This window comes from Triticum urartu, chromosome 6A, assembly GCF_056163025.1.
Source record: "Triticum urartu cultivar PI428250 chromosome 6A, HENAU_Tu73, whole genome shotgun sequence".
NCBI lineage: Eukaryota > Viridiplantae > Streptophyta > Magnoliopsida > Poales > Poaceae > Triticum > Triticum urartu.
This window is the reverse complement of record NC_141878.1, coordinates 95,538,262-95,610,350: the sequence shown is the minus strand read 5'-3', so window position 1 is coordinate 95,610,350 and position 72,089 is coordinate 95,538,262. Positions and strand designations below refer to the sequence as shown.

The 72,089-nt window shown below is 44.8% G+C and overlaps 1 protein-coding gene across 1 annotated transcript; it reads left to right on the top strand.

Moving 5' to 3' along the window:
- Positions 1-47,301: 47,301 nt before the first annotated feature.
- Positions 47,302-48,124, top strand: LOC125516592 (RING-H2 finger protein ATL11-like). The gene has a single exon (XM_048681974.2). The coding sequence runs from the start codon at positions 47,463-47,465 to the stop codon at positions 48,060-48,062; it is 600 nt and encodes a 199-aa protein (XP_048537931.1). The 5' UTR covers positions 47,302-47,462; the 3' UTR covers positions 48,063-48,124.
- Positions 48,125-72,089: the final 23,965 nt, after the last annotated feature.

Below are 72,089 nucleotides of genomic sequence, written 5' to 3'. Positions count from 1 at the left end.
CATGTTGGCTGCTTTCGCAGTGAGGCGGGACATCTCTCGTGCTTCCGCTTCCAGGCTCGCCTCTCCCTGGTGGCAATCTCTCGACCCAAAACTCATGCTGGCCATGGCAGACGCAAGGGAAGGATGATGAATGACTTGTTTGTTTTTGTGGATGAGGAGTTGAGGAGGAATGTGCAGTCATCTTGGAGTAGTAGTATTTATTGTTGGAAATATGCCCTAGAGGCAATAATAAAATGGTTATTATTATATTTCCTTGTTCATGATAATTGTCTATTGTTCATGCTATAATTGTGTTATCCGGAAATCGTAATACATGTGTGAATACATAGACCACAACATGTCCCTAGTGAGCCTCTAGTTGACTAGCTCGTTGATCAAAAGATAGTCATGGTTTCCTGACTATGGACATTAGATGTCATTGATAACGGGATCACATCATTAGGAGAATGATGTGATGGACAAGACCCAATCCTAAGCATAGCTCAAAGATCGTGTAGTTCGTTTGCTAGAGCTTTTCCGAATGTCAAGTATCATTTCCTTAGACCATGAGATTGTGCAACTCCCGGATATCGTAGGCGTGCTTTGGGTGTGCCAAACATCACAACGTAACTGTGTGACTATAAAGGTGCACTACGGGTATCTCCGAAAGTGTCTGTTGGGTTGGCACGAATCGAGACTGGGATTTGTCACTCCGTATGACGGAGAGGTATCTCTGGGCCCACTCGGTAATGCATCATCATAATGAGCTCAATGTGACCAAGTGGTTGATCACGGGATCATGCATTACGGTATGAGTAAAGTGACTTGCCGGTAATGAGATTGAACGAGGTATTGGGATACCGACGATCGAGTCTCGGGCGAGTAACGTACCGATTAACAAAGGGAATTGTATACGGGATTGATTGAATCCACGACATCGTGGTTCATCCGATGAGATCATCTAGGAGCATGTGGGAGCCAACATGAGTATCCAGATCCCGCTGTTGGTTATTGACCGGAGAGTCGTCTCGGTCATGTCTGCGTGTCTCCCGAACCTGTAGGTTCTACACACTTAAGGTTCGGTGACGCTAGGGTTGTAGAGATATTAGTATGCGGTAACCCGAAAGTTGTTCGGAGTCCCGGATGAGATCCCGGACGTCACGAGGAGTTCCAGAATGGTCCGGAGGTGAAGAATTATATATAGGAAGTCCAGTTTCAGCCATCGGGAAAGTTTCGGGGGTCACTGGTATTGTACCGGGACCACCGGAAGGGTCACGGGGGTCCACCGGGTGGGGCCACCTATCCCGGAGGGTCCCATGGGCTGAAGTGGGGAAGGGAACCAGCCCCTGGTGGGCTGGTGCGCCCCCCTTGGGCCTCCCCCTGCGCCTAGGGTTGGAAACCCTAGGGGTGGGGGCGCCCCACTTGGCTTGGGGGGCAAGCCACCCCCTTGGCCGCCGCCCCCCCCCTTGAGATTTAATCTCTAGGGCCGGCGCCCCCCTAGGGGCCCTATATATAGTGGGGGGGAGGGAGGACAGCCGCACCCTAGCCCCTGGCGCCTCCCTCTCGCTGAGCTTGGCGAAGCCCTGCCGAGATCACCGTTGCTTCCACCACCACACCGTTGTGCTGCTGGATCTCCATCAACCTCTTCTTCCCCCTTGCTGGATCAAGAAGGAGGAGACGTCTTCCCAACCGTACGTGGGTTGAACGCGGAGGTGCCGTCCGTTCGGCACTAGGTCATCGGTGATTTGGATCACGACGAGTACGACTCCATCAACCCCGTTCTCATGAACGCTTCCGCTCACGATCTACAAGGGTATGTAGATGCACTCCCCTCTCCCTCGTTGCTAGATGACTCCATAGATTGATCTTGGTGATGCGTAGAAAATTTTAAAATTCTGCTACGTTCACCAACATTTATAACCGAGTAGTAATACGTTCATAAGTGGGAAACCGTTTAGGTTTTGATCGGTGTGAATGTTGGGGAACGTAGCAGAAATTCAAAATTTTCCTACGTGTCACCAAGATCTATCTATGGAGAAACCAGCAATGAGGGGAAGGAGAGTGCATCTACATAACCTTGTAGATCGCTATGCGGAAGCGTTCAAGAGAACGGGGTTGAAGGAGTCGTACTCGTCGTGATCCAAATCACCGGAGATCCTAGTGCCGAATGGACGTCACCTCCGCGTTCAACACACGTACAGCCCGGTGACGTCTCCCATGCCTTGATCCAGCAAGGAGAGAGGGAGAGGTTGAGGAAGACTCCATCTAGCAGCAGCACAATGGCGTGGTGGTGGTGGAGGAGCGTGGTACTCCAGCAGGGCTTCGCCAAGCATCGCAAGAGACGAGGAGGGAGAGGGTAGGGCCGCACCACGAAGGAGAGGAACTCGTGTGTCTTACAGCCCTCCTAACCTCAAGTATATATAGGGGAAGGGGAGGGGCTGGGCCCCCATCTAGGTTTCCCTCCCTAGGGGGGCGGCAGCCCCAAAACACATCTAGGGTGCGGCCAAGGGGGGAGAGAGGGGGGCGCACCTAGGGTGGGCCTTAAGGCCCATCTGGACCTAGGGTTTGCCCCCTCCCACTCTCCCTGCGCCTTGGGCCTTGGTGGGGGGGCACACCAGCCCACCTGGGGCTGTTCCCCTCCCACACTTGGCCCACGCAACCTTCTGGGGCTGGTGGCCCCACTTGGTGGACCCCCGGGACCCTCCCGGTGGTCCCGCTACGTTACCGATAAACCCCGAAACTTTTCCGGTGACCAAAACAGGACTTCCCATATATAAATCTTTACCTCCGGACCATTCTGGAACTCCTCGTGACATCCGGGATCTCATCCGGGACTCTGAACAACATTCGGTAACCACATACAAACTTCCTTTATAACCCTAGCATCATCGAACCTTAAGTGTGTAGACCCTACGGGTTCGGGAACCATGCAGACATGACCGAGACGTTCTCCGGTCAATAACCAACAGCGGGATCTGGATACCCATGTTGGTTCCCACATGTTCCATGATGATCTCATCGGATGAACCACGATGTCGAGGATTCGATCAATCCCGTATTCAATTCCCTTTGTCTAGCAGTATTGTACTTGCCTGAGATTCGATCGTCGGTATCCCGATACCTTGTTCAATCTCGTTACCGGCAAGTCTCTTTACTCGTTCCCTAACACATCATCCCGTGATCAACTCCTTGATCACATTGTGCACATTATGATGATGTCCTACCGAGTGGGCCCAGAGATACCTCTCCGTCACACGGAGTGACAAATCCCAGTCTCGATTCGTGCCAACCCAACAGACACTTTCGGAGATACCTTTAGTGTACCTTTATAGCCACCCAGTTACGTTGTGACGTTTGGCACACCCAAAGTATTCCTACGGTATCCGGGAGTTGCACAATCTCATGGTCTAAGGAAATGATACTTGACATTAGAAAAGCTTTAGCATACGAACTACACGATCTTTGTGCTAGGCTTAGGATTGGGTCTTGTCCATCACATCATTCTCCTAATGATGTGATCCCGTTATCAACGACATCCAATGTCTATGGTCAGGAAACCATAACCATCTATTGATCAACGAGCTAGTCAACTAGAGGCTTACTAGGGACATGGTGTTGTCTATGTATCCACACATGTATCTGAGTTTCCTATCAATACAATTCTAGCATGGATAATAAACGATTATCATGAACAAGGAAATATAATAATAATCAATTTATTATTGCCTCTAGGGCATATTTCCAACAGTCTCCCACTTGCACTAGAGTCAATAATCTAGTTCACATCGCCATGTGATTAACACTCACAGATCACATCGCCATGTGACCAACATCCAAAGAGTTTACTAGTGTCACTAAACTAGTTCACATCATCATGTGATTAAGACTCAATGAGTTCTGGGTTTGATCATGTTTTTGCTTGTGAGAGAGGTTTTAGTCAACGGGTCTGCAACATTCAGATCCGTATGTACTTCGCAAATCTCTAGGCCATATTATAAATGCTGCTTCCACGCTCCACTTGGAGCTATTCCAAATGGTTGCTCCACTATACGTATCCGGTTTGCTACTCAGAGTCATTCGGATAGGTGTTAAAGCTTGCATCGATGTAACCCTTTACGCCGAACTCTTTATCACCTCCATAATCGAGAAACATGTCCTTATTACTCCAAGGACAATTTTTGACTGCTATCTAGTGATCCACTCCTGGATCACCTTTGTACCCTCTTGCCAGACATGTGGCAAGGCACACATCAGGTGTGGTACTTAGCATGGCATACCGTATAGAGCCTATGACAAAAGCATAGGGGACGACCTTCGTCCTTCCTCTTTCTTCTGCCATGGTCGAGCTTTAAGTCTTAACTTCATACCTTACAACTCAGACAAGAACTCCTTCTTTGGCTGATCCATCTTGAACACCTTCAAGATCATGTCAAGGTATGTGCTCATTTGAAAGTACCATTAAGCGTTTTTGATCTATCCTTATAGATCTTGATGCTTAATGTTCAAGTAGCTTAATCCAGGTTTTCCATTGAAAAACACCTTTCAAATGACCCTATATGCTTTCCAGAAATTCTACTTCATTTCTGATCCACAATATGTCAACAACAGATATTCATCAGAAATTCTATAGTGCTCCCACTCACTTCTTTGGAAATACAAGTTTCTCATAAACTTTGTATACACCCAAAATCTTTGATCATCTCATCAAAGCATACATTCCAACTCCGAGATGCTTACTCCAGTCCTTAGAAGGATTACTGGAGCTTTGCATACTTATTAGCATCTTTCAGGATTGACAAAACCTTCCGGTTGCATCACATACAACCTTTCCTCAAGAAAATCGTCGAGGAAACAATGTTTTGACATCCTATCTGCAAGATTTCATAAATAATGCAGTAATCGCTAATATAATTCCAACAGACTCTTAGCATCGCTACGAGTGAGAAAGTCTCATCGTAGTCAACCTGTTGAACTTGTCGGAAAACATCTTAACGACAAGTCGAGCTTTCTTAATGGTGATACTTACCATCATTGTCCGTCTTCCTTTTAAAATCCATATGTACCTAATAGCCTTACGACCATCAAGTAGTTCTTCCAAAGTCTACACTTTGTTTTCATATATGGATCCTCTCTCGGATTATATGGCCTCGAGCCATTTATCGGAATCCAGGCCCACCATCGCTTCTCCATAGCTCGTAGGTTCATTGTTGTCTAGCAACATGACTTCCAAGACAGGATTACGTACCACTCTGAAGTAGTACGCATCCTTGTCATCCCACGAGGTTCGTTAGTGACTTGATCTGAAGTTTCATGATCACTATCATAAGCTTCCACTTCAATTGGTGTAGGTGCCACAGGAATAACTTCCTGTGCCCTGCCACACACTAGTTGAAGAGACGGTTCAATAACCTCATCAAGTCTCCACCATCCTCCCACTCAATTCTTTCAAGAGAAACTTTTTCCTCGAGAAAGGACCCGATTCTAGAAACAATCCCTTATTGCTTTCGGATCTGAGACATGAGGTATACCCAACTGTTTTGGGTGTCATATGAAGATGCATTTATCCACTTTGGGTTCGAGCTTATCAGCCTGAAACTTTTTTTTCACATAAGCGTCGCAGCCCCAAACTTTTAAGAAATGACAGCTTAGGTTTCTCTAAACCATAGTTCATACGGTGTCATCTCATCGGAATTACATGGTGCCCTATTCAAAGTGAATGCGGTTGTCTCTAATGCCTAACCCATAAACTATCGTGGTAATTCGATAAGAGACATCATGGTATGCATCATATCCAATAGGGTGCAGTTATGATGTTCGGACACACCATCACACTATGGTGTTCCAGGCTGTATTAGTTGTGAAAAAATTTCCACAATGTCTTAATTCTGTGCCAAACTCGTAATTCAGATATTCATCTCTATGATCATATCATAGATATTTTATCCTCTTGTCACGACAATCTTTCAACTTCACCCTGAAATTACTTGAACCTTTCAATAATTTAGACTCGTGATTCATCAAGTAAATATACTCAACATCTACTCAAATCATCTGTGAAGTAAGAACATAACGATATCCACTACATGCCTCAACACTCATTGGACTGCACACATCAAAATGTATTACTTCCAACAAGTTGCTTTCTAGTTCCATTTTACTGAAAACTAGGCTTTCAGTCATCTTGCCCATGTGGTATGATTTGCATGTCTCAAGTGATTCAAAATCAAGTGAGTCCAAACGGTCCATTTGCATGGAGTTTCTTCATGCATATACACCAATAGACATGGTTCGCATGTCTCAAACTTTTCAAAAACGAGTGAGCCCAAAGATCCATCAACATGGAGCTTCTTCATGCGTTTTATACCGATATGACTTACGTGGCAGTGCCACAAGTAGGTGGTACTATCATTACTATCTTTTGGCATGAACATGTGTATCACTACGATCGAGATTCAATAAACCATTCATTTTAGGTGTAAGACCATTGAAGGTATTATTCAAATAAACAGAGTAACCATTATTCTCCTTAAATGAATAACCGTATTGCGATAGACATAATCCAATCATGTCTATGCTCAACGCAAACACCAATCTCGATGGTAGAGGGAGCGTACGATATTTGATCAACCTTGGAAATACTTCCAACACATATCATCATCTCACCTTTAGCTAGTCTCCGTTTATTCCGTAGCTTTTATTTCGAGTTACTAACACTTAGCAACCGAACCGGTATCTAATACCCTGGTGCTACTAGGAGTACTAGTAAAGTACACATTAACACAATGTATATCCAATATACTTCTATCGACTTTGCCAGCCTTTTCTCATCTACCAAGTATCTAGGGTAATTCTGCTCCAGTGGCTGTTCCCTTTATTACAGAAGCACTTAGTCTCGGGCTTGGGTTCAACTTTGGGTTTCTTCACTAGAACAGCAACTGATTTGTTGTTCCATGAAGTATCCCTTTCTTGCCCTTGCCCTTCTTGAAACTAGTGGTTTCACCAACCATCAACAATTGATGCTCCTTCTTGATTTCTACTTTTGTGGTGTCAAACATCGCGAATATCTCAAGGATCATCATATATGTCCCTGATACATTACAGTTCATCACGAAGCTCTAGCAGCTTGGTGGTAATGACTTCGGAGAAACATCAATATCTCATCTGGAAGATCAACTCCCACTCGATTCAAATGATTGTTGTACTCAGACAATCTGAGCACAAGCTCAACAATTGAGCTTTTCTCCTTAGTTTGTAGGCTAAGAAAATCGTTGGAGGTCTCATACTTCCTGACGTGGGCACGAGCCTGAAATCCCAATTTCAGCCCTCGAAACATCTCATATGTTTCGCGATGTTTCGAAAACATCTTTGGTGCCTCAACTCTAAACCGTTTAACTGAACTATCACGTAGTTATCTAAACGTGTATGTCCGATGTTCGTAACATCCACAAACGACGTTCGGGGTTCAGCACACTGAGCGGTGCATTAAGGACATAAGCTTTCTACTGCCTGCATAATTGTTACTGTCAACTCTCAACTATATTTTTCTCTAGGAACATATCTAAATAGTAGAACTGAAGCGCGAGCTACGACATAATTTGCGAAGATCTTTTGACTATGTTCAGGATAATTAAGTTCATCTTATGAACTCCCACTCAGATAGACATCCCTCTAGTCATCTAAGTGATTACATGATCCGAGTCAACTAGGCCGTGTCCGATCATCATGTGAGACGGACTAGTCATCATCGGTGAACATCTTCATGTTGATCCTATCTTCCATACGACTCATGCTCGACCTTTCGGTCTCTTGTGTTCCGAGGCCATGTCTGTACATGCTAGGCTCGTCAAGTCAACCTAAGTGTTTCCCGTGTGTAAATCTGTCTTACACCCGTTGTATGTGAACGTTAGAATCTATCACACCCGATCATCACGTGGTGCTTTGAAACAACGAACTGTCGCAATGGTGCACAGTTAGGGGGAACACTTTCTTGAAATTTTAATGAGGGATCATCTTATTTACTACCGTCGTTCTAAGTAAACAAGATGCAAAAACATGATAAACATCACATGCAATCAAATAATAGTGACATGATATGGCCAATATCATATAGCTCCTTTGATCTCCATCTTGGGGCTCCATGATCATCTTGTCACCGGCATGACACCATGATCTCCATCATCGTGTCTCCATGAAGTTTCTCGCCAACTATTACTTCTACTACTATGGCCAACGCTTTAGCAATAAAGTAAAGTAATTACATGACGTTTAAGTTGACACGCAGGTCATAAATAAATAAAGACAACTCATATGGCTCCTGCCGGTTGTCATACTCATCGACATGCAAGTCGTGATTCCTATTACAAGAACATGATCAATCTCATACATCACATATCATTCATCACATTCTTCTTGGCCATATCACATCACATAGCATACCCTGCAAAAACAAGTTAGACGTCCTCTAATTGTTGTTTGCATGTTTTACGTGGCTGCTATGGGTTTCTAGCAAGAACGTTTCTTACCTACGCAAAAACCACAACGTGATATGCCAATTGCTATTTACCCTTCATAAGGACCCTTTTCATCGAATCCGATCCGACTAAAGTGGGAGATGAAGGAAATATGCCCTAGAGGCAATAATAAAGTTATTATTTATTTCCTTATATCATGATAAATGTTTATTATTCATGCTAGAATTGTATTAACCGGAAACATAATACATGTGTGAATACATAGACAAACAGAGTGTCACTAGTATGCCTCTACTTGACTAGCTCGTTAATCAAAGATGGTTATGTTTCCTAGCCATAAACAAAGAGTTGTTATTTGATTAACGGGATCACATCATTAGATGAATGATCTGATTGACATGACCCATTCCATTAGCTTAGCACCCGATCGTTTAGTATGTTGCTATTGCTTTCTTCATGACTTATACATGTTCCTATGACTATGAGATTATGCAACTCCCGTTTGCCGGAGGAACACTTTGTGTGCTACCAAACGTCACAACGTAAATGGGTGATTATAAAGGTGCTCTACAGGTGTCTCCAAAGGTACATGTTGGGTTGGCGTATTTTGAGATTAGGATTTGTCACTCCGATTGTCGGAGAGGTATCTCTGGGCCCTCTCGGTAATACACATCACATAAGCCTTGCAAGCATTGCAACTAAAGAGTTAGTTGTGAGATGATGTATTATAGAACGAGTAAAGAGACTTGCCGGTAACGAGATTGAACTAGGTATGGGATACCGACGATCGAATCTCGGGCAAGTAACATACCGATGACAAAGGGAACAACGTATGTTGTTATGCGGTCTGGCCGATAAAGATCTTCATAGAATATGTAGGAGCCAATATGAGCATCCAGGTTCCGCTATTGGTTATTTACCGGAGACGTGTCTCGGTCATGTCTACATTGTTCTCGAACCCATAGGGTCCGCACACTTAAGGTTTCGATGACAGTTATATTATGAGTTTATGAGTTTTGATGTACCGAAGTTAGTTCGGAGTCCCGGATGTGATCACAGACATGACGAGGAGTCTCGAAATGGTCGAGACATAAAGATTGATATATTGGACGGCTATATTCGGACACCGGAAGTGTTCCGGGTGATTTCGGAGAAAACCGGAGAGCCGGAGGGTTACCGGAACCCCCCTCGGGAGAAGTAATGGGCCATATGGGCCTTAGTGGAGAGAGAGAGAGGGACAGCCAAAGGTGGGCCGCGCGCCTCCTCCCCCCTGGTCCAAATTGGACTAGGAGAGGGGGGCGGCGCCCCCCTTTCCCTCTCCCTCCCCACTTCTTTCCCCCTCCTAGTAGGAGTCCTACTCCTACTAGGAGGAGGACACCTCCTTGGCGCGCCATAGAGGGCCGGCGGGCCTCCTTCCCTTGATCCTTTATATACGGGGGCAGAGGGCACCCCTTGACACAAGTTGATCCACGCGATCATATTCTTAGCCGTGTGCGGTGCCCCCTTCCACCATAGTCCTCGATAATATTGTAGCGGTGCTTAGGCGAAGCCCTGCGACGGTAATGCATCAAGATCGTCACCACGCCGTCTTGCTGACGGAACTCTTCCCCGACACTTTGCTGGATCGGAGTCCGGGGATCGTCATCGAGCTGAACGTGTGCTAGAACTCGGAGGTGCCGTAGTTTCGGTGCTTGATCGGTCGGGTCATGGAGACATATGACTACATCAACCAAACGCTTCAGTTGTCGATCTACAAGGGTACGTAGATCACACTCTCCCCTCTCATTGCTATGCATCACCATGATCTTGCGTGTGCGTAGGAATTTTTTTGAAATTACTACGTTCCCCAACAGTGGCATCTGAGCCTAGGTTTTATGTGTTGATGTTATATGCACGAGTAGAACACAAGTGAGTTGTGGGCGATATAAGTCATACTGCTTACCAGCATGTCATACTTTGGTTCGGCGGTATTGTTGGACGAAGCGGCCCGGACCGACATTACGCGTACGCTTACGCGAGACCGGTTCTCCCGATGTGCTTTGCACATAGGTGGCTTGCGGGTGACAGTTTCTCCAACTTTAGTTGAACCGAGTGTGGCTACGCCCGGTCCTTGCGAAGGTTAAAACAGCACCAACTTGACAAACTATCGTTGTGGTTTTGATGCGTAGGTAAGATTGGTTCTTGCTTAAGCCCGTAGCAGCCACGTAAAACTTGCAAACAACAAAGTAGAGGACATCTAACTTGTTTTTGCAGGGCATGTTGTGATGTGATATGGTCAAGACATGATGCTAAATTTTATTGTATGAGATGATCATGTTTTGTAACCGAGTTATCGGCAACCGGCAGGAGCCATATGGTTGTCGCTTTATTGTATGCAATGCAATCGCGCTGTAATGCTTTACTTTATCACTAAGCGGTAGCGATAGTCATGGAAGCATAAGATTGGCGAGACTACAATGATGCTACGATGGAGATCAAGGTGTCGCGCCGGTGACGATGGTGATCACGACGGTGCTTCGAAGATGGAGATCACAAGCACAAGATGATGATGGCCATATCATATCACTTATATTGATTGCATGTGATGTTTATCTTTTATGCATCTTATCTTGCTTTGATTAACGGTAGCATTATAAGATGATCTCTCACTAATTATCAAGAAGTGTTCTCCCTGAGTATGCACCGTTGCGAAAGTTCTTCGTGCTAAGACACCACGTGATGATCGGGTGTGATAGGCTCTACGTTCAAATACAACGGGTGCAAAACAGTTGCACACGCGGAATACTCAGGTTATACTTGACGAGCCAAGCATATACAGATATGGCCTCGGAACACGGAGACCGAAAGGTCGAGCGTGAATCATATAGTAGATATGATCAACATAGTGATGTTCACCAATGAAACTACTCCATCTCACGTGATGATCGGACATGGTTTAGTTGATTTGGATCACGTAATCACTTAGAGGATTAGAGGGATGTCTATCTAAGTGGGAGTTCTTTAAGTAAATTAATTGAACCTAAATTTATCATGAAACTTAGTACCTGATAGTATCTTGCTAGTTTATGCTTGATTGTAGATAGATGGCTCGTGCTGTTGTTCCGTTGAATTTTAATGCGTTCCTTGAGAAAGCAAAGTTGAAAGATGATGGTAGCAATTACACGGACTGGGTCCGTAACTTGAGAATTATCCTCATTGCTGCACAGAAGAATTACGTCCTCGAAGCACCGCTGGGTGCCAGGCCTGCTGCTGGAGCAACACCAGATGTTATGAACGTCTGGCAGAGCAAAGCTGATGACTACTCGATAGTTCAGTGTGCCATGCTTTACGGCTTAGAATCGGGACTTCAACGATGTTTTGAACGTCATGGAGCATATGAGATATTCCAGGAGTTGAAGTTAATATTTCAAGCAAATGCCCAGATTGAGAGATATGAAGTCTCCAATAAGTTCTATAGCTGCAAGATGGAGGAGAACAGTTCTGTCAGTGAGCATATACTCAAAATGTCCGGGTATAATAATCACTTGATTCAATTGGGAGCTAACCTTCCAGATGATTGCGTCATTGACAGAATTCTCCAATCACTGCCGCCAAGCTACAAGAGCTTCGTGATGAACTATAATATGCAAGGGATGAATAAGACTATTCCCGAGCTCTTTGCAATGCTGAAAGCTACGGAGGTAGAAATCAAGAAGGAGCATCAAGTGTTGATGGTCAACAAGACCACTAGTTTCAAGAAAAAGGGCAAAGGGAAGAAGAAGGGGAACTTCAAAAAGAACAGCAAGCAAGTTGCTACTCAAGAGAAGAAACCCAAACCTGGACCTAAGCCTGAAACTGAGTGCTTCTACTGCAAGCAGACTGGTCACTGGAAGCGGAACTGCCCCAAGTATTTGGCAGATAAGAAGGATGGCAAGGTGAACAAAGGTATATGTGATATACATGTTATTGATGTGTACCTTACTAATGCTTGCAGTAGCACCTGGGTATTTGATACTGGTTCTGTTGCTAACATTTGCAACTCGAAACAGGGACTACGGATTAAGCGAAGATTGGCTAAGGACGAGGTGATGATGCGCGTGGGAAACGGTTCCAAAGTCGATGTGATCGCAGTCGGCATGCTACCTCTACATCTACCTTCGGGATTAATATTAGACCTAAATAATTGTTATTTGGTGCCAGCGTTAAGCATGAACATTATATCTGGATCTTGTTTGATGCGAGACGGTTATTCATTTAAATCTGAGAATAATGGTTGTTCTATTTATATGAGTAATATCTTTTATGGTCATGCACCCTTAAAGAGTGGTCTATTTTTATTGAATCTCGATAGTAGTGACACACATATTCATAGTGTTGAAACCAAAAGATGCAGAGTTGATGATGATAGTGCAACTTATTTGTGGCACTGCCGTTTAGGTCATATCGGTGTAAAGCGCATGAAGAAACTCCATACTGATGGACTTTTGGAACCACTTGATTATGAATCACTTGGTACTTGCGAACCGTGCCTCATGGGCAAGATGACCAAAACACCGTTCTCCGGTACTATGGAGAGAGCAACAGATTTGTTGGAAATCATACATACAGATGTATGTGGTCCGATGAATATAGAGGCTCGTGGCGGATATCGTTATTTTCTCACCTTCACAGATGACTTAAGCAGATATGGGTATATCTACTTAATGAAACATAAGTCTGAAACGTTTGAAAAGTTCAAAGAACTTCAGAGTGAAGTTGAAAATCATCGTAACAAGAAAATAACGTTTCTATGATCTGATCGTGGAGGAGAATATTTGAGTTACGAGTTTGGTGTAGATTTGAAAATTTGTGGAATAGTTTCGCAACTCACGCCACCCGGAACACCACAACGTAATGGTGTGTCCGAACGTCGTAATCGTACTTTACTAGATATGGTGCGATCTATGATGTCTCTTACTGATTTACCGCTATCGTTTTGGGGATACGCTCTAGAGACGGCCGCATTCACGTTAAATAGGGCACAATCAAAATCCGTTGAGACGACGCCTTATGAACTATGGTTTGGCAAGAAACCAAAGTTGTCGTTTCTGAAAGTTTGGGGCTGCGATGCTTATGTGAAAAAGCTTCAACCTGATAAGCTCGAACCCAAATTGGAGAAATGTGTCTTCATAGGATATCCAAAGGAGACTATTGGATACACCTTCTATCACAGATCCGAAGGCAAGACTTTTGTTGCTAAGTTCGGAAACTTTCTGGAGAAGGAGTTTCTCTCGAAAGAAGTGAGTGGGAGGAAAGTAGAACTTGACGAGGTAACTGTACCTGCTCCCTTATTGGAAAGTAGTGGATCACAGAAAACTGTTTCAGTGACACCTACACCAGTTGGTGAGGAAGCTAATGATGATGATCCTGAAACTTCAGAACAAGATACTACTGAACCTCGTAGATCAACCAGAGTGAGATCCGCGCCAAAGTGGTACGGTAATCCTATTCTGGAAGTCATGCTGCTAGATCATGATGAACCTACGAACTATGAAGAAGCGATGGTGAGCCCAGATTCCGCAAAATGGCTTGAAGCCATGAAATCTGAGATGGGATCCATGTATGAGAACAAAGTATGGACTTTGGTTGACTTGCCCGATGATCGGCAAGCAATTGAGAATAAATGGATCTTCAAGAAAAAGACTGACGCTGATGGTAATGTAACTGTCTACAAAGCTCGACTTGTCGCAAAAGGTTTTCGACAAGTTCAAGGGGTTGACTACGATGAGACCTTCTCACCCGTAGCGATGCTTAAGTCTGTCCGAATCATGTTAGCAATTGCCGCATTTTATGATTATGAAATTTGGCAGATGGATGTCAAAACTGCATTCCTGAATGGATTTCTGGAAGAAGAGTTGTATATGATGCAACCAGAAGGTTTTGTCGATCCAAAGGGAGCTAACAAAGTGTGCAAGCTCCAGCGATCCATTTATGGACTGGTGCGAGCCTCTCGGAGTTGGAATAAATGCTTTGATAGTGTGATCAAAGCATTTGGTTTTATACAGACTTTCGGTGAAGCCTGTATTTACAAGAAAGTGAGTGGGAGCTCTGTAGCATTTCTGATATTATATGTGGATGACATATTACTGATTGGAAATGATATAGAATTTCTGGATAGCATAAAGGGATACTTGAATAAGAGTTTTTCAATGAAAGACCTCGGTGAAGCTGCTTACATATTAGGCATAAAGATCTATAGAGATAGATCAAGACGCTTAATTGGACTTTCACAAAGCACATACCTTGACAAGATTTTGAAGAAGTTCAAAATGGATCAAGCAAAGAAAGGGTTCTTGCCTGTGTTACAAGGTGTGAAGTTGAGTCAGACTCAATGCCCGACCACTGCAGAAGATAGAGAGAAAATGAAAGATGTTCCCTATGCTTCAGCCATAGGCTCTATCATGTATGCAATGCTGTGTACCAGACCTGATGTGTGCCTTGCTATAAGTCTAGCAGGGAGGTACCAAAGTGATCCAGGAGTGGATCACTGGACAGCGGGCAAGAACATCCTGAAATACCTGAAAAGGACTAAGGATATGTTTCTCATATATGGAGGTGACAAAGAGCTCATCGTAAAAGGTTACATTGATGCAAGCTTTGACACTGATCTGGACGATTCTAAATCGCAAACCGGATACGTGTTTACATTAAACGGTGGAGCTGTCAGTTGGTGCAGTTCTAAACAAAGCGTTGTAACGGGATCTACATGTGAAGCGGAGTACATAGCTGCTTCGGAAGCAGCAAATGAAGGAGTCTGGATGAAGGAGTTCATATCCGATCTAGGTGTCATACCTAGTGCATCAGGTCCAATGAAAATCTTTTGTGACAATACTGGTGCAATTGCCTTGGCAAAGGAATCCAGATTTCACAAGAGAACCAAGCACATCAAAAGACGCTTCAATTCCATCCGGGATCTAGTCCAGGTGGGAGACATAGAGATTTGCAAGATACATACGGATCTGAATGTTGCAGACCTGTTGACTAAGCCTCTTCCACGAGCAAAACATGATCAGCACCAAGGCTCCATGGGTGTTAGAATCATTATAGTGTAATCTAGATTATTGACTCTAGTGCAAGTGGGAGACTGAAGGAAATATGCCCTAGAGGCAATAATAAAGTTATTATTTATTTCCTTATATCATGATAAATGTTTATTATTCATGCTAGAATTGTATTAACCGGAAACATAATACATGTGTGAATACATAGACAAACAGAGTGTCACTAGTATGCCTCTACTTGACTAGCTCGTTAATCAAAGATGGTTATGTTTCCTAGCCATAAACAAAGAGTTGTTATTTGATTAACGGGATCACATCATTAGATGAATGATCTGATTGACATGACCCATTCCATTAGCTTAGCACCCGATCGTTTAGTATGTTGCTATTGCTTTCTTCATGACTTATACATGTTCCTATGACTATGAGATTATGCAACTCCCGTTTGCCGGAGGAACACTTTGTGTGCTACCAAACGTCACAACGTAAATGGGTGATTATAAAGGTGCTCTACAGGTGTCTCCAAAGGTACATGTTGGGTTGGCGTTTTCGAGATTAGGATTTGTCACTCCGATTGTCGGAGAGGTATCTCTGGGCCCTCTCGGTAATACACATCACATAAGCCTTGCAAGCATTGCAACTAATGAGTTAGTTGTGAGATGATGTATTACGGAACGAGTAAAGAGACTTGCCGGTAACGAGATTGAACTAGGTATGGGATACCGACGATCGAATCTCGGGCAAGTAACATACCGATGACAAAGGGAACAACGTATGTTGTTATGCGGTCTGACCGATAAAGATCTTCGTAGAATATGTAGGAGCCAATATGAGCATCCAGGTTCCGCTATTGGTTATTGACCGGAGACGTGTCTCGGTCATGTCTACATTGTTCTCGAACCCATAGGGTCCGCACACTTAAGGTTTTGATGATAGTTATATTATGAGTTTTGATGTACCGAAGTTAGTTCGGAGTCCCGGATGTGATCACGGACATGACGAGGAGTCTCAAAATGGTCGAGACATAAAGATTGATATATTGGACGGCTATATTCGGACACCGGAAGTGTTCCGGGTGATTTCGGAGAAAACCGGAGAGCCGGAGGGTTACAGGAACCCCCCCGGGAGAAGTAATGGGCCATATGGGCCTTAGTGGAGAGAGAGAGGGGCAGCCAAAGATGGGCCGCGCTCCTCCTCCCCCTTGGTCCGAATTGGACTAGGAGAGGGGGGGCGGCGCCCCCCTTTCCCTCTCCCTCCCCACTTCTTTCCCCCTCCTAGTAGGAGTCCTACTCCTACTAGGAGGAGGACTCCTCCTTGGCGCGCCATAGAGGGCCGGCCAGCCTCCTCCCCTTGATCCTTTATATACAGGGGCAGAGGGAACCCCTTGACACAAGTTGATCCACGTGATCATATTCTTAGCCGTGTGCGGTGCCCCCTTCCACCATAGTCCTCGATAATATTGTAGCGGTGCTTAGGCGAAGCCCTGCGACGGTAGTGCATCAAGATCGTCACCACGCCGTCGTGCTGACGGAACTCTTCCCCGACACTTTGCTGGATCGGAGTCCGGGGATCGTCATCGAGCTGAACGTGTGCTAGAACTCGGAGGTGCCGTAGTTTCGGTGCTTGATCGGTCGGGTCGTGGAGACGTACGACTACATCAACCAAACGCTTCCGCTGTCGATCTACAAGGGTACGTAGATCACACTCTCCCCTCTCGTTGCTATGCATCACCATGATCTTGCGTGTGCGTAGGAATTTTTTTGAAATTACTAGGTTCCCCAATAGGAGAGACAGACACCCTCTAGCCACCTTATGCAACTAGTGCATGTCAGTCGGTGGAACCAGTCTCACGTAAGAGTACGTGTAAGGTCGGTCCGGGCCGCTTCATCCCACAATGCCGCCGAATCAAGATTGGACTAGTAACGGTAAGCATATTGAACAAAATCAACGCCCACAACTACTTTGTGTTCTACTCGTGCATAGAATCTACGCAATAGACCTAGCTCATGATGCCACTGTTGGGGAACGTAGCAGAAATTCAAAATTTTCCTATGTGTCACCAAGATCTATCTATGGAGAAACCAGCAACGAGGGGAAGGAGAGTGCATCTACATACCCTTGTAGATCGCTATGCAGAAGCGTTCAAGAGAACGGGGTTGAAGGAGTCGTACTCGTCGTGATCCAAATCACCGGAGATCCTAGTGCCGAATGGACGTCACCTCCGCGTTCAACACACGTACAGCCCGGTGACGTCTCCCATGCCTTGATCCAGCAAGGAGAGAGGGAGAGGTTGAGGAAGACTCCATCTAGCAGCAGCACAATGGCGTGGTGGTGGTGGAGGAGCGTGGTACTCCAGCAGGGCTTCGCCAAGCATCGCAAGAGACGAGGAGGGAGAGGGTAGGGCCGCACCAAGAAGGAGAGGAACTCGTGTGTCTTGCAGCCCTCCTAACCTCAAGTATATATAGGGGAAGGGGAGGGGCTGTGCCCCCATCTAGGGTTCCCTCCCTAGGGGGCGGCAGCCCCAAAACCCATCTAGGGTGCGGCCAAGGGGGGAGAGAGGGGGGGCGCACCTAGGGTGGGACTTAAGGCCCATCTGGACCTAGGGTTTGCCCCCTCCCACTCTCCATGCGCCTTGGGCCTTGGTGGGGGGGCACACCAGCCCACCTGGGGCTGGTCCCCTCCCACACTTGGCCCACGCAACCTTCTGGGGATGGTGGCCCCACTTGGTGGACCCCAGGACCCTCCCGGTGGTCCCGGTACGTTACCGATAAACCCCGAAACTTTTCCGGTGACCAAAACAGGACTTCCCATATATAAATCTTTACCTTCGTACCATTCCGGAACTCCTCGTGACATCCGGGATCTCATCCGGGACTCCGAACAACATTCGGTAACCACATACAAACTTCCTTTATAACCCTAGCGTCATCGAACCTTAAGTGTGTAGACCCTACGGGTTCGGGAACCATGCAGACATGACCGAGACGTTCTCCGGTCAATAACCAACAGCGGGATCTGGATACCCATGTTGGTTCCCACATGTTCCATGATGATCTCATCGGATGAACCACGATGTCGAGGATTCGATCAATCCCGTATTCAATTCCCTTTGTCTAGCAGTATTGTACTTGCCTGAGATTCGATCGTCGGTATCCCGATACCTTGTTCAATCTCGTTACCGGCAAGTCTCTTTACTCGTTCCCTAACACATCATCCCGTGATCAACTCCTTGATCACATTGTGCACATTATGATGATGTCCTACCGAGTGGGCCCAGAGATACCTCTCCGTCACACGGAGTGACAAATCCCAGTCTCGATTCGTGCCAACCCAACAGACACTTTCGGAGATACCTTTAGTGTACCTTTATAGCCACCCAGTTACGTTGTGACGTTTGGCACACCCAAAGTATTCCTACGGTATCCGGGAGTTGCACAATCTCATGGTCTAAGGAAATGATACTTGACATTAGAAAAGCTTTAGCATACGAACTACACGATCTTTGTGCTAGGCTTAGGATTGGGTCTTGTCCATCACATCATTCTCCTAATGATGTGATCCCGTTATCAACGACATCCAATGTCTATGGTCAGGAAACCATAACCATCTATTGATCAACGAGCTAGTCAACTAGAGGCTTACTAGGGACATGGTGTTGTCTATGTATCCACACATGTATCTGAGTTTCCTATCAATACAATTCTAGCATGGATAATAAACGATTATCATGAACAAGGAAATATAATAATAATCAATTTATTATTGCCTCTAGGGCATATTTCCAACAGTCTCCCACTTGCACTAGAGTCAATAATCTAGTTCACATCGCCATGTGATTAACACTCACAGATCACATCGCCATGTGACCAACATCCAAAGAGTTTACTAGTGTCACTAAACTAGTTCACATCATCATGTGATTAAGACTCAATGAGTTCTGGGTTTGATCATGTTTTTGCTTGTGAGAGAGGTTTTAGTCAACGGGTCTGCAACATTCAGATCCGTATGTACTTCGCAAATCTCTAGGCCATATTATAAATGCTGCTTCCACGCTCCACTTGGAGCTATTCCAAATGGTTGCTCCACTATACGTATCCGGTTTGCTACTCAGAGTCATTCGGATAGGTGTTAAAGCTTGCATCGATGTAACCCTTTACGCCGAACTCTTTATCACCTCCATAATCGAGAAACATGTCCTTATTACTCCAAGGACAATTTTTGACTGCTATCTAGTGATCCACTCCTGGATCACCTTTGTACCCTCTTGCCAGACATGTGGCAAGGCACACATCAGGTGTGGTACTTAGCATGGCATACCGTATAGAGCCTATGACAAAAGCATAGGGGACGACCTTCGTCCTTCCTCTTTCTTCTGCCATGGTCGAGCTTTAAGTCTTAACTTCATACCTTACAACTCAGACAAGAACTCCTTCTTTGGCTGATCCATCTTGAACACCTTCAAGATCATGTCAAGGTATGTGCTCATTTGAAAGTACCATTAAGCGTTTTTGATCTATCCTTATAGATCTTGATGCTTAATGTTCAAGTAGCTTAATCCAGGTTTTCCATTGAAAAACACCTTTCAAATGACCCTATATGCTTTCCAGAAATTCTACTTCATTTCTGATCCACAATATGTCAACAACAGATATTCATCAGAAATTCTATAGTGCTCCCACTCACTTCTTTGGAAATACAAGTTTCTCATAAACTTTGTATACACCCAAAATCTTTGATCATCTCATCAAAGCATACATTCCAACTCCGAGATGCTTACTCCAGTCCTTAGAAGGATTACTGGAGCTTTGCATACTTATTAGCATCTTTCAGGATTGACAAAACCTTCCGGTTGCATCACATACAACCTTTCCTCAAGAAAATCGTCGAGGAAACAATGTTTTGACATCCTATCTGCAAGATTTCATAAATAATGCAGTAATCGCTAATATAATTCCAACAGACTCTTAGCATCGCTACGAGTGAGAAAGTCTCATCGTAGTCAACCTGTTGAACTTGTCGGAAAACATCTTAACGACAAGTCGAGCTTTCTTAATGGTGATACTTACCATCATTGTCCGTCTTCCTTTTAAAATCCATATGTACCTAATAGCCTTACGACCATCAAGTAGTTCTTCCAAAGTCTACACTTTGTTTTCATATATGGATCCTCTCTCGGATTATATGGCCTCGAGCCATTTATCGGAATCCAGGCCCACCATCGCTTCTCCATAGCTCGTAGGTTCATTGTTGTCTAGCAACATGACTTCCAAGACAGGATTACGTACCACTCTGAAGTAGTACGCATCCTTGTCATCCCACGAGGTTCGTTAGTGACTTGATCTGAAGTTTCATGATCACTATCATAAGCTTCCACTTCAATTGGTGTAGGTGCCACAGGAATAACTTCCTGTGCCCTGCCACACACTAGTTGAAGAGACGGTTCAATAACCTCATCAAGTCTCCACCATCCTCCCACTCAATTCTTTCAAGAGAAACTTTTTCCTCGAGAAAGGACCCGATTCTAGAAACAATCCCTTATTGCTTTCGGATCTGAGACATGAGGTATACCCAACTGTTTTGGGTGTCATATGAAGATGCATTTATCCACTTTGGGTTCGAGCTTATCAGCCTGAAACTTTTTTTTCACATAAGCGTCGCAGCCCCAAACTTTTAAGAAATGACAGCTTAGGTTTCTCTAAACCATAGTTCATACGGTGTCATCTCATCGGAATTACATGGTGCCCTATTCAAAGTGAATGCGGTTGTCTCTAATGCCTAACCCATAAACTATCGTGGTAATTCGATAAGAGACATCATGGTATGCATCATATCCAATAGGGTGCAGTTATGATGTTCGGACACACCATCACACTATGGTGTTCCAGGCTGTATTAGTTGTGAAAAAATTTCCACAATGTCTTAATTCTGTGCCAAACTCGTAATTCAGATATTCATCTCTATGATCATATCATAGATATTTTATCCTCTTGTCACGACAATCTTTCAACTTCACCCTGAAATTACTTGAACCTTTCAATAATTTAGACTCGTGATTCATCAAGTAAATATACTCAACATCTACTCAAATCATCTGTGAAGTAAGAACATAACGATATCCACTACATGCCTCAACACTCATTGGACTGCACACATCAAAATGTATTACTTCCAACAAGTTGCTTTCTAGTTCCATTTTACTGAAAACTAGGCTTTCAGTCATCTTGCCCATGTGGTATGATTTGCATGTCTCAAGTGATTCAAAATCAAGTGAGTCCAAACGGTCCATTTGCATGGAGTTTCTTCATGCATATACACCAATAGACATGGTTCGCATGTCTCAAACTTTTCAAAAACGAGTGAGCCCAAAGATCCATCAACATGGAGCTTCTTCATGCGTTTTATACCGATATGACTTACGTGGCAGTGCCACAAGTAGGTGGTACTATCATTACTATCTTTTGGCATGAACATGTGTATCACTACGATCGAGATTCAATAAACCATTCATTTTAGGTGTAAGACCATTGAAGGTATTATTCAAATAAACAGAGTAACCATTATTCTCCTTAAATGAATAACCGTATTGCGATAGACATAATCCAATCATGTCTATGCTCAACGCAAACACCAATCTCGATGGTAGAGGGAGCGTACGATATTTGATCAACCTTGGAAATACTTCCAACACATATCATCATCTCACCTTTAGCTAGTCTCCGTTTATTCCGTAGCTTTTATTTCGAGTTACTAACACTTAGCAACCGAACCGGTATCTAATACCCTGGTGCTACTAGGAGTACTAGTAAAGTACACATTAACACAATGTATATCCAATATACTTCTATCGACTTTGCCAGCCTTTTCTCATCTACCAAGTATCTAGGGTAATTCTGCTCCAGTGGCTGTTCCCTTTATTACAGAAGCACTTAGTCTCGGGCTTGGGTTCAACTTTGGGTTTCTTCACTAGAACAGCAACTGATTTGTTGTTCCATGAAGTATCCCTTTCTTGCCCTTGCCCTTCTTGAAACTAGTGGTTTCACCAACCATCAACAATTGATGCTCCTTCTTGATTTCTACTTTTGTGGTGTCAAACATCGCGAATATCTCAAGGATCATCATATATGTCCCTGATACATTACAGTTCATCACGAAGCTCTAGCAGCTTGGTGGTAATGACTTCGGAGAAACATCAATATCTCATCTGGAAGATCAACTCCCACTCGATTCAAATGATTGTTGTACTCAGACAATCTGAGCACAAGCTCAACAATTGAGCTTTTCTCCTTAGTTTGTAGGCTAAGAAAATCGTTGGAGGTCTCATACTTCCTGACGTGGGCACGAGCCTGAAATCCCAATTTCAGCCCTCGAAACATCTCATATGTTTCGCGATGTTTCGAAAACATCTTTGGTGCCTCAACTCTAAACCGTTTAACTGAACTATCACGTAGTTATCTAAACGTGTATGTCCGATGTTCGTAACATCCACAAACGACGTTCGGGGTTCAGCACACTGAGCGGTGCATTAAGGACATAAGCTTTCTACTGCCTGCATAATTGTTACTGTCAACTCTCAACTATATTTTTCTCTAGGAACATATCTAAATAGTAGAACTGAAGCGCGAGCTACGACATAATTTGCGAAGATCTTTTGACTATGTTCAGGATAATTAAGTTCATCTTATGAACTCCCACTCAGATAGACATCCCTCTAGTCATCTAAGTGATTACATGATCCGAGTCAACTAGGCCGTGTCCGATCATCATGTGAGACGGACTAGTCATCATCGGTGAACATCTTCATGTTGATCCTATCTTCCATACGACTCATGCTCGACCTTTCGGTCTCTTGTGTTCCGAGGCCATGTCTGTACATGCTAGGCTCGTCAAGTCAACCTAAGTGTTTCCCGTGTGTAAATCTGTCTTACACCCGTTGTATGTGAACGTTAGAATCTATCACACCCGATCATCACGTGGTGCTTTGAAACAACGAACTGTCGCAATGGTGCACAGTTAGGGGGAACACTTTCTTGAAATTTTAATGAGGGATCATCTTATTTACTACCGTCGTTCTAAGTAAACAAGATGCAAAAACATGATAAACATCACATGCAATCAAATAATAGTGACATGATATGGCCAATATCATATAGCTCCTTTGATCTCCATCTTGGGGCTCCATGATCATCTTGTCACCGGCATGACACCATGATCTCCATCATCGTGTCTCCATGAAGTTTCTCGCCAACTATTACTTCTACTACTATGGCCAACGCTTTAGCAATAAAGTAAAGTAATTACATGACGTTTAAGTTGACACGCAGGTCATAAATAAATAAAGACAACTCATATGGCTCCTGCCGGTTGTCATACTCATCGACATGCAAGTCGTGATTCCTATTACAAGAACATGATCAATCTCATACATCACATATCATTCATCACATTCTTCTTGGCCATATCACATCACATAGCATACCCTGCAAAAACAAGTTAGACGTCCTCTAATTGTTGTTTGCATGTTTTACGTGGCTGCTATGGGTTTCTAGCAAGAACGTTTCTTACCTACGCAAAAACCACAACGTGATATGCCAATTGCTATTTACCCTTCATAAGGACCCTTTTCATCGAATCCGATCCGACTAAAGTGGGAGATGAAGGAAATATGCCCTAGAGGCAATAATAAAGTTATTATTTATTTCCTTATATCATGATAAATGTTTATTATTCATGCTAGAATTGTATTAACCGGAAACATAATACATGTGTGAATACATAGACAAACAGAGTGTCACTAGTATGCCTCTACTTGACTAGCTCGTTAATCAAAGATGGTTATGTTTCCTAGCCATAAACAAAGAGTTGTTATTTGATTAACGGGATCACATCATTAGATGAATGATCTGATTGACATGACCCATTCCATTAGCTTAGCACCCGATCGTTTAGTATGTTGCTATTGCTTTCTTCATGACTTATACATGTTCCTATGACTATGAGATTATGCAACTCCCGTTTGCCGGAGGAACACTTTGTGTGCTACCAAACGTCACAACGTAAATGGGTGATTATAAAGGTGCTCTACAGGTGTCTCCAAAGGTACATGTTGGGTTGGCGTATTTTGAGATTAGGATTTGTCACTCCGATTGTCGGAGAGGTATCTCTGGGCCCTCTCGGTAATACACATCACATAAGCCTTGCAAGCATTGCAACTAAAGAGTTAGTTGTGAGATGATGTATTATAGAACGAGTAAAGAGACTTGCCGGTAACGAGATTGAACTAGGTATGGGATACCGACGATCGAATCTCGGGCAAGTAACATACCGATGACAAAGGGAACAACGTATGTTGTTATGCGGTCTGGCCGATAAAGATCTTCATAGAATATGTAGGAGCCAATATGAGCATCCAGGTTCCGCTATTGGTTATTTACCGGAGACGTGTCTCGGTCATGTCTACATTGTTCTCGAACCCATAGGGTCCGCACACTTAAGGTTTCGATGACAGTTATATTATGAGTTTATGAGTTTTGATGTACCGAAGTTAGTTCGGAGTCCCGGATGTGATCACAGACATGACGAGGAGTCTCGAAATGGTCGAGACATAAAGATTGATATATTGGACGGCTATATTCGGACACCGGAAGTGTTCCGGGTGATTTCGGAGAAAACCGGAGAGCCGGAGGGTTACCGGAACCCCCCTCGGGAGAAGTAATGGGCCATATGGGCCTTAGTGGAGAGAGAGAGAGGGACAGCCAAAGGTGGGCCGCGCGCCTCCTCCCCCCTGGTCCAAATTGGACTAGGAGAGGGGGGCGGCGCCCCCCTTTCCCTCTCCCTCCCCACTTCTTTCCCCCTCCTAGTAGGAGTCCTACTCCTACTAGGAGGAGGACACCTCCTTGGCGCGCCATAGAGGGCCGGCGGGCCTCCTTCCCTTGATCCTTTATATACGGGGGCAGAGGGCACCCCTTGACACAAGTTGATCCACGCGATCATATTCTTAGCCGTGTGCGGTGCCCCCTTCCACCATAGTCCTCGATAATATTGTAGCGGTGCTTAGGCGAAGCCCTGCGACGGTAATGCATCAAGATCGTCACCACGCCGTCTTGCTGACGGAACTCTTCCCCGACACTTTGCTGGATCGGAGTCCGGGGATCGTCATCGAGCTGAACGTGTGCTAGAACTCGGAGGTGCCGTAGTTTCGGTGCTTGATCGGTCGGGTCATGGAGACATATGACTACATCAACCAAACGCTTCAGTTGTCGATCTACAAGGGTACGTAGATCACACTCTCCCCTCTCATTGCTATGCATCACCATGATCTTGCGTGTGCGTAGGAATTTTTTTGAAATTACTACGTTCCCCAACAGTGGCATCTGAGCCTAGGTTTTATGTGTTGATGTTATATGCACGAGTAGAACACAAGTGAGTTGTGGGCGATATAAGTCATACTGCTTACCAGCATGTCATACTTTGGTTCGGCGGTATTGTTGGACGAAGCGGCCCGGACCGACATTACGCGTACGCTTACGCGAGACCGGTTCTCCCGATGTGCTTTGCACATAGGTGGCTTGCGGGTGACAGTTTCTCCAACTTTAGTTGAACCGAGTGTGGCTACGCCCGGTCCTTGCGAAGGTTAAAACAGCACCAACTTGACAAACTATCGTTGTGGTTTTGATGCGTAGGTAAGATTGGTTCTTGCTTAAGCCCGTAGCAGCCACGTAAAACTTGCAAACAACAAAGTAGAGGACATCTAACTTGTTTTTGCAGGGCATGTTGTGATGTGATATGGTCAAGACATGATGCTAAATTTTATTGTATGAGATGATCATGTTTTGTAACCGAGTTATCGGCAACCGGCAGGAGCCATATGGTTGTCGCTTTATTGTATGCAATGCAATCGCGCTGTAATGCTTTACTTTATCACTAAGCGGTAGCGATAGTCATGGAAGCATAAGATTGGCGAGACTACAATGATGCTACGATGGAGATCAAGGTGTCGCGCCGGTGACGATGGTGATCACGACGGTGCTTCGAAGATGGAGATCACAAGCACAAGATGATGATGGCCATATCATATCACTTATATTGATTGCATGTGATGTTTATCTTTTATGCATCTTATCTTGCTTTGATTAACGGTAGCATTATAAGATGATCTCTCACTAATTATCAAGAAGTGTTCTCCCTGAGTATGCACCGTTGCGAAAGTTCTTCGTGCTAAGACACCACGTGATGATCGGGTGTGATAGGCTCTACGTTCAAATACAACGGGTGCAAAACAGTTGCACACGCGGAATACTCAGGTTATACTTGACGAGCCAAGCATATACAGATATGGCCTCGGAACACGGAGACCGAAAGGTCGAGCGTGAATCATATAGTAGATATGATCAACATAGTGATGTTCACCAATGAAACTACTCCATCTCACGTGATGATCGGACATGGTTTAGTTGATTTGGATCACGTAATCACTTAGAGGATTAGAGGGATGTCTATCTAAGTGGGAGTTCTTTAAGTAAATTAATTGAACCTAAATTTATCATGAAACTTAGTACCTGATAGTATCTTGCTAGTTTATGCTTGATTGTAGATAGATGGCTCGTGCTGTTGTTCCGTTGAATTTTAATGCGTTCCTTGAGAAAGCAAAGTTGAAAGATGATGGTAGCAATTACACGGACTGGGTCCGTAACTTGAGAATTATCCTCATTGCTGCACAGAAGAATTACGTCCTCGAAGCACCGCTGGGTGCCAGGCCTGCTGCTGGAGCAACACCAGATGTTATGAACGTCTGGCAGAGCAAAGCTGATGACTACTCGATAGTTCAGTGTGCCATGCTTTACGGCTTAGAATCGGGACTTCAACGATGTTTTGAACGTCATGGAGCATATGAGATATTCCAGGAGTTGAAGTTAATATTTCAAGCAAATGCCCAGATTGAGAGATATGAAGTCTCCAATAAGTTCTATAGCTGCAAGATGGAGGAGAACAGTTCTGTCAGTGAGCATATACTCAAAATGTCCGGGTATAATAATCACTTGATTCAATTGGGAGCTAACCTTCCAGATGATTGCGTCATTGACAGAATTCTCCAATCACTGCCGCCAAGCTACAAGAGCTTCGTGATGAACTATAATATGCAAGGGATGAATAAGACTATTCCCGAGCTCTTTGCAATGCTGAAAGCTACGGAGGTAGAAATCAAGAAGGAGCATCAAGTGTTGATGGTCAACAAGACCACTAGTTTCAAGAAAAAGGGCAAAGGGAAGAAGAAGGGGAACTTCAAAAAGAACAGCAAGCAAGTTGCTACTCAAGAGAAGAAACCCAAACCTGGACCTAAGCCTGAAACTGAGTGCTTCTACTGCAAGCAGACTGGTCACTGGAAGCGGAACTGCCCCAAGTATTTGGCAGATAAGAAGGATGGCAAGGTGAACAAAGGTATATGTGATATACATGTTATTGATGTGTACCTTACTAATGCTTGCAGTAGCACCTGGGTATTTGATACTGGTTCTGTTGCTAACATTTGCAACTCGAAACAGGGACTACGGATTAAGCGAAGATTGGCTAAGGACGAGGTGATGATGCGCGTGGGAAACGGTTCCAAAGTCGATGTGATCGCAGTCGGCATGCTACCTCTACATCTACCTTCGGGATTAATATTAGACCTAAATAATTGTTATTTGGTGCCAGCGTTAAGCATGAACATTATATCTGGATCTTGTTTGATGCGAGACGGTTATTCATTTAAATCTGAGAATAATGGTTGTTCTATTTATATGAGTAATATCTTTTATGGTCATGCACCCTTAAAGAGTGGTCTATTTTTATTGAATCTCGATAGTAGTGACACACATATTCATAGTGTTGAAACCAAAAGATGCAGAGTTGATGATGATAGTGCAACTTATTTGTGGCACTGCCGTTTAGGTCATATCGGTGTAAAGCGCATGAAGAAACTCCATACTGATGGACTTTTGGAACCACTTGATTATGAATCACTTGGTACTTGCGAACCGTGCCTCATGGGCAAGATGACCAAAACACCGTTCTCCGGTACTATGGAGAGAGCAACAGATTTGTTGGAAATCATACATACAGATGTATGTGGTCCGATGAATATAGAGGCTCGTGGCGGATATCGTTATTTTCTCACCTTCACAGATGACTTAAGCAGATATGGGTATATCTACTTAATGAAACATAAGTCTGAAACGTTTGAAAAGTTCAAAGAACTTCAGAGTGAAGTTGAAAATCATCGTAACAAGAAAATAACGTTTCTATGATCTGATCGTGGAGGAGAATATTTGAGTTACGAGTTTGGTGTAGATTTGAAAATTTGTGGAATAGTTTCGCAACTCACGCCACCCGGAACACCACAACGTAATGGTGTGTCCGAACGTCGTAATCGTACTTTACTAGATATGGTGCGATCTATGATGTCTCTTACTGATTTACCGCTATCGTTTTGGGGATACGCTCTAGAGACGGCCGCATTCACGTTAAATAGGGCACAATCAAAATCCGTTGAGACGACGCCTTATGAACTATGGTTTGGCAAGAAACCAAAGTTGTCGTTTCTGAAAGTTTGGGGCTGCGATGCTTATGTGAAAAAGCTTCAACCTGATAAGCTCGAACCCAAATTGGAGAAATGTGTCTTCATAGGATATCCAAAGGAGACTATTGGATACACCTTCTATCACAGATCCGAAGGCAAGACTTTTGTTGCTAAGTTCGGAAACTTTCTGGAGAAGGAGTTTCTCTCGAAAGAAGTGAGTGGGAGGAAAGTAGAACTTGACGAGGTAACTGTACCTGCTCCCTTATTGGAAAGTAGTGGATCACAGAAAACTGTTTCAGTGACACCTACACCAGTTGGTGAGGAAGCTAATGATGATGATCCTGAAACTTCAGAACAAGATACTACTGAACCTCGTAGATCAACCAGAGTGAGATCCGCGCCAAAGTGGTACGGTAATCCTATTCTGGAAGTCATGCTGCTAGATCATGATGAACCTACGAACTATGAAGAAGCGATGGTGAGCCCAGATTCCGCAAAATGGCTTGAAGCCATGAAATCTGAGATGGGATCCATGTATGAGAACAAAGTATGGACTTTGGTTGACTTGCCCGATGATCGGCAAGCAATTGAGAATAAATGGATCTTCAAGAAAAAGACTGACGCTGATGGTAATGTAACTGTCTACAAAGCTCGACTTGTCGCAAAAGGTTTTCGACAAGTTCAAGGGGTTGACTACGATGAGACCTTCTCACCCGTAGCGATGCTTAAGTCTGTCCGAATCATGTTAGCAATTGCCGCATTTTATGATTATGAAATTTGGCAGATGGATGTCAAAACTGCATTCCTGAATGGATTTCTGGAAGAAGAGTTGTATATGATGCAACCAGAAGGTTTTGTCGATCCAAAGGGAGCTAACAAAGTGTGCAAGCTCCAGCGATCCATTTATGGACTGGTGCGAGCCTCTCGGAGTTGGAATAAATGCTTTGATAGTGTGATCAAAGCATTTGGTTTTATACAGACTTTCGGTGAAGCCTGTATTTACAAGAAAGTGAGTGGGAGCTCTGTAGCATTTCTGATATTATATGTGGATGACATATTACTGATTGGAAATGATATAGAATTTCTGGATAGCATAAAGGGATACTTGAATAAGAGTTTTTCAATGAAAGACCTCGGTGAAGCTGCTTACATATTAGGCATAAAGATCTATAGAGATAGATCAAGACGCTTAATTGGACTTTCACAAAGCACATACCTTGACAAGATTTTGAAGAAGTTCAAAATGGATCAAGCAAAGAAAGGGTTCTTGCCTGTGTTACAAGGTGTGAAGTTGAGTCAGACTCAATGCCCGACCACTGCAGAAGATAGAGAGAAAATGAAAGATGTTCCCTATGCTTCAGCCATAGGCTCTATCATGTATGCAATGCTGTGTACCAGACCTGATGTGTGCCTTGCTATAAGTCTAGCAGGGAGGTACCAAAGTGATCCAGGAGTGGATCACTGGACAGCGGGCAAGAACATCCTGAAATACCTGAAAAGGACTAAGGATATGTTTCTCATATATGGAGGTGACAAAGAGCTCATCGTAAAAGGTTACATTGATGCAAGCTTTGACACTGATCTGGACGATTCTAAATCGCAAACCGGATACGTGTTTACATTAAACGGTGGAGCTGTCAGTTGGTGCAGTTCTAAACAAAGCGTTGTAACGGGATCTACATGTGAAGCGGAGTACATAGCTGCTTCGGAAGCAGCAAATGAAGGAGTCTGGATGAAGGAGTTCATATCCGATCTAGGTGTCATACCTAGTGCATCAGGTCCAATGAAAATCTTTTGTGACAATACTGGTGCAATTGCCTTGGCAAAGGAATCCAGATTTCACAAGAGAACCAAGCACATCAAAAGACGCTTCAATTCCATCCGGGATCTAGTCCAGGTGGGAGACATAGAGATTTGCAAGATACATACGGATCTGAATGTTGCAGACCTGTTGACTAAGCCTCTTCCACGAGCAAAACATGATCAGCACCAAGGCTCCATGGGTGTTAGAATCATTATAGTGTAATCTAGATTATTGACTCTAGTGCAAGTGGGAGACTGAAGGAAATATGCCCTAGAGGCAATAATAAAGTTATTATTTATTTCCTTATATCATGATAAATGTTTATTATTCATGCTAGAATTGTATTAACCGGAAACATAATACATGTGTGAATACATAGACAAACAGAGTGTCACTAGTATGCCTCTACTTGACTAGCTCGTTAATCAAAGATGGTTATGTTTCCTAGCCATAAACAAAGAGTTGTTATTTGATTAACGGGATCACATCATTAGATGAATGATCTGATTGACATGACCCATTCCATTAGCTTAGCACCCGATCGTTTAGTATGTTGCTATTGCTTTCTTCATGACTTATACATGTTCCTATGACTATGAGATTATGCAACTCCCGTTTGCCGGAGGAACACTTTGTGTGCTACCAAACGTCACAACGTAAATGGGTGATTATAAAGGTGCTCTACAGGTGTCTCCAAAGGTACATGTTGGGTTGGCGTTTTCGAGATTAGGATTTGTCACTCCGATTGTCGGAGAGGTATCTCTGGGCCCTCTCGGTAATACACATCACATAAGCCTTGCAAGCATTGCAACTAATGAGTTAGTTGTGAGATGATGTATTACGGAACGAGTAAAGAGACTTGCCGGTAACGAGATTGAACTAGGTATGGGATACCGACGATCGAATCTCGGGCAAGTAACATACCGATGACAAAGGGAACAACGTATGTTGTTATGCGGTCTGACCGATAAAGATCTTCGTAGAATATGTAGGAGCCAATATGAGCATCCAGGTTCCGCTATTGGTTATTGACCGGAGACGTGTCTCGGTCATGTCTACATTGTTCTCGAACCCATAGGGTCCGCACACTTAAGGTTTTGATGATAGTTATATTATGAGTTTTGATGTACCGAAGTTAGTTCGGAGTCCCGGATGTGATCACGGACATGACGAGGAGTCTCAAAATGGTCGAGACATAAAGATTGATATATTGGACGGCTATATTCGGACACCGGAAGTGTTCCGGGTGATTTCGGAGAAAACCGGAGAGCCGGAGGGTTACAGGAACCCCCCCGGGAGAAGTAATGGGCCATATGGGCCTTAGTGGAGAGAGAGAGGGGCAGCCAAAGATGGGCCGCGCTCCTCCTCCCCCTTGGTCCGAATTGGACTAGGAGAGGGGGGGCGGCGCCCCCCTTTCCCTCTCCCTCCCCACTTCTTTCCCCCTCCTAGTAGGAGTCCTACTCCTACTAGGAGGAGGACTCCTCCTTGGCGCGCCATAGAGGGCCGGCCAGCCTCCTCCCCTTGATCCTTTATATACAGGGGCAGAGGGAACCCCTTGACACAAGTTGATCCACGTGATCATATTCTTAGCCGTGTGCGGTGCCCCCTTCCACCATAGTCCTCGATAATATTGTAGCGGTGCTTAGGCGAAGCCCTGCGACGGTAGTGCATCAAGATCGTCACCACGCCGTCGTGCTGACGGAACTCTTCCCCGACACTTTGCTGGATCGGAGTCCGGGGATCGTCATCGAGCTGAACGTGTGCTAGAACTCGGAGGTGCCGTAGTTTCGGTGCTTGATCGGTCGGGTCGTGGAGACGTACGACTACATCAACCAAACGCTTCCGCTGTCGATCTACAAGGGTACGTAGATCACACTCTCCCCTCTCGTTGCTATGCATCACCATGATCTTGCGTGTGCGTAGGAATTTTTTTGAAATTACTAGGTTCCCCAATAGGAGAGACAGACACCCTCTAGCCACCTTATGCAACTAGTGCATGTCAGTCGGTGGAACCAGTCTCACGTAAGAGTACGTGTAAGGTCGGTCCGGGCCGCTTCATCCCACAATGCCGCCGAATCAAGATTGGACTAGTAACGGTAAGCATATTGAACAAAATCAACGCCCACAACTACTTTGTGTTCTACTCGTGCATAGAATCTACGCAATAGACCTAGCTCATGATGCCACTGTTGGGGAACGTAGCAGAAATTCAAAATTTTCCTATGTGTCACCAAGATCTATCTATGGAGAAACCAGCAACGAGGGGAAGGAGAGTGCATCTACATACCCTTGTAGATCGCTATGCAGAAGCGTTCAAGAGAACGGGGTTGAAGGAGTCGTACTCGTCGTGATCCAAATCACCGGAGATCCTAGTGCCGAATGGACGTCACCTCCGCGTTCAACACACGTACAGCCCGGTGACGTCTCCCATGCCTTGATCCAGCAAGGAGAGAGGGAGAGGTTGAGGAAGACTCCATCTAGCAGCAGCACAATGGCGTGGTGGTGGTGGAGGAGCGTGGTACTCCAGCAGGGCTTCGCCAAGCATCGCAAGAGACGAGGAGGGAGAGGGTAGGGCCGCACCAAGAAGGAGAGGAACTCGTGTGTCTTGCAGCCCTCCTAACCTCAAGTATATATAGGGGAAGGGGAGGGGCTGTGCCCCCATCTAGGGTTCCCTCCCTAGGGGGCGGCAGCCCCAAAACCCATCTAGGGTGCGGCCAAGGGGGGAGAGAGGGGGGGCGCACCTAGGGTGGGACTTAAGGCCCATCTGGACCTAGGGTTTGCCCCCTCCCACTCTCCATGCGCCTTGGGCCTTGGTGGGGGGGCACACCAGCCCACCTGGGGCTGGTCCCCTCCCACACTTGGCCCACGCAACCTTCTGGGGATGGTGGCCCCACTTGGTGGACCCCAGGACCCTCCCGGTGGTCCCGGTACGTTACCGATAAACCCCGAAACTTTTCCGGTGACCAAAACAGGACTTCCCATATATAAATCTTTACCTTCGTACCATTCCGGAACTCCTCGTGACATCCGGGATCTCATCCGGGACTCCGAACAACATTCGGTAACCACATACAAACTTCCTTTATAACCCTAGCGTCATCGAACCTTAAGTGTGTAGACCCTACGGGTTCGGGAACCATGCAAACATGACCGATACATTCTCCGGTCAATAACCAACAGCGGGATCTGGATACCCATGTTGGTTCCCACATGTTCCATGATGATCTCATCGGATGAACCACGATATCGAGGATTCGATCAATCCCGTATTCAATTCCCTTTGTCTAGAGGTATTGTACTTGCCCGAGATTCGATCGTCGGTATCCCGATACCTTGTTCAATCTCGTTACCGGCAAGTCTCTTTACTCGTTCTGTAACACATCATCCCATGATCAACTCCTTGATCACATTGTGCACATTATGATGATGTCCTACCGAGTGGGCCCAGAGATACCTCTCCGTCACACGGAGTGACAAATCCTAGTCTCGATTCGTGCCAACCCAACAGACACTTTCGGAGATACCTGTAGTGTACCTTTATAGCCACCCAGTTACGTTGTGACGTTTGGCACACCCAAAGTATTCCTATGGTATCCGGGAGTTGCACAATCTCATGGTCTAAGGAAATGATACTTGACATTAGAAAAGCTTTAGCATACGAACTACACGATCTTTGTGCTAGGCTTAGGATTGGGTCTTGTCCATCACATCATTCTCCTAATGATGTGATCCCGTTATCAACGACATCCAATGTCTATGGTCAGGAAACCGTAACCATCTATTGATCAACGAGCTAGTCAACTAGAGGCTTACTAGGGACATGGTGTTGTCTATGTATCCACACATGTATCTGAGTTTCCTATCAATACAATTCTAGCATGGATAATAAACGATTATCATGAACAAGGAAATATAATAATAATCAATTTATTATTGCCTCTAGGGCATATTTCCAACAGTGAATAGGTTTGCAATTTATAATGTGACGGGACGCATGATCAAAATTTACTGACAGTTATAAGTGCGACACTATTCCAGGAAGGCGTAACGTGGGCACGTACGCCTTCTCGGCCGCGCACGTGGCGTTTGCACCATAGGGTGCACCGCAATAGGCAATGTCAGCACATGTCTTGTTCCAACAACCATGCGCGCTCGTTATTACCATCGCACACGCTTCATTTAATTAGAATGTGTGTGCCCGTCTAGCGCACACACGTTGATCTATCTAACTGTTTCAGTTTGTTGTGGCTAATCGCAAACAGTTCATCCATGTGAAGTGTATCCCATCAATCGCAGACACTTTGATCTGGCTGGCCCGTTTCTGTTCTGTTGCCTAATTGCAAACAGTTAATCCTTCTGAAGCGTATGCCCTCAATCACACACACCTTAATCTGGATGACCATTTCTTTTGTGTTGCCTAATCACAAACAGTTCATCCTAGTGAACCGTATGCCCTATATCGCACAAGCCTTCAATAGGCTGCCCGTTTCTTTTGTTCTGCCTCATCACAAACAGTTCATTGGACTGAACCGTATGCCCTGGATCGCACACGCAACTTAAATCTGAACCATGTTTGATGGCTCCGCCATCGTAAACGTTTTGCACCTTTTTTGACGGTTCTTTTACACCACTGTTTGCGATTATTGCATCGCACATAGTTTTGTCGAAGGGTCTCTGATCATTGTGTCACGTTAGCAGCATCCTGCAGTAGTGATTGTACCTTCTCCCAAATTGAAAAGTAGTTCATCATAGAAATCAGTTCGAGTGATTCCTACACCAATTAGTGAGAAAGCTAATGATGATGATCATAAAACTTCAGATCAAGTTACTACCGAACCTCGTAGGTCAACCAAAGTACGGTCCACACCAGAGTGGTACGGTAATCCTGTCCTGGAAGTCATGTTATTAGACCATGACGAACCTACGAACTATGAGGAAGCGATGATGAGCCCAGATTCCGTGAAATGGCTTGAGGCCATGAAATCTGAGATGGGATCCATGTATGAGAACAATATTGAAGGAAATATGACCTAGAGGCAATAATAAAGTTATTATTTATTTCCCTATATCATGATAAATGTTTATTATTCATGCTAGAATTGTATTAACCGGAAACATGATACATGTGTGAATACATAGACAAACAGAGTGTCACTGGTATGCCTCTACTTGACTAGCTCGTTGATCAAAGATGGTTATGTTTCCTAGCCAGAGACATGAGTTGTCATTTGATTAACGGGATCACATCATTAGGAGAATGATGTGATTGACTTGACCCATTCCATTAGCTTAGCACTTGATCATTTAGTATGTTGCCATTGCTTTCTTCATGACTTATACACGTTCCTATGACTATGAGATTATGCAACTCCCGTTTAACGGAGGAACACTTTGTGTGCTACCAAACGTCACAACATAACTGGGTGATTATAAAGGTGCTCTACAGGTGTCTCCGAAGGTACTTGTTGAGTTGGTGTATTTCGAGATTAGGATTTGTCACTCTAATTGTCGGAGAGGTATCTCTGGGCCCACTCGGTAATGCACATCACTATAAGCCTTGCAAGCATTGTAACTAATGAGTTAGTTGCAGGATGATGTATTACGAAACGAGTAAAGAGACTTTCCGGTAAAGAGATTGAACTAGGTATTGAGATACCGATGATCGAATCTCGGGCAAGTAACATACCGATGACAAAGGGAACAACGTATGTTGTTATGCGGTTTGACCGATAAAGATCTTCGTAGAATATGTGGGAGCCAATATGAACATCCAGGTTCTGCTATTGGTTATTGACCGGAGATGTGTCTCGGTCATGTCTACATAGTTCTCGAACCCGTAGGGTACGCATGCTTAAAGTTCGGTGATGATCGATATTATGATTTTTTGTGTTTTGATGTACCGAAGGTAGTTCGGAGTCCCTGATATGATCACTGACATACCAAGGAGGCTCGAAATGGTCGATACGTAAAGATCGATATATTGGACGACTATATTCGGACACCGGAAGTGTTCCGAGTGGTTTCGGATAAAAACCGGAGTACCAGGGGGTTACCGGAACCCCCGGGGAGTTAATTGGGCCTCGTGGGCCTTAGTGGGAGAAGAGGAGGCGTGGCCAGGGCAGCCGTGTGCCCCCTCCCCCTCTAGTCCGAATTGGACAAGGAGGGGGCGGCACCCCCCCTTTTTCCTTCTCCTCCTCTCTCCCTTCCTTCCCTCTCCTACTCCAACAAGGAAAAGGAGGAGTCCTGCTCCTGATGGGAGTAGGACCCCCCCTGGCGCGCCCTCCTCCTGGCCGGCCGCCGCCCCCCTTGCTCCTTTATATACGGGGGCAGGGGGCACCCTAGAACACACAAGTTGATCTGTTGATCTATTCCAGCCGTGTGCGGTGCCCCCCTCCACCATATTCCACCTCGGTTATATTGTAGCCGTGCTTAGGCGAAGCCCTGCGTCGGTAGCAACATCATCACCGTCATCGCGTCATCGTGCTGACGAAACTCTCCCGTGAAGCTCTGCTGGATCGGAGTTCATGGGACGTCATCGAGTTGAACGTGTGCTGAACTCGGAGGTTCGTACGTTCGGTACTTGGATCGGTCAGATCGTGAAGACGTACGACTACATCAACCGCGTTGTGCTAACGCTTCCGCTTTCGGTCTATGAGGGTACGTGGACACACTCTCCCCTCTCGTTGCTATGCATCACCATGATCCTGAGTGTGCATAGGAAATTTTCTGAAATTAGTACGTTCCCCAACAAGTATGGACTTTGATTGACTTGCCGATGATCAATGAGCCATTGAGAATAAATGGATCTTCAAGAGGAAGACAGATGCTGATAGCAGTTTTATTATCTACAACGCTCGAATTGTCGCAAAAGGTTTTTGACAAGTTCAAGGTGTTGACTACGATGAGATTTTATCACTCGTATCGATGCTTAAAGTCTGTCCGAATCATGTTAGCAATTGCCGCATTTTATGAAATCTGGCAAATGGATTCAAAACTGTATTCCTTAATGGATTTATTAAAGAAGAGTTGTATATGATGCAACCAGAAGGTTTTCTCAATCCTAAAGGTGCTAACAAAGTGTGCAAGCTCTAGCGATCCATATATGGACTCAGGCAAGCATCTCGGAGTTGGAATATACGCTTTGATGAGTTGATCAAAGCATATAATTTTATACAGACATGCGGTGAATCCTGTATTTACAAGTGAGTGGGAGCACTACAGCCTTTTTGATAAGTATATGTGAATGACATATTGTTGATCGGAAATGATGTAGAATTTTTCAGAAAGCATAAAGGAGTGTTTGAAAGGAGTTTTTCAAAGAAAGACCTCGGTGAAATTGCTTACATATTGAGCATCAAGATCTATAGAGATAGATCAAGACGCTTGATAAGTTTTTTTTCCAATGAGTACATACCTTGGTAAGATTTTGAAGGAGTTCAAAATGGATCAGTCAAAGAAGGAGTTCTTGCCTGAGTTGTAAGGTATGAAGTTGAGTAAGACTCAAAACCCGACCACGGCAGAAGATAGAGAGAGAATAAAAGTCATTCCCTATGCCTCAGCCATAGGTTCTATAACGTATGACATGCTGTATACCAGACCTATTGTGTACCTTGCCATGAGTTTGGCAAAGGGGTACAATAGTGATCCAGGAGTAGATCACTGGACAGCGGTCAAAATTATCCATAGAGGACTAAGGAAATATTTCTCGGATATGGAGGTGATAAAGAGTTCATCTTAAAGAGTTACGTCGATGCAAGGTTTAACACTGATCTGGATGACTCTAAGTCTCAATCTGGATACATATTAAAAGTGGGAGCAATTAGCTAGAGTAGCTCCATGCAGAGCATTGTAGACATAGAAATCTGCAAAATACATACGGATCTGAATGTGGCAGACCCGTTGACTAAACTTCTCTCACAAGCAAAACATGATCACACCTTAGTGCTCTTGGGTGTTAATCACATGGCGATGTGAACTAGGTTATTGACTCTAGTAAACCCTTTGGGTGTTGGTCACATGGTGATGTGAACTATTGGTGTTAAATCACATGGCTATGTGAAATAGATTATTGACTATGCCCTAGAGGCAATAATAAAGTTGTTATTTATATTTCCATATATCATGATAAATGTTTATTATTCCTGCTAGAATTGTATTAACCAAAAACTTGATACATGTGTGGATACATAGACAAAACATAGTGTCCCTAGTAAGCCTATACTAGACTAGCTCGTTAATCAAAGATGGTTAAGTTCCCTAACCATAAACATGTGTTGTCATTTGATGAACGAGATCACATCATTAGGAGAATGATATGATGGACAAGACCCATCCGTTAGCTTAGCATAATGATCGTGAAGTTCTATTGCTATTGCTTTCTTCATGACTTATACATATTCCTTCGACTATGAGATTATGCAACTCCTAAATACCGGAGGAACACCTTATGTGTTATCAAACATCACAACGTAACTGGGTGATTATAAAGATGCTCCATAGGTGTCTCCGAAGGTGTTTGTTGGGTTGGCATAGATCGAGATTAGGATTTGTCACTTCGAGTATCGGAGAGGTATCTCTGGGCCCTCTCGGTAATGCAGATCATAATAAGCCTTGCAAGCAATGTGACTAATGAGTTAGTTGTGGGATGATGCATAACGGTATGAGTAAAGAGACTTTCCTGTAACGAGATTGAACTAGGTATGGAGATACCGACGATCAAATCTCAGGCAAGTAACATACCGATGACAAAGAGAATAATGTATGTTGTCATAATAGTTTGACCGATAAAGATCTTCGTGGAATATGTGGGAACCAATATAAGCATCCAGGTTCCGCTATTGGTTATTGACCGGAGAGGTGTCTCGGTCATGTCTACATAGTTCTCGAACCCGTAGGGTCCGCACGCTTAATATTTGATGACGATTTGTATTTATGATTTATGTGTTTTGGTGACCAAAGTTTGTTCAGAGTCCCGGATGAGATCACGGACATGATAAGGAGTCTAGAAATGGTCAAGAGGTAAAGATTGATATATTGGAAGGTAGTATTCGTACACTAGAAGGGTTCCGGAGTGTATCGGGTACATACCGGAGTACCGGAGGGGTTACCGGAACCCCCCGGGGAAAGATATGGGCCATATGGGCCATAGGAGGGAGGCTAACCAGCCCACAAGGGGCTGGTACGCCCCCCACAAGGGAGGAGGCCGAATTGGACTAGGGGAGGCGGCGCCACCCCCTTTCCTTCCCCTTTCCTCCTCCGGTAGAAGGAAAAAAGGGGGTTGAATCCTACTGGGATTGGAGTCCTAGTAGCACTCCCCTCTCGTTGGCGCGCCCCTTGTGGCCGGCCTCCTCCCCTCCTCCTTTATATACGGGGGCAGGGGGCACCCCAAAGCACAACAGTTGTTCTCTTAACCGTGTGCGGTGCCCGCCCTCCACAGTTTACTCCTCCAGTCATAGCGTCGTAGTGCTTAGGCGAAGCCCTGCGCGGATCACATCACCGTCACCATGCCATCGTGCTGACGGAACTCTCCCTCGACCCTCTGCTGGATCAAGAGTTTGAGGGACGTCATCGAGCTGAACGTGTGCTGAACACGGAGGTGCCGTACGTTCGGTACTTGGATCGGTTGGATCGTGAAGACATTTGACTACATCAACTGCGTTAACCTAACGCTTCTGCTTTCGGTCTACGAGGGTACGTGGACACACTCTCCCCCTCTCATTGCTATGCATCTCCTATATAGATCTTGCGTGATCGTAGGAATTTTTTTGAAATTGCATGCTACGTTCCCCAATAGCAGAATCGTTTCGGTCTACTTGACACGGATGTGATGCCTATATTCATGATCATTGCCTTAGATATCGTCATAACTTTGCGCTTTTTATCAATTGCTCGGCAGTAATTTGTTCACCCACCATAATAATTTCTATCTTGAGAGAAGCCTCTAGTGAAAGCTATGGCCCCGGGTCTATTTTCCATCATATTAGTTTCCGATTTACTTTCTTTGCTATCATTTACTTTTCGTTCCATCAACCAAAAATATTACTTTACCGTTTATCCATCTATATCAGATCTCACTTTACAAATAACCGTGAAGGGATTGACAACCCCTTTATCGTGTTGGGTGCAAGTTGGTGTTTGTTTGTGCAGGTATTCGGTGGCTTGTCGCGTTGTCTCCTACTAGATTGATACCTTGGTTCTCAAAACTGAGGGAAATACTACTGCATCACCCTTTCCTCTTCAAGGGAAAAACCAACGCCAGCTCAAGAGGCAGCATGGTGCCCGGTTTCCTCTTATCGAATGCACCACTCGGGTAGTGTCTCATTTGCTGTAGGGGCTCTTCCCGGTTGCCCCATAGCGACGCATACCCTCGCCCAAACCTCCCGTGCGAACACACACCCAATCATGATGTGGGTCATGGTTTCATCGTGCTGGCTGCAGAGAGGGCATGAGCTCTGGTGGGGAAGTCACCTCCATGCTAGTCGGTCAGAGGTCCAACATATGTTTTTGATGGCCATCCAAGCAAAGAAATGTTTCTGTAGTGGTGCCCTAGACTTCCATGTGAAATCTGCCATAGGCGCGACCTGAAGACCACAAAACTTGGCCGCGTAGACAGAGCACGCCGAGAACATGCCATCCTTCTCCCACGCCCACTTGACACTGTCCTACGTGGCAAGCTAAAGATCGGTCGCGCCCGCTCGTTGCCATATATCCAGAAACTGCCGGAGTATGGCTGCCGTAAGGTTTGTCCCAATGTCCAAAGCCCAAGTTTGATCTGCCAGAGCTGCAGCGACCGTGCGGGTTGATCTAGTTTGCCTTGGCACCATCGCGTATAGCAGGGGTGCCGGTTCCTCCACTTGGTAGCCGTCGAGCCATCTGTCTTCCCAGAAGAGCGCTACCTCGCCATTTCCCACAGTAGTTGTAGTCGCTGCGCGGAAAAGTGCCATCGATTCCGCCGGCACAGAAATCCTGAATTGAGACCATGGCCTGGATTGATCGGTACGTTGCAACCACGGCCACCTTGCCAACATGGCAGTGTACAACCACCGCAAATTTGGTATTCCGAGGCTGCCGGCCCACCTTGGGCGGCAAACTAAGTCCCATGCCACGGCACAGTTTCCGCCCCGGGCCTCCATCTTGCCACACCACAGGAAACCTCGACATATCTTTGTCAATGCCGTCATAGTTCTTGGAGGTATATGTAGTGCCATCATAGCATGGATTGGAATTGCATATAATACAGAGAGGATAAGTATGAGCCGACCACTCTTAGGCAAGGTAATCGCCTTCCAGTTGGGAAGACGACTAGAGAATTGTTCCACCAGATACTGAAACTGTGCGGCAGTGGCCTTCTAGATCGTGAGTGGGAGGCCCAGATACTTGCTTGGTAACGATGCACTTGTGCAGGCCAGTGAGCGGCAAACCGAGTCCATCTCCACGGGCGAGCACCTAATGGGTAGTGCTGCGCTTTTTGGATAAATTCACCATGAGGCCCGAGGCTGCCCCGAAGAGTGCCAGGATCTCCCGACAGGCCCGTATCTCTTGGTCCATGGGTTTGAAGAAAACCATTACATCGTCGGCGAACATAGATACTCGCTGGTGGACTCCGACTCGAGCTAGGGGCCGAATATGCCCCGATCAGTGGCCTTCTTGAATAGGGACTGTAGCGGCTCCATGCACAAGATAAAAGGCATAGGGGAGACTGGATCGCCATGCTGAAGTCCGCACGCGTTGTATATTGTAGCCCCTGGCACTCCGTTCACCGCAATCTTTGTGGTCGAGGTGGCAAGTAGTCCACAGATCCATGTGATCCACTTTCTCCCAAAGCCCATCCGTGTCATGACCTCCAATAGGAAGGGCCACTTAACCGTGTCAAAAGCCTCTGAAATGTCGAGCTTGAGCAGCACCGTTGGATCTTTGAGCGCATGCAACCTTCGTATCGTGCACTGGACGAGCATGAAGTTGTCGTGCAGAGAGCGGCCCCTGACAAAGGCACTTTGGTGATTACCCACCAGAAAAGGCAGCTCGTCCACCAATCTTGTGGGAAGGACTTTGTCAAAAATCTTGGTTGCGCCATGAATCAGGCTCACTGGCCGGTACTCGTTTAGATCGTTGGCACCATCCTTCTTTGGTAGGAGGGTTACCACAGCTCTATTGATAGCCGCCAACCCTCGTGTATCTCCACAGAAGAACTGATCCATTGCCCTCATGAAGTCAACCTTGATGATCGGCCAACAGGTTGCGTAGAACCGTCCCGTGAAGTCGTCCGGGCGCGGTACCTTGTCTAGCGGCATCGCTTTGATAACCTTCTCCACTTCCTCCGGTAAGAAAGGCGTCTCCAGGTGTGTCAAGTCCCTTGTCGGTAGCTCCAATCTGTCCAAATCCAGGGCATGTGTCCGTGGCTGTGGTGAGCCAAAGGTGCTCGAGAAGTGGGCGTCAACTGCTTTAGCAATGTTCTCTTCGCCGATGAAGATGTCGCCGTTGTGACGCAAAGGATGGCATTCTTACGTTGTCTGTGGCATGCATGGCGATGGAAAAAGCCGGTATTGGCGTCCCCCTCCTTGAGCTTAAGCATGCGGGATCTTTGCCGAGCAATTGTCCTTTCGAGAGAGCTTAATCCCAACAACTTCTTCTTAGGCACTTTGCCCAGCCCATGCTCCTGCTCAGAGAGGATGCGAGAGTCCAGCCGGTACATGATCTCATGAGCGATTAGGATTTGCATCTTGATGTTACCTATCCGTCGCTCGCTCCACCGCTGAAGTTTCTTTGCCATAGCCCATAGTTTGCAGTCTAGTACTTTGAACGGGTTCCCTGGCGATGGAACCGAGTGCCAGGCTTCTACGACGACATATGAACCCCTCTGCTTTTGGACAAAAAGATTCAAAGCGGAAACACCTTCCCATATGAAAACCCGCGTCTAGATCAAGTAGGAGCGGGCAATGGTCGGATACCGCCGAGCCCAGTGTTGTAAGCAAGCAGGATGGGTGCAAGTCCTCCCATGAGTTCGTAGTGAACACATGGTCAATCTTTTCCAACATGGGGAGTCTCCTTTCATTGCTCCACGTGTACCGCCTCCCAAGTAGGTATAGCTCTTTGAGCTCCAGCAGATTTAGCTTGGCTCTAAACCGTGCGATCATCCGACGGATGATTAGCTCATTATTCTTGTCCTCTGGGTTCGCGAGCGGGTTGAAGTCACCCGCCAGTGTCCACGGCCCATCATGCAAGTCCCGAATCTCTTCCAATTCAGAAAGAAACGCCACCTTATCGGTATCCGACTCGGGCCCGTAAACGCCTGTGAGCCACCAAACCGGGGCTCCATGCGGCTGCACCAACGCCGTCGAAGTGTTTGTAGTGGTGTGCGGGTTGGACATCGAGACTACCGTATCATCCCGCGCAATGAGGATTCCACCTCGGGTGCCCACCGCCAGCAAGTAATAGTAGTTTTCAAATCTATTACCAAGGCATTGCCTAATTAAGTCACGGGATACAACTTCCATTTTTGTTTCCTGGAAACATACGAAGGCCTCCTATGGTACCCTATATTTCACTACCACGGCAGCCTTCTGGCTACCAGCTTATGAGGCACAACATGATATAGATACATGGTATCAACTATGTGTAGCAGTAGACCAAAAATTGAGAGAATTCCTTATCTGGCTCATTCTTAAAATCTGCTTTCCTTTTTGGCCCTAATAATAAAGTTTCTTCCCTTTTTGATATCCAAACTTCATTTTGTTTCCTTGATGACATTTTCGTTAGTTTTGGTCACTAACACCGTCAAGTGCAACCTAAAAATTCCTTTTTACCCCTGCTTTAGCTCGCTCGTAAAAAGGAAGAAAACGCTCCCCTGTTCCCCACCCCGTGTCAATGCTGTTGCTGGAGCTGGCACGGCGGAGGGTGAGGGATCCTCTGCTTCGGTGTTAGTTTTAGATCGATAGAATAAATCCACGAGAAGCTGGTATGCATGCGTGCAAAGTTAGCCTTAAACAAACACATAGATAGCTTGATTGATTCTTGTAAGCAGAGCTTGATTAATTTCCTAGCAACGTACGTACACGTACAAGTGAACGCCTAGGCTATAGCTTCAACTGGATCCATTAGCTATTGTCTTTTGATGGAATCGCACGGATTTCTCGTCGGGAACTCTCGTACGTAAATTTCACGACAGAAACTTTTTTTGCGAGGAGAGAGGAACACACGTACTACGGTACGGTACTAGACCAAATCTACTACCAACTGCCTCCGACTCCCGACTCCGCCTCGCGCCGCCTCCCCAGGCGGCGGCCGGGGCGGCTCCTCCGCATCCTTTCCTCGCCCCCACCACTCCATTCTCCCTCCCCCGCCGCCGCCGGACGGCGCCCCTGGATCTGGCCGGGTGGCTCGGCGGCGGCGGGCCTTCTTTTCCCCCACGCGCAGCGCCCTTCCCAGGGTAGGGCTCGGCGGCGGGTGCAGCTCGGCAGGCGGTGGTCCGGCGTCGTGGTAGCGGGGGCCGGCGGTCGGCGCGATGGTGGCGCTTCCCCTTGGCGGCGGGGTGGCCTGGTGGCGCTGGTGGCCGGCGGCGCGCCCCCGGCCCAGATCTGGGCCCTTAGGGCCCCATCTGGGTCCTAGCGGGCCGCGTCGACGTGGCCTCGCTATCTGCGGCTCGGTGTGGAGGAGGAGCGGCTCGGATGTGGGCGGCGACGCCGGCGCATGCTGGCAGCAGCGCGAGGGTGGGAGCTTTACGGGCCCACGAGACGGGCCCATGAGGGCTCGGCCGGGCCTGTGGGCCTAAGAGCCTGGTGTGCTCCTGCTATTGCGTCCGGATAGCTACCATCGCCGACGGTGGAGGTGGGGCCCTCCCGCGTGCCGACGGTGCTGATGCCCTAGTCTCGGCTTTGATTCTTCGTCGTGTTGTCCTCACTTCACGGTGTCGTGGTGAGACGGCATGGGGGCCTCTTGACCGTATTGGCGCTGGGTGATGGTTGGTTTGGTGGCTGGCTTCGGAGTGCTCGAGGTGCGGGTTGGGATCGGGGGAAACCCCTGTCGGCTTGGCCGACACCGGCGCGGTGGCGCCTGTGGGTGCCACCTGACCTTCCGGGAGGGCGTCGGGGGCTATCCTTCCTCTCGCCTCGTCGTGTATCGGGGGAAACCCTTGGCAGCAGTGTCGTCATCGTCGCGATCCTTCTTGGAGGTGTTGATAGGTGCCGGCGCTTTGGAGTGTTGAAGCCTAGTGGAAGATCCCGGTGAACACAGCGATCGCGAGGCTTTTTCGTTTTCGTTGATCCGCCGCTGTCGGCATTTGTTTCTTTTGCTCTTTCTCTGTCATTTCTTTTGGGCGTGACTATGCTACTTCCGTCTCGACATCTATCCTTGTATAGCTTGGTTGGTTACTTTGTATACAAAGCGGGGGGAAATCCTTTTTCGGTAAACTATTTTTGCGATGTGTACAACTTGCTATGCGAGAGAGGAAGCACAGGTGCTGGGACGGAGGGAGTACACTAGTATACTTGTTTGGATATTTTGTGTACTGTACTATAGTTATAAACGTGTGTTAGCTAGAAGAGTTAGTAGTATGTCTAATATACTTTGGAACGTGATAAATTAACCAATGTTGTAAACATGATATAGATATGATAATACAAGTTCTGCAGATGATTTCTACGGCTTTTGTACGCACATATCAGTTTAGCTAAGGAAAAAATATTGAAAAATATATATGCAAAATATCTGTGAACATCTTTAAAAAAATTGGTGAACTGATTTGTGTCTAACTTAGATGTCCGGGATAGTCACATAGTGTAGTAGGGGCAAAATGGTCTTTTTACCTAACACTTAACACCGTGAGTGGCAATAGACAAAAATGTCATTGAAGGAACAAAATGAAATTTAAGTGTCAAAAAAGAAAGAAATTTTTGTTTTGGGCCAAAAAAGAAGGCAAATTTTAAGGAAGAGCCAAATAAAGAATTCTCTCCCAAAAATTTGGTAAAGATCAATATTACAAACACATGGGCCAAGCTTTAGACATTAGACAAACATCTGATGTGGAGTCCTACTATAAGGAACTCCAGCTGCTCATGCATAAATCACTTGTGCACAATAATAGAGGTGATCTAAACGATCTTACGTTTTTTACAGAGGGAGTGCATTAGATCACACGTTCTTCCTAGCCAAGTTCATGACAGGGTTATGCTAGTTTTATATGTGAAGTCAGCACGCCCCAAACAAATTAAAACATGAAATATAGCCCGGTTGACCATACTGGCTAGTGGATACAGTCGACCTCTCTTCTGTCGCTTTCCACCGTGCCGTATCATTTTACCATCACAACAGTTCGCTAATGGCTCCCTCAAGAAATAATTAACTAATGTCCGGCGCATGAAACTTGACCAGAAACGGGAGGTGAAAACACGCACTTCTCGTCAAATAAACACCGTGATCTCTTCGTCAAAGAAGCACCGAGTTTATCTTTCGCGCGCCACGCAGCTACGGGACGGCGGCTGCCGCGCTCCATCTCCAGCCCCGCGCTCTAATTCTCGAGCTCAAACGCAGACTATTTCTTGCCACCGCCCACAACGCAAACTCTGCAGTGCACACACGAGGGCAAGTTCACAGAGGACAGTCACAGAGCTACCACCTCAAACGTTAGCGCGCGAGTGATCATGTCCAGTCTGTTCGCAAGGCTCCCGGCGTGGTTCCGCGGCGACGGGAGCGCCGGGTGCGGCGCCTGCTACGGCGTCACGGCGTCCTTCGTGTCCGTGCTCGTGTTCTGCGTGCTCGTCGCCACCGCCAGCGTCTGGAAGGCGTTCCTGTTCGCCGGCCTGGCGCTGGCTGCCTTCGGGCTCGTGGCATGCCTCGCGCCGGAGAGCGGGCGGAGAGGCGCCGAGCGTGAGGTCGCGGCGGGCGTGCCCTGGGTGGCAGCATGCCGAACTGGGCTCGGTAAGGCAGCCACCGAGTCGTTGCCCACGTTCGCGTACACGTCCCGTGGCGCCGAGGCCGGCGGTGCGGACCTGGACCTGGAGTGCGGCGGGAGCGGCCAGCCGTGCTCCGTGTGCTTGGAAGACCTTGAGGACGGCGAGATGGTGCGGCAGCTGCCGGCGTGCAAGCACCTCTTCCATGTCGAGTGCATAGACATGTGGCTGCACTCGCACACGACTTGCCCTGTTTGCCGGTGCGACCTCTCGCCACCGCGGACGGTTACCGCCAAAGTGGCGGCTGTAGAGATGGAACCGCCGGCAGATGATGCTTTGCCGCCAGTGTAGCCAACTAGCCATAGTCACATGTAATATTATTATTTATTTATTTTTGCGGGTGACACATGTATGTACTGAGTATATTACAATAGCATATAGCAGGAAAACTGGGAATGGGTCGGCCCAGGAAATCTCTTGCCAGGGATGCGCGTTTTCTCGGTATTACCCGCGTTATGCAGGGAATAGGATTGGCCACCCTATTTGGCGCGTCAAGGGTCAGGGCAAATGCCAACAATTTTCCTATAAGCGCGCCCACAAAGTGACCCTATAAAGATTTTTTGTTTAAAATTTAATGAAAAGCTTCAAAAGTGTGCTATTAAAACACGTTTACGATGCAAAATATTGTATGATTTTTTTAAATCAATATAAAAAGGTCATGGTGTATCGAAAATATATCCATTTCTTTTTTGAAAATTTGCCATCATCTATTAAAGAATGTCCGCCATGTATAAAATCTGCAGGCTGTATTTAAATATTTCATATATTTTTTTAAAATATTAATACTGTATTTAAACAACAACATATATTGTACAAATGTTCATCGTGTAAGTTCAAAAAAATTATGTATAAAAGAAAAATTATTTTCATAAAAATTATGAACAATTATTATTTAAAAAAAAATATATTTGAAACGCTTTCACATGTCAATTTATTTCCAAAAAAATGTCCAGATGCTTGCAACATATATTGGCATATATTAAATCATTTTTAATGCTAAAATTATTCCAATAAAATCCCAAATCTATTTACACCATGCATAAAACTATTTGGCCGTCCCATTTGCATTTGCAGTTAGATTAAAAAAACATAATGTAGATAACCTATACTATGGTGCCTCAGTTTATTTTTCTGCTTTTTTTTCTCAAACATTTTCGAAAATATGAATATATATGCTACAATGTTTTTAGTACACTTAGAAATTTTTTGTAATATATACGTTGAAGAAATTTTGAGTACACATAAAACATTTCTTAATATGTGATACACATTTTTATAATGCATAGTTCGCTTTTTTGTAATATACCGTGAACATTTTCTTAATATATGGTGAACATTTTTGTAATACATAGTGAATTTTTGCATAATACACAGAAAAATATATTTTTAAAATAAAATAAAATAAAATGAAACAGAAACAGAAAAGAAAAAGGAAAAGAAAAGGGGGAAATAGAAACAGAAAAGGACAACTTTTTTTGATACAAAACATAAAAAGAGCAGAAACAACGAGGCCGACCGTGGACTGGTCCAAAATAGTGTGGGTCGGGAGGGACACATTCAGCGAAGCAGCCCTTATATGATGCCCGCAGGCCTGATATAGGATTAGACACAGCAGACACCCTGTTTCTTCTTTTTCTTTTTGTGATTATTGAACTTATAAAAGTGTTCACGAATTTTAGAAAAATGTTTGGAAAATATAAAAAGGTTTGGAATTTCAAAAAATGTTTAGAATTTGGAAAACTATTCCCGAATATAAAGAAATGTTCCTTATTTGGAAATTATCCTCGTATTATAAATGTTCTGAAAGTCGAAAATTACATGAATTTGAAAATTAAGTTCCTTGATTAAACAAATACTGATAAATTTTGTTTTTTTCATATTTTTTAAAATATTCCTGTTTTTAAACATATCAAAATGTTTCTGAAATTTGAAAAAAAATCCCGAATTTCTGAAACGTTCCAAATTTCAAATATTTATCAAATTTAAAAATATTACCACATGGAATAATTCAATGGGTTTTAGCATAATGTTCATGAAAGTGAAAAGGGAAAAGTAAAAATAGATAAAGAAAAGGAAAATGATCAGAATAAAAATGAAAATCTGAAAAATGGAAAGAAAAACACAGGAAACTGCAAATGGGACGGCCCAGATAGCAGGACATATCCCTCAAAAACAAATATAGCAGGACATTTGTTGCCAGGATGCACGCTTATGCGGGGAATAGGATTGCCACCCTATTTGGCGCCTCAAGGGTCGGGGCAAATGCCAACAATTCTCCTATATGCGCGCCCACATAATGACACTATAAACATTCTTTTGTTTAAAATTTATTGGAAACTTTCAAAAGTGCACTAATAAAACAACTTTATGATGCAAAATATTGTACATTTGTCTAAAATGCATATAAAAAAGTTCACCATGTATCAAAAAAATATCCGTTGTTTTGTTGAAATTTTTACATCATTTATTAAAGAATGTCTGTGATGTATAAAATCTGCATGATGTATTTAAATATTTGATGTATATTTTAAAACTATTCATAGTGTATTTCTAAAAACAACATCTATTCTACGAATTTTCGTCGTGTAAGTTCAAAAAGTTTATGTATACAAAATAATTTTATTTTATTAAAAATATGAAACCCTATTATTTAAACAAAAATATATTTAAAACACTTTCACATGTCAATTTGTTCCAAAAAAATGTCCATATGCTTGCAAAATATATTCACATATATTATATATTATTTTAATGCTAAAACTGTTACCATAAAATCACAAATTTATTTACACCATACTTAAAAACATCTTTTCGATTAATATATATTGGGGACATTTATGTATCTCAACAAAACATTCATGCTGTCAAAATAAAGATTAACTTATTTAAAATCAAATATCAGGCAAGCACATCTACTACTGCAAGGAGCATGTGACTTCTTCAATAGGAGCGGAGGCTGAACGCCAACTTCCAACTTTGTTGAGTGACTTGAGTCCAGAAAAAGCTAATTTGTCCTTCAGAAGTAGTGGCAGAGGTAGGAATTCCCCCCTTGACATTCATCAATAGTGGGGCAATATCAATGAACATAACATATACAAGAAGCTAGCGACAATATACCCACGGATCAGCAAACCTTTGGTATTCACATGAATACCAAAGAATACCCCCTAGCGCTGGCTCTGTTTGGAAAGTGGAAAAAAAATATCTCAACTGTGCACGTTATGTTAGTCCCTGAAACTTGATATTATACCAACATTCTTGATACACAATGAAACATTACATTATGTTACACTTTGAAATAAGAAAAAAATCCCAATCACAAAACAAGCCACGAGTTCCAATTGAACGATGGGTGGTGGATGCATGCAACATACCATATCGTGTGCATGGTAGAAACATCATTGTTGCTAGTTTAGTCGCAGTGAAGTTATTGGCAAGAGTTTTTTTTAAGTGGATGTAAAATATTTGCCTCATCCATTAACTAAGAAAAAGATATTTGCCCAGTTAATCAATGGAAAACTCGTCAAAATGGTTACAATCCGCTGAGCGGTACATACAAGATACCTCACGTACAACACTATGAAGAAAGCCCCATCTAGGTAGCATATTAGTGTCATCGTCATCACTTCTCCTCAAGCCTGCATCGTCACCGCCCCTTAATCCTGAGTAAGCGGTTTCAACTTCGTCACAAACGACCGCCAACCCAACCCACATCATCGAGGGAGTGCAAATTCATATGAAGGTCCATGAAAAGCACTCAGCCACCCGCACCGAGGATGATGCAACCTTCAACAGAAAAATGACGGCGCGAATAATTTTCCCAATCTTTTACGGTACACTGATCTCAGATACAACCTTTCCTCGTCTAACTTTCTAAACAATCAAGCCGCAAAACAACAGCGAACAAATCAGAAACTAGGTTTACCAGATGCAAACCTAATCAAACAACACGCACACCTCTGTAGGAAGAGCGTGGACGGTTTTGAAAGAACCAGCAGCAAAATTGAGGCCTCGCCTCCAATCTCGTCGCCTAAACACACAAAAATTTCAGCTTCTCAACTTGTATCAATTAGTCATGGGAAGATACCCCGACTTGACTCTGTCCATGTGATGGAAAATATCCAGATAACAAAAACTACCCCATTACATGAGGCGAGCCTCCTTTTATTGGTGCGCGCACGCACACGTACGTTACAAGGGCAAGACCGACTCGATCGTGATTTGGTTTCCAAACCGACTTAAGCAAGGACTCTCTCTCTCATATCTTAACTAACTAGGAATTAATTAATTTAAAAATCCGACAACGTTGATCACAAGAAGCCAAAACGAACTAATAGTACTACCTCCCACATTCGTATTGAGCATGTACGTCTTAATTTTAATTGCATCGACGTGCAGACTTATGCATGTAGTCCTGTAGACTTGTGCATGGAGTCCTGAACCTTGGCTCAATTTCATCCGATGGTGCAATCTGAACTTTGTCGTTTTGCACGAGTGTCAATCTTTATTTTTATCTTTATCTTTACCTCTTTATCTTTACCTACTAATAAAGCGCCTATTGCTTCTGGTCGTACGTCATGAGTATTTTTACATAAAAGTCCCTCTGTTTCTAGGAATTCAGCCCGCATTCCCGTCATAAGTCAGCCCCAAACCGGTACAAAGGACACAAAAGAAGAAAAAAAAACAGCGCCCCGCACGACCTTGCCTCCTCGATCCCATCTTGACCTCCATCCCGCTGTCTCCTGCCCCGTGCCGTCCGCCCGACACCGCGTCAAACGGGAGCGCGTCACTCCCTAGACGGCGGCGATGATGGAGGGCGCCGCCCAGCTCCTGACCGGCAGATTCGTCGGCTCCTCGCTCCTTGGGGCCAGCCCCTCCCCCGTGCCGGATCGCGCATCGGCTTGGAGGCCCCTTGGGGATGCGGCCGGTGCGGGAGTCCTGCGCGGCCGTGCGGGCTGGGAACCGAGCGGTGACGTTTAACGGGGAGCTAGAGCGGCCTCACCCACCCACATCAGCGGCGCAGAAAAACAAGATTCCGACGAAGAAGCGGCGACCGGCGAGAGAGCGATCGAGGAAGGATGTCGTCTGCGCGGCCGGCGGTCCTGCTGGTTGCGGCCGTGTGGGTGCTCCTGTCGGCCGGCCGTGCTGGCTGACGGCAACGGCACGACGTGCCTGTGCACGGGCACGCGGTGTGTGCCGCCCTGCCCTGTCCCGGGGACGCCGCTACCGACGACGTCGCCCACGCAGTTCCCCTTCTGCCCGCAGCGGCTGCAGGCGACCGGGCCCTTCCCGTGGGAGCAGCAGCCGTTGGCGGCGACGAGGACGGGGTTCCCTCAGGACACAGGGTTCCTTGCGGCGGCAGTGGCGAGCCCGGCAGGACGACGGCTGTGACGGTGGCCGCCACGTGCTCTGCTTTCTTGCTGCTCGCCCACCTCTATATACCAGTAGATTCAGGTCAGGCTGCAGGGTGGTCAGAAGATGCTCAACTTATATATAGGCCTTCGATTCAGTTCATATATGTAGGCCATGGATGGGTGAACAACCTAAAAATTTGGTTCCTCCTCCTTTTTCACTCTTCTTGTGAGAATTGGCAAGTTTTTGATTCATTGCAACTGAATGCTGGGGCACTGCCAGATCTGATATACTAACACACATGGAGTATTAGTACCATTTGGATCTGTGTATGATTGGTGCTTTATGAGATGTTGAGATGCATGGTCTCAAACGTGCATATATTCTTTCTTGACCTAGATTAGAAGCAGTTGGGCCACGGTGAGGGCCTCGATTCGCTCCCTCGCCGCCGCCGCCCCATCTACCATTATTGGCCTAGATTAGAATTTGTCCTTGCTGATTCGTTGTGGCCTGATTTCTTATGTTTCTCTCTTGTTGATGCAAACTTGCTCTGCTTGACTCTGTTTTGGCCTCAAGGCGCTGGCCTTTTCCTGTGTTAGCGTGTGTGTGTGTGTGTCTCATAGGTCTTGAAAGCATGTAGTATGTTGCTTGATTCATATGATTCTTCGGTGACAGCAAGTTTTTCATGGAGCACCTTTTCGTGCTGATGTTGGCTTCTGATGTTTGTTGTTGTACTTCTGCTACCAGAGATAATGCGGGGGTCCTCCTTGCTTAAGCACCAGCATGGTGGGGACTTTCAGAGGTTGCCGCCGATGGCGAGTCCAAACCAGATGCATCATCATCCGCCGCCCCCAATGCCTAATTTCTGTGGAAATGGTTTTGGCCCGTGGAACCACGGTGCGCATCCAGAGGTAATTACGTTAGTTATCTGACATGAGGGTGGCATGTTCACTCATCCATCATATCTAATCGCATCCGCTGGTCATTAATCTTTAAGAGAACAGAGAATGGTACACAAGATCCTCTCTCGGTGGTTTGAAGGTTGCATCCTACTTTCTGCATCTTAATTGCATACTTGTGTATCATTCCATTTAATGATAGTATGGATGCGATAAGTTGCATCCTCTCCATCACATGTGATCGCATGGTATTTAATGATACTATATGTTCATTCCTTATGTTTTCTGGTAATTAAACCGGCAATCCCTTTTTAAGTGGTTATCTTGGAGAACGTTTCGTTTTTTCCCAAAACAATCCTTCCTTACTCGGCTAATCAGAGATAAGGTTTCGTGTTTTTTGCAGGGGGCGCCTGCGTTGAAGCCACAGACCACGGTAGCGCAGGCTTGCAGGGGGCGGCGGCCATGGCGGGGAGGTGGCGTTGCGCTCGAGCGCTACATCAGGCGGCGGCAGCGAGGCGGGAGGCGCGTGCGGAGAATGCATCAAATGTTTGATGAATTGCTTGAAGAAAATGCATCGGGTCCTTTCTTGCATGCTTCAAGTCTTCAACCAGGTAAAATAAATCCTGGTATTGTTTTTCTTCTTGCATAACTTATCTAATCTCCCAACAGATTTGGTGGGTTGGTGTGGTTGTTAGTCTTAGTTTTAGCCGTGGCTATGAAATTTTGTTGAGAAGTAGGCAAACATAGAAGTTGTTGTTTGTTGAATGAATTTGCACATGTATCTCTTTTATTCCTACAACAGTTAGTCAGCAAGATCTTTCGCACTGGTGTGATACTATTTTTTCTACCCAAGCTCTAATAATTTTAGTGCCAAGAAAAATTGATGCATCTGAACTATGACACATCTCTCTATTATGAAAGTGTGGTTGTATTGTTTGTCATCTGAAAACCACACTCAAGTATACATTATGGGACATAATGCCCAGAAAATAATCACCAGGCATGGATATCACTCTTGACCACATAGTACAACATTGCATAATTTTCTGGTTTTCTGAAGGTACCATTCAGTATTATTTTTTGTCATACAAAGATAGAACAAAGGCCACAAGAGCTGATTTTGTGCACCTTGCTGCATGGGCACCCACTTGATTAAGATATTCGAAGTGTGAGCTTTTAGAATTTCAAAATAACAAGTCAGATTCTCATTATTAACATGTGTTCACATTCTAATGTTTTCTGACTCTAACAGATTGTCTTTGAGAATAATTTGATGAACCACCATGTTGCCCTTCAATACATTTCTAGAGCTGAAATTTCAGGGCATCAAGAAGTAATTAACTATGCTTCAAGTAAGGAAGTTATTTGGTATAACTTTTTTGAGGACTAAATTACTAGCTTAATGTTTTGAAGTTATTGAGCTGCATATATGGCATGTGCGTAAACGAAGACCTGGTGCATCAAAGCTCGGTGAGGACACACCTCTTCTTACAGGACATGTTTGTCTACAAATTATCCGAACTTCAATTTCCACAATAAAACGCGTGTTTTTATTTATCATGGTTTCTTCTCTTACATAACCAAACATTTTTGCAGATGTTGATTTTTCATTTCCTTCCAACGCCATTAAATCCCAGTCTTATCTAATTTGAAATGGCTCCAGCGTGTGTGATGTATGATCCCCTCAGTTTTTGGAGGAACATGGTGCTATTTGGTGGTTTTAGTTGTGGAAAAAATGTCATTAGTCAGGCACTTTCTAAGGTGGTCACCTGACTGCTCTGTTGTCGAAATCCTTTGTCTATAGTATTTTCTTGGTACCATCTCTATGCCGTCTATTGAGTTTGAAAATATTTGCGGTAATCCAAGTTTGAAGCTCTGGTTTATGTGGTATGTGGGGAAAGAGGAAATGAGATGTCTGATGTTCTCATATATGGATTTCCCCCAATTGACAATGACATTGCCTGACATGATGTGAACAGTGGAGCCGCTTAAATTCCATGGCAAGCTCACCATGGTCGGCTTTCTTATTCCAGATGGGTGGGAGGGAACAGAGGAAGAGGGAGCCGCCCAAGTTCCCATTGATATGGCGGCGCGGGCAGAGGACACGACGGTGCGGCCGGTAGAAGCGCTATTCTTTCTGCCCTCGTCCTCGGAAAATGACGGGGACAAGGGAGGGAGGCTGCGCCGATGTTGTCCTAACAGAGGAGAAGAAGAATGGGGAACGGGAAGTGCGTGTCGGTCAAGTCTTTCAATGGGCCAAGCCCAAAAAATAATGCAAAATAATTTACAAATGAAACATAATATTCCAAAAAATGTTCGTCACCATAAAAATGATACCATTCTAAAAAATATCCTTGATTTAAAAAAACACCTCAAAATAAAGAAATATTCATTTTTCTGAATAATAGAAAATAAAGTTGATTGAAAGACTATTTCATACACAACTACTCTCTCATCGGGTGAAACGAAAGTGTGGAGATGAAATAGGTCATGACAAACATTATTAGGGTATATGTCCAAATTTCATGGTCCAAAAAGAAATATTTGATGTAACCATATTTTTGACGTTTTTGCAAAAAATGGATTAAAAAAACGTGTTTCATAATTCATGAGGAGCAAGTTATTTTTAATATTTCGCCCGGTGCAACGCACGGGAATTTTTACTAGTAATATTTACATGTATACCTTTCGCCCGACATCTAGCTGGTACGATATATATCTCCTTTTGTCCTTGACCAGCCTTAGCAGATATGATCGATCATCCTCCCTTCCTTGAAGGAAAACCGTCCTCAGTTTTGACCGGTGTCTTGTAGATTTTATTTTAAACACCTCGATGATACACTTTATATCTTTTGCATCTTTGAAAACAATAGCATAGAACTCGCCCTTATGCATAAAAGTGTATCTATTTGTTCGCCCATGATGAAGAGCGTTAACATCATGCTGCCACGGACGCCCCAAATTAAAATGACAAACATGCAGTGGCATAACGTCGCATTCCACTTTATCCACATAGCCATCAACAGAAAAAGGAACCTTCATCCTGTGAGTAACCTTCACTTTGCCCACATTATTGATCCACTTCATATAGTATGGTTTTGGGTGCTCCCATGTTGGCAAAGAAAGAGACTCCACCACATTCTTACTAATCATATTGCTAGCACTGCCACCATCAATTATCAATTTGCAAACCTCTTCCTTGATGATACATGCAGTTTGAAAAATACTCTGCCGATGTCCTTGTTCAACAATGGTCTTGTCATCTCGCTGGACCTTATGTGCTAGACTGCTAGCAAACTCTCCATATCAGGATCATCTTGAGGATAACATAGTATGGTATCACCATGACCTCTTTCAATTCCATCCTTTAACTTAGGCGTCTCATCTTCAGATTCTGAAATATATTCCGCATCAACAAGTAGAACCCTTCGTTGATTGGAACATTCATGCTTCATGTGTCCACGTCCTTCACACTTGTGGCAAATAATATTACGATGATGAGATGAAGACGCATTAGATGAAACCTGAGAAACCTCCTTTGGCACAGCCGCCACTTTGCTATGTTCAATGCTTCCCGACTTATAATAAGGAGTCGGTTTAGCACTAAACCCACCATCAATAGGAGAAGAACCACGTCGCCCACTATTGTAAGTTGGATGAGTCTCTGAAGCTTGCTTCTCCAATACCCAACGTTTAGCACGCTCCGCTTGATGAAGCAACTCATGAATATCATTATATTGCATTAAATCAACACGGTCGTGAATCTTTTCTTCTAACCCCTCAAAGAAATGTACCATGGCCGCCTCCGTAGACTCACGCACAACTGTACGGATCATCAAAACTTGCATCTCCTCATAGTACTCATCAACTGATTTCGTAACTTGCACTAGACGACGTAGTCTACTATGAAGCTGGCGAGTGTAGTAAGCAGGCACAAAACGTTCCCTCATGATCCGCTTCATGTCAGCACATGTCGCTAGTCGCTCATTAGTACGGTTCTTATTATTCCACCATACAAGAGCATACTCTGTAAATTCCATAGATGCAACATGAACCTTCTTCTCTTGGGAGTAGTTGTGACCGTTAAAAATCAGATTTATGCGCATCTCCCACTCCAAATATTTCTCTGGGTCAGCACAACGTCCCGAGGATTCAGGTATGGTTATCTTGATTCGACCCAAACCATCATCCTCGTTGGCACCATTGCCCCCATAGGCACCGCGCTGCCCAGCATGGCGGTGAGCCCCAACATCATGCCATGGTCGGTGAGTTAAGCCTCCACGGGCATCGGAATCCTCAGAAAAATCACCATCATCGTCATTGTCGCGGTCACTACATCGTCGTGGTGAGCGGGGCTGTCGGGGTGCCACATCTCTCGCCTAAAGGCGCTAAACTGTTGCGGTGAGCCGATTAAGACTCGTAGTCACCACCTGTAGACTATCAGTGCGCTGTCGGTCGCTAGCAGTCAAACGCTCGTTCAACCTGTCCTCGACGCCAACAATATTTGCAGACAACTTCTCAACCCTTGTCCCAAGCTTCTTGTTCACTCCCTTGATCGACATCAGATGAATATGTAAATCATCACTTATATTCAGATCCTCTGGAAGTTCATCGCCCTCCTCATGATCAGATTTCTCATGCTGCGAGTTCACCATCTTTCAAACAATTGAATCAAATAGCCGAGGAAAAAAATTGTACCATGGTCAACCTTGCTCTGATACCACTTGATGCGACCTTCGACAGGAAAACGATGGCGCGAATAATTTTCCCAATCTTTCACGGTACACCGATCTCAGATGCAACCCTTCCTCGTCTAACTTTCCAAACAATCAAGCTGCAAAACAACAACGAACAAATCAGAAACTAGGTTTACCAGATGCAAACCTAATCAAACAACACGCACACCCCTGTAGGAAGAACGTGGACGGTTTTGAAAGAACCACCAGCAAACTAGAGGCCTCGCCTCCAATCTCCTCGCCTAAACACACAAAGATGTCAGCTTCTCAACTTGTATCAACTAGTCATGGAAAGATACCCCGACTTGACTCTATCCATGCAATGGAAAATATCCAGATAACAAAAACTACCCCATTACATGAGGCGCAACCTCCTTTTATTGGTGCGCGCAGGCACACGTACGTTATAAGGGCAAGACCGACTTGATCATGATTTGGTTTTCAAACCGACTTAAGCAAGGACTCTCTCTCTCTCATATCTTAACTAACTAGGAATTAACTAATTTAAAAATCTGGCAACCCTGATCACAAGAAGCCAAAACGAACTAATAGTACTTGTAAGTGCATCTAGTGCCACCCCTAGTTGGTTTTGGAGTATTGACGACAAACCTGGTTGAGGGACTAATGTGTTTGTGAGAACTGCAGGATAACACAGGTAGAAGTCCCTCATGGATTAGGTTTTCCTACCAGAGATGACCCCTAAAAATGTATGAAGACATTGAAGTCAAAGGTGGTATGTGAAGACATTCACATTGAAGACTATGACAAAAGAAGACATCGCGTGAAGACTATGGAGCGGGAAGACTTAGTTGTTTCGTCGTTCTTTTTCTTCTTTGTTGAGTCACAGGAACCACCGTACTGTTAAGTGGGGTCCAAGTGAACCAGTCAGAATGACTGAAGTGATGCTTAACCAAAATCCTATGTCTTGGAGCGAAGACAATGAGAGCAAATCTTATCCAGAGCTGGATAAGTCAGCTTTGCTTGTAGCCCAAGTAAATTGCCGTGTGTGTTTGAAATCTGACCGTTGGAACACGTGTCAGTTCCTTAGTGACCCAGGGTCATTTTAGACAAATCAGGTCGGGTTGCCTAGTGGCTATAAATAGCCTACCCCCTACAACCATAAATGGTTGGCTGCTTAGAGTTAGTGTACGGCTTTTGTCGTTTGAGAGCAACCCACCTCGAAGCCTTTGAGAGAGAATTCCTTGCGAGGACAAAGCCCTAAACACCCAGAGCCAAAGAGTGTTAGGCATCATTGAAGTCTTCCTGTCTGTGTGATCTGAAGACTTATTACACTTGAGGACTGTGAATCCTCCAGCCGGTTAGGCGTCGCGTTCTGAGCATCCAAGAGTCATTGTGGATCGCCGGTGAACGAAGTCTGTGAAGGTTTGGAAGTCTACCTTGAATACTTACCAGAGTGATTGGGCGAGGACTGGGTGTCCTTAGCTCAAGGGGAATAAGGTGAAGATGCGGTCTTCTGAGTTGAATCTCAGCCTCCCTAACCAGACGTACAGTTGTCACAGCAATTGGAACTGGTCCAACAAATCATTGTCTTCAACGAGTCACTGGTTCCATTCTTCCCATATCTTTATTTGCAGATTGGTCCTTGTGAAGTCATTGCCTGTTTGCATTATCTATTTGTATTCACTGTGTGACTGCTTGTTCTGTTTGGCTTCGTACTATTTTCCATCCTGATTTATACTGCCTAGCTGCTATTAGTCCTTGTGCTTTCATCTCATTGAATACTTGACTATGGCTTGCTTAGTGTAGTCTACCTTCCGCTGCATGGTAATTGGTTTGTTTCTATCGGTTGTCTTCGAAACTTCCATGTTTTGAAGACTTTCATAAAAATCGCCTATTCACCCCCCCTCTAGTCAATCACTAGCACTTTAAATTGGTATCAGAGCAAGGTACTCCCTTGTTCTATGTGATTCGGTTTAACCACCTAGAGTTTTAGGTATGTCGACTGCAGGGATAATCAAAGTCTCCGCTGCGTGCCCAGTTTTCGATGGAACTGAATATCCCTACTAGAAGAATAAGATGTGCATGCATCTTAAAGCCATTGATGTCGACCTCTGGTATGTCGTCAGGAATGGCGTCCCCAAGGCTGGTGAAGGTGTCACCGCTGCTGATGTCAAGAAGTTCGTTCAACTGGACTCCACTGCCAAGAACATCATCTGTGGTGATCTGACCAAAGGGCAGTATGGCCGTGTGAGTGCTCTGGAAACATCTAAGCTAGTGTGGGACTGGCTTTCCAAGGTCAACGAAGGCGTATCAACCCAGAGAGATCAAAGAATCAGTGTCCTTTGCAACCTCTTCAACCGCTTCAAGAGAAACGACAATGAGAATGTTCAGCTCACGTTTGATCGACTCACTGACATCACAAATGAGCTTCAAGCCCTCGGCGCTACTGAGATCACCAAGCATGAAGTCGTCAAGACACTCCTGAGATGACTTGACAGCTCGTTTGACACCCTAGCCCTGATGATTCAAGAATGCCCTGACTTCAAGACACTCGATCCGCCTGACATACTGGAAAGGCTCAACACACATGAGTTTGAGCTTTCTGAGAAAAGAGACATCTGCGGTCCCAACTATGGGCAAACTCGTGCTTTGAAGGCAAAAGCTATTTCCTCATCTGAAGAAGAATCTGATTGGAGTTCTGATGATCCTGTAGACATTGGAAAGGAGCTTGCTATGCTTGTGAAGAAGTTCTAGAAATTCACCAAGAAGAAAGGCTTCAGAAAGTCCTCACGATCTAGCTCAAGGAATGATGAAGCTTATGCTCATGACTACAAGAATAGAACATGCCACAAGTACAAGAAACCTGGCCACTACATCTCTGAGTGTCCACAGTGGGACAATGAGAACAACAACAAGAAGAAGAGCAAGGAATATGATTCTGACGACAAGAAGAAGAAGAAATACTCAAAGTCTTCTTCCAAGTCTTCATCAAAGTCTTCATCACACAAGAAGAGCTCATCTGGCAAGGCTCGTGCTTTTGTTGGCAAGGAAATGGATTCAGAGGAGGAGTCTACTTCTGAGGAGGCGGAGGTGGAGTCTGAGGAGGAGTCCGATTCTGGCATTGCAAGTCTGGCTACAGCCTACGTTGCCAAGTCCATCTTCAACATTGAAGACAATGACTCCATCACCGACGCCGATGCTAATGACCAGGACGACTCCGCTCCCACCTACTGCTTCATGGCACGCGGTGCCAAGGGTATGACACCAGCTGCTTCAGAATGGATTAGTGATAGTGGGTGTACTAATCACATGAATGGCAAGCGAAGTCGTCTCATGGACTCAACTTTACGTCCATCTGACAAGAGTCACATCACATTTGCTGATACTAGTAAAAGCAAGGTATTGGGTCTAGGTAGAGTTGCAATCTCAAGGGATCAACACATGGATAAAGTGATGCTTGTTGAATCCCTTGGTTTCAACTTAATGTCTGTCTCAATGCTTTGCGATTTAAACATGATTGTGATATTTGGAAAATACCATTGCCTTGTTCTAATGGAATCTGACAAGTCTCTAGTCTTTGAAGGGTATTGGAAAGATGATTTGTACATGGTAGATTTCTCAGCAGGACCACAGCTTTCCGTATGTCTTCTAGCAAAAGCTTCAGAATGCTGGCTCTGGCATCAGAGGCTAGGGCATGCTGGCATGAGGAACTTGCACACTCTTGCAAAGAAGAAGCATATCATAGGCATCGAGGGCGTCAAGTTCAAGAAGGATCACCTATGCGGTGCCTGCGAAGCTGGAAAGATGACGAGGGCCAAGCATGAAGGAAATATGCCCTAGAGGCAATAATAATGTTATTATTTTATTTCCTTATATCATGATAAATGTTTATTATTCATGCTAGAATTGTATTATCCGGAAACATAATACTTGTGTGAATACATAGACAAACCAAACGTCACTAGTATGCCTCTACTTGACTAGCTCATTAATCAAAGATGGTTATGTTTCCTAACCATAGACATGTGTTGTCATTTGATTAACGGGATCACATTATTAGGAGAATGATGTGATTGACATGACCCATTCTATTAGCTTAGCACCCGATCGTTTAGTATGTTGCTATTGCTTTCTTCATGACTTATACATGTTCCTATGACTATGAGATTATGCAACTCCCGTTTACCGGAGGAACACTTTGTGTGCTACCAAACGTCACAACGTAACTGGGTGATTATAAAGGAGCTCTACAGGTGTCTCCAAAGGTGAATGTTGGGTTGGCGTATTTCGAGATTAGGATTTGTCACTCCGATTGTCGGAGAGGTATCTCTGGGCCCTCTCGGTAATGCACATCACATAAGCCTTGCAAGCATTGCAACTAATGAGTTAGTTGTGAGATGATGTATTACGGAACGAGTAAAGAGACTTGCCAGTAACGAGATTGAACTAGGTATTAAAATACAGACGATCGAATCTCGGGCAAGTAACATACCGATGACAAAGGGAACACCGTATGTTGTTATGCGGTCTGACCGATAAAGATCTTCGTAGAATATGTAGGAGCCAATATGAGCATCCAGGTTCCGCTATTGGTTATTGACCAGAGACGTGTCTCGGTCATGTCTACACTGTTCTCGAACCCGTAGGGTCCGCACGCTTAAGGTTTCAATGACAATTATATTACGAGTTTATGAGTTTTGATGTACTGAAGTTAGTTCGGAGTCCCGGATGTGACCACGGACATGACGAGGAGTCTTGAAATGGTCGAGACATAAAGATTGATATATTGGACGGCTATATTCGTACACCGGAAGTGTTCCGGGTGATTTCGGAGAAAACCGGAGAGTCGGAGGGTTACCGGAACCCCCCCGGGAGAACAACGGGCCATATGGGCCTTAGTGGAGAGAGAGAGGGGCAGCCAAAGGTGGGCCGCGCACCTCCTCCCCCCTGGTCCGAATTGGACTAGGAGAGGGGGGGCGGCGCCCCCCTTTCCTTCTCCCTCCCCACTTCTTTCCCCCTCCTAGTAGGAGTCCTACTCCTACTAGGAGGAGGACTCCTCCTTGGCGCGCCATAGGAGCCGGCCGGCCTCCTCCCCTTGATCCTTTATATACGGGAGTAGGGGGCACCCCTAGACACACAAGTCGATCCACGTGATCATATTCTTAGCCGTGTGCAGTGCCCCCTTCCACCATAATCCTCGATAATATTGTAGCGGTGCTTAGGCGAAGCCCTGCGACGGTGGTACATCAAGATCGTCACCACACCGTCGTGCTGACGGAACTCTTCCCCGACACTTTGCTGGATCGGAGTCCGGGGATCGTCATCGAGCTGAACGTGTGCTAAAACTCGGAGGTGTCGTAGTTTCGGTGCTTGATCGGTCGGGCCGTGAAGACGTACGACTACATCAACCGCGTTGTGCTAACGCTTCCGCTGTCGGTCTACAAGGGTACGTAGATCACACTCTCCCCTCTCGTTGCTATACATCACCATGATCTTGCGTGTGCGTAGGAAATTATTTGAAATTACTACGTTCCCCAAAAGTGGCATCCGAGCCTAGGTTTTATGTGTTGATGTTATATGCACGAGTAGAACACAAGTGAGTTGTGGGCGATATAAGTCATACTGCCTACCAGCATGTCATACTTTGGTTCGGCGGTATTGTTGGACGAAGCGGCCCGTACCGACATTACGCGTACGCTTACGCGAGACCGGTTCTCCCGACGTGCTTTGCACAAAGGTGGCTAGCGGGTGACAGTTTCTCCAACTTTAGTTGAACCGAGTGTGGCTACGCCCGGTCTTTGCGAAGGTTAAAACAGCACCAACTTGACAAACTATCGTTGTGGTTTTGATGCGTAGGTAAGATTGGTTCTTGCTTAAGCCCGTAGCAGCCACGTAAAACTTGCAACAACAAAGTAGAGGACGTCTAACTTGTTTTTGCAGGGCATGTTGTGATGTGATATGGTCAAGACATGATGCTAAATTTTATTGTATGAGATGATCATGTTTTGTAACCAAGTTATCGGCAACTGGCAGGAGCCATATGGTTGTCGCTTTATTGTATGCAATGCAATTGCGCTGTAATGCTTTACTTTATCACTAAGCGGTAGCGATAGTCATGGAAGCATAAGATTGGCGAGACGACAACGATGCTACGATGGTGATCAAGGTGTCGCGCCGGTGACAATGGTGATCACGACGGTGCTTCGAAGATGGAGATCACAAGCACAAGATGATGATGGCCATATCATATCACTTATATTGATTGATGTGATGTTTATCTTTTATGCATTTTATCTTGCTTTGATTGACGGTAGCATTTTAAGATGATCTCTCACTAATTATCAAGAAGTGTTCTCCCTAAGTATGCATCGTTGCGAAAGTTCTTCGTGCTGAGACACCACGTGATGATCGGTTGTGATAGGCTCTACGTTCAAATACAACGGGTGCAAAACAGTTGCACACGCAGAATACTCATGTTATACTTGACGAGCCAAGCATATACAGATATGGCCTCGGAACACAGAGACCGAAAGGTCGAGCATGAATCATATAGTAGATATGATCAACATAGCGATTTCACCAATGAAACTACTCCATCTCACGTGATGATCGGACATGGTTTAAGTTGATTTGGATCACGTAATCACTTAGAGGATTAGAGGGATGTCTATCTAAGTGGGAGTTCTTTAGTAATATGATTAATTGAACCTAAATTTATCATGAACTTAGTACCTGATAGTATCTTGCTTGTTTATGCTTGATTGTAGATAGATGGCCCGTGCTGTTGTTCCGTTGAATTTTAATGCGTTCCTTGAGAAAGCAAAGTTGAAAGATGATGGTAGCAATTACACGGACTGGGTCCGTAACTTGAGGATTATCCTCATTGCTGCACAAAAGAATTACGTCCTGGAAGCACCGCTGGGTGCCAGGCCTGCTGCTAGAGCAACACCAGATGTTATGAACGTCTGGCAGAGCAAAGCTGATGACTACTCGATAGTTCAGTGTGCCATGCTTTACGGCTTAGAATCGGGACTTCAACGACGTTTTGAACGTCATGGAGCATATGAGATGTTCCAGGAGTTGAAGTTAATATTTCAAGCAAATGCCCGGATTGAGAGACATGAAGTTTCCAATAAGTTCTATAGCTGCAAGATGGAGGAGAACAGTTTTGTCAGTGAGCATATACTCAAAATGTCTGGATATAATAATCACTTGATTCAATTGGGAGTTAATCTTCCAGATGATTGCGTCATTGACAGAATTCTCCAATCACTGCCACCAAGCTACAAGAGCTTCGTGATGAACTATAATATGCAAGGGATGAATAAGACTATTCCCGAGCTCTTCGCAATGCTAAAAGCTGCGGAGGTAGAAATCAAGAAGGAGCATCAAGTGTTGATGGTCAATAAGACCACTAGTTTCAAGAAAAAGGGCAAAGGGAAGAAGACGGGGAACTTCAAAAAGAACAGCAAGCAAGTTGCTACTCAAGAGAAGAAACCCAAACCTGGACCTAAGCCTGAAACCGAGTGCTTCTACTGCAAGCAGACTGGTCAATGGAAGCAGAACTGCCCCAAGTATTTGGCGGATAAGAAGGATGGCAAGGTGAACAAAGGTATATGTGATATACATGTTATTGATGTGTACCTTACTAATGCTCGCAGTAGCACTTGGGTATTTGATACTGGTTCAGTTGCTAACATTTGCAACTTGAAACAGGGACTACGGATTAAGCAAAGATTGTCTAAGGACGAGGTGACGATGCGCGTGGGAAATGGTTCCAAAGTCAATGTGATCGCAGTCGGCGCGCTACCTCTACATCTACCATCGGGATTAGTATTAGACCTAAATAATTGTTATTTGGTGCCAGCGTTAAGCATGAACATTATATCTGGATCTTGTTTGATGCGAGACGGTTATTCATTTAAATCAGAGAATAATGGTTGTTCTATTTATATGAGTAATATCTTTTATGGTCATGCACCCTTAAAAAGTGGTCTATTCTTATTAAATCTCAATAGTAGTGACACACATATTCATAATGTTGAAACCAAAAGATGCAGAGTTGATAATGATAGTGCAACTTATTTGTGGCACTGCCGTTTGGGTCATATCGGTGTAAAGCGCATGAAGAAACTCCATACTGATGGGCTTTTGGAACCACTTGATTATGAATCACTTGGTACTTGCGAACCGTGCCTTATGGGTAAGATGACAAAACACTGTTCTCCGGTACTATGGAGAGAGCAACAGATTTGTTGGAAATCATACATACAGATGTATGTGGTCCGATGAATGTTGAGGCTCGTGGCGGATATCGTTATTTTCTCACCTTCACAGATGACTTGAGCAGATATGGGTATATCTACTTAATGAAACATAAGTCTGAAACGTTTGAAAAGTTCAAAGAATTTCAGAGTGAAGTTGAAAATCATCGTAACAAGAAAATAAAATTCCTACGATCTGATCGTGGAGGAGAATATTTGAGTTACGAGTTTGGTGTACATTTGAAACAATGTGGAATAGTTTCGCAATTCACGCCACCCGGAACACCACAGCGTAATGGTGTGTCCGAACGTCGTAATCGTACTTTACTAGATATGGTGCGATCTCTGATGTCTCTTACTGATTTACCGCTATCATTTTGGGGATATGCTCTAGAGATGGCCGCATTCACGTTAAATAGGGCACCATCAAAATCCGTTGAGACGACGCCTTATGAACTGTGGTTTGACAAGAAACCAAAGTTGTCGTTTCTGAAAGTTTGGGGTTGCGATGCTTATGTGAAAAAGCTTCAACCTGATAAGCTCGAACCCAAATCGGAGAAATGTGTCTTCATAGGATATCCAAAGGAAACTATTGGATACACCTTCTATCACAGATCCGAAGGCAAAACTTTTGTTGCTAAATTCAGAAACTTTCTAGAGAAGGAGTTTCTCTCGAAAGAAGTGAGTGGGAGGAAAGTAGAACTTGATGAGGTAACTGTACCTGCTCCATTATTGGAAAGTAGTACATCATAGAAACCAGTTTCTGTGACACCTACACCAATTAGTGAGGAAGCTAATGATGATGATCATGAAGCTTCAGAACAAGATACTACTGAACCTCGTAGATCAACCAGAGTAAGATCCGCACCAGAGTGGTATGGTAATCCTGTTCTGGAAGTCATGCTACTAGATCATGATGAACCTACAAACTATGGAGAAGCGATGGTGAGCCCAGATTCCGCAAAATGGCTTGAAGCCATGAAATCTGAGATGGGATCCATGTATGAGAACAAAGTATGGACTTTGGTTGACTTGCCCAATGATCGGCAAGCAATTGAGAATAAATGGATCTTTAAGAAGAAGACTGGCGCTGACGGTAATGTTACTGTCTACAAAGCTCGACTTGTCGCAAAAGGTTTTCGACAAGTTCAAGGGATTGACTACGATGAGACCTTCTCACCTGTAGCGATGCTTAAGTCTGTCCGAATCATGTTAGCAATTGCCGCATTTTATGATTATGAAATTTGGCAGATGGATGTCAAAACTGCATTCCTGAATGGATTTCTGCAAGAAGAGTTGTATATGATGCAACCGGAAGGTTTTGTCGATCCAAAGGGAGCTAACAAAGTGTGCAAGCTCCAGCGATCCATTTATGGACTGGTGCAAGCCTCTCGGAGTTGGAATAAACACTTTGATAGTGTGATCAAAGCATTTGGTTTTGTACAAACTTTTGGAGAAGACTGTATTTACAAGAAAGTGAGTGGGAGCTCTCTAGCATTTCTGATATTATATGTAGATGACATATTACTAATCGGAAATGATATAGAATTTCTGGATAGCATAAAGGGATACTTGAATAAGAGTTTTTCAATGAAAGACCTCGGTTAAGCTGCTTACATATTGGGCATTAAGATCTATAGAGACAGATCAAGACGCTTAATTGGACTTTCACAAAGCACATACCTTGACAAAGTTTTGAAAAAGTTCAAAATGGATCAAGCAAAGAAAGGATTCTTGCCTGTGTTACAAGGTGTGAAATTGAGTAAGACTCAATGCCCGACCAATGCAGAAGATAGAGAGAAAATGAAAGATGTTCCCTATGCTTCAGCCATAGGCTCTATCATGTATGCAATGCTGTGTACCAGACCTGATGTGTGTCTTGCTATAAGTCTAGCAGGCAGGTACCAAAGTAATCCAGGAGTGGATCACTAGACAGCGGTCAAGAACATCCTGAAATACCTGAAAAGGACTAAGGATATGTTTCTCATATATGGAGGTGACAAAGAGCTCATCGTAAATGATTACGTTGATGCAAGCTTTGACACTGATCCGGATGATTCTAAATCGCAAACCGGATACGTGTTTACATTAAACGGTGGAGCTGTCAGTTGGTGCAGTTCTAAACAAAGCGTTGTGGCGGGATCTACATGTGAAGCGGAGTACATAGCTGCTTCGGAAGCAGCAAACGAAGGAGTCTGGATGAAGGAGTTCATATCTGATCTAGGTGTCATACCTAGTGCATCGGGTCCAATGAAAATCTTTTGTGACAATACTAGTGCAATTGCCTTGGCAAAGGAATCCAGATTTCACAAGAGAAACAAGCACATCAAGAGACGCTTCAATTCCATCCGGGATCTAGTCCAGCTGGGAGACATAGAGATTTGCAAGATACATACGGATCTGAATGTAGTAGACCCGTTGACTAAGCCTCTTCCACGAGCAAAACATGATCAGCACCAAAGCTCCATGGGTGTTAGAATCATTACTGTGTAATCTAGATTATTGACTCTAGTGCAAGTGGGAGACTGAAGGAAATATGCCCTAGATGCAATAATAATGTTATTATTTTATTTCCTTATATCATGATAAATGTTTATTATTCATGCTAGAATTGTATTATCCGGAAACATAATACTTGTGTGAATACATAGACAAACCAAACGTCACTAGTATGCCTCTACTTGACTAGCTCATTAATCAAAGATGGTTATGTTTCCTAACCATAGACATGTGTTGTCATTTGATTAACGGGATCACATTATTAGGAGAATGATGTGATTGACATGACCCATTCCATTAGCTTAGCACCCGATCGTTTAGTATGTTGCTATTGCTTTCTTCATGACTTATACATGTTCCTATGACTATGAGATTATGCAACTCCCGTTTATCGGAGGAACACTTTGTGTGCTACCAAACGTCACAACGTAACTGGGTGATTATAAAGGAGCTCTACAGGTGTCTCCAAAGGTGAATGTTGGGTTGGCGTATTTTGAGATTAGGATTTGTCACTCCGATTGTCGGAGAGGTATCTCTGGGCCCTCTCGGTAATGCACATCACATAAGCCTTGCAAGCATTGCAACTAATGAGTTAGTTGTGAGATGATGTATTACGGAACGAGTAAAGAGACTTGCCGGTAACGAGATTGAACTAGGCATTAAGATACCGACGATCGAATCTCGGGCAAGTAACATACCGATGACAAAGGGAACACCGTATGTTGTTATGCGGTCTGACCGATAAAGATCTTCGTAGAATATGTAGGAGCCAATATGAGCATCCAGGTTCCGCTATTGGTTATTGACCAGAGACGTGTCTCGGTCATGTCTACACTGTTCTCGAACCCGTAGGGTCCGCACGCTTAAGGTTTCAATGATAGTTATATTACGAGTTTATGAGTTTTGATGTACCGAAGTTAGTTCGGAGTCCCGGATGTGACCACGGACATGACGAGGAGTCTTGAAATGGTCGAGACATAAAGATTGATATATTGGACGGCTATATTCGTACACCGGAAGTGTTCCGGGTGATTTCGGAGAAAACCGGAGAGCCGGAGGGTTACCGGAACCCCCCCGGGAGAACAACGGGCCATATGGGCCTTAGTGGAGAGAGAGAGAGGGGCAGCCAAAGGTGGGCCGCGCACCTCCTCCCCCCTGGTCCGAATTGGACTAGGAGAGGGGGGGCGGCGCCCCCCTTTCCTTCTCCCTCCCCACTTCTTTCCTCCTCCTTGGCGCGCCATAGGAGCCGGCCGGCCTCCTCCCCTTGATCCTTTATATATGGGGGCAGGGGGCACCCCTAGACACACAAGTTGATCCACGTGATCATATTCTTAGCCGTGTGCGGTGCCCCCTTCCACCATAATCCTCGATAATATTGTAGCGGTGCTTAGGCGAAGCCCTGCGACGGTGGTACATCAAGATCGTCACCACACCGTCGTGCTGACGGAACTCTTCCCCGACACTTTGCTGGATCGGAGTCCGGGGATCGTCATCGAGCTGAACGTGTGCTAAAACTCGGAGGTGTCGTAGTTTCGGTGCTTGATCGGTCGGGCCGTGAAGACGTACGACTACATCAACCGCGTTGTGCTAATGCTTCCGCTGTCGGTCTACAAGGGTACGTAGATCACACTCTCCCCTCTCGTTGCTATACATCACCATGATCTTGCGTGTGCGTAGGAAATTATTTGAAATTACTACGTTCCCCAAAAGTGGCATCCGAGCCTAGGTTTTATGTGTTGATGTTATATGCACGAGTAGAACACAAGTGAGTTGTGGGCGATATAAGTCATACTGCCTACCAGCATGTCATACTTTGGTTCGGCGGTATTGTTGGACTCAACCCTTTGAACCGCTACACATGGACCTCTTCGGTCCCACTCACTACTCAACTCTTACTACTACTGCTTGTCTCTATGGCTTCGTCATTGTTGATGATTATTCAAGATATACATGGGTGCATATAATCCTCTACAAGACTGAAGTGCAGGATGTCTTTAGACGCTTCGCCAATTGAGCCATGAACAACTATGGCATCAAGATCAAGCACATCAGAAGTGACAATGGCACTGAATTCAAGAACACCGGCCTCGACACTTATCTTGATACTTTGGGCATCACTCATGAGTTCTCAGCTCCGTACACGCCGCAGCAGAATGGCGTCGTGGAACGCAAGAACAGAACACTTATTGAGATGGCCCGGACGATGCTCGATGAATACAAGACTCCAAGAAAGTTCTGGCCTGAAGCCATTGATACTGCATGCCATATTATCAATCGTGTTTATCTTCACAAGCTTCTGAACAAAACATCGTATGAGCTCCTCACTAGTAAGAAGCCAAATGTCAGTTACTTCAGAGTATTTGGTGCCAGGTGCTGGATCAAGGATCCACATCACACTTCAAAATTTGCACCGAAAGCACATGAAGGTTTTATGCTTGGATATGGAAAGGATCCGCACTCCTACAAAGTCTTCAACCTCTTTCACTATAAAGTGGTTGAAACTCTGTATGTGCGGTTCGATGAGACTAACGGCTCGCAAAGAGAGCACCTGCCAAATGTGCTAGATGAAGTTCCATCCAGTGAATCCATCAAGCTTATGGGAACTGG

Bases quoted from the DNA above. Each gene is read 5' to 3' on its own strand.
- LOC125516592 (XM_048681974.2), top strand. From the start codon at position 47,463: ATGTCCAGTCTGTTCGCAAGGCTCCCGGCGTGGTTCCGCGGCGACGGG.